The sequence below is a fragment of the Myotis nattereri genome (assembly GCF_964212035.1).
Source record: "Myotis nattereri genome assembly, chromosome: 3".
NCBI classification, from domain to species: Eukaryota; Metazoa; Chordata; class Mammalia; order Chiroptera; family Vespertilionidae; genus Myotis; species Myotis nattereri.
In genome coordinates, this window is record NC_138077.1 from 67,155,635 (window position 1) to 67,227,723 (window position 72,089).

The 72,089-nt window shown below is 39.9% G+C and overlaps 1 protein-coding gene and 1 pseudogene across 2 annotated transcripts; both read left to right on the forward strand.

Annotated features, from left to right (window-relative positions):
* Positions 1-13,820: 13,820 nt before the first annotated feature.
* On the forward strand, positions 13,821-43,001 carry BTLA (B and T lymphocyte associated). Its single transcript, XM_081087382.1, has 6 exons — positions 13,821-13,946; positions 30,258-30,584; positions 35,693-35,728; positions 36,844-36,984; positions 38,474-38,520; positions 42,141-43,001. The coding sequence occupies exons 1-6, from the start codon at positions 13,871-13,873 to the stop codon at positions 42,414-42,416; spliced, it is 903 nt and encodes a 300-aa protein (XP_080943508.1). The 5' UTR covers positions 13,821-13,870; the 3' UTR covers positions 42,417-43,001.
* A 10,400-nt stretch (positions 43,002-53,401) lies between these two features.
* LOC308515367 (serine/threonine-protein phosphatase 2A catalytic subunit beta isoform-like) lies at positions 53,402-54,352 on the forward strand (annotated as a pseudogene). The gene is made up of 2 exons: positions 53,402-53,769; positions 54,004-54,352. The product of its transcript is annotated as a serine/threonine-protein phosphatase 2A catalytic subunit beta isoform-like (transcript).
* Positions 54,353-72,089: the final 17,737 nt, after the last annotated feature.

Here is a 72,089-nt window from a genome sequence, read left to right on the forward strand (position 1 = left end):
CTGTATAATACTGTAATAGTGAATAAATGTCATTATACATTTGTCAAAACCGGTCCTGGCTGGTGTGGTTAATAGTTAGATCATCAGCCTGCACACCAAAGGGTCATAAGTTTGATTCCCCATCAAGGGCACATACCTGAGTTACAGGTTTGATCCCCAGCCCCGGTTGGTGTGCATATGGAAGGCAACCAATGGATGTATCTCTCTCACATAGATGTTTCTCTCTCCATCTCTCTCTCTCTATTTCTCTCTCTCGCTCTCCCTTCTGTTTCTCTATTTCTCTTCCTCCCTTGCTCCCTTTCACTCTCTCTAAAAGTCAATGGAAAAAAATCCTCAGATGAGGATTAAAACAACAACAACAACATAGAAGGTACAACACCAAGAATGAACGCTAATGTAAGCTATGGACTTTGTGTGCTAATGACACGTCAGTGCTGGTTTGTCTATTGTAACAATGGTACTACTATGGTACAGACTGTTGACTGTAAGAGGGGCTGTGCTTGTGTGGGCAAAGGGAATATATAGGAACTCTGTATTTTTTGCTCAAATTTGTTGTGAACCCAAAATTACTATAAAAAATCATTTATTTTAAAAAAATCAACTGCTTCCCTTCACCAACAGTGGTAACTCTAAAACTGTAGCCTTAAAAGGAAATAACTTTTTTTAAAAATAATTTTACTGAATTTATTGGAGTAACATTGGTTAATAAAATGATATAAGTTTCTAGTGTACAATTCTATAATACATCATCTGTATATTGCATTGTGTGTTCACGACCCAAACTCAAGTCTCCTTCAGTCTCCATTTATCCCCCCTTTTACCCTCTTCTACCTCCCTCCACCCTCCTTTTGGTAGCAACCCAAATGCCCATCAGTAGATGAGTGGATTAAAAAACTATGGTACATTTACTACTCAGCTATAAAAAAAGAAGGAAATCTTACCTTTTGCAACAGAATGTATGGACCTGGGAAGTGTTATGCTAAGTAAAATAAGCCAGTCAGAGCAAGACAAATACCATATGATTTCATTTATATGTGAAATCCAATGAACAATATAAACAAACAAACAAAACAGAAACAGACTCATAGAGAACAAACTAACAGCAGTGGGGAGAGGGGTTGGAGGCTAGGTGAAAAAGGTGAAGGGATTAAATAAAAATAAAAACAAACAAACATCCCCCCCCCAAAAAAAAAAAATCCTCACAGACACAGACAACAATATGGTGATTACCAGAAGGAGATAAGTTTCTGACCTCAAGCTTTTTTTTCAAACAAGTTCCTTAAGAGTTCTTTGCCTGATAATTGGACTTAGCACATTGATAAATATCAGATTAAGAATTACCTTCCCATCCACTCCTCTTTCAAATAGTCTCAAGATAGCTATCATTAAATGGGAGTTGGAGAATGGGCTGAGCATAGTGGCCAGTTAGTAGGTTCTCTGGGTTAAAAATCCATGACGATACAAGTTCCTTAACTGTGGTTATTTGTGCATGAAATTTACTAAAAATAGTAAAAATACAACCTACTAAGTTTTTGAGGGAACCTCAAGACTACCTTATTATAGCCGTAACTGTTAACCACCAAACACTGTAGCTGGACCCCAACTTGCACAAACAGAGAGTAGAGGGATAAAGCTGTGCACCCCCCAAAGTCATCCTCTCCAATTCCCACCTCAGCTCTGGTCATAAAGAAAAAATGACCAGTGTAGTGGAGGCTATGATGCACTATCTAGATTTCTCTAGATCCTGGGAGTGTTCCTGGCTGTCAGGTTTGCCTGTGAATTTGCTGAAGAGAAGTACTTACCAAAGGACATACCACTTTCCCTGGAGAGAGACAATGACCGGTCAACATCTACACTAATAAAAGCCAAGATGGTCCTCATGCATGATGTCATCACAAGATGGCCACCACAACCTGGCCACCACAAAGATGGATGCCACAAAGACGGCCAGTTGTGGGCAATCAGGCCAGCAGGGGAGGGCAGTTGTGGGCAATCAGGCCGGCAGGGGAGGACTTTGGATAAGCTAGCAAGGTAAGATATGTTATTATCTCTTTTGGAGAGAGGAGCATGTTCCCCATAGATATTTAGGTGGATAAAGAGAGTGGTGGATGTGGTAAAGACAGTTTTGGCCCTTCTTTCTTAATAATAGAACCTCAAAATTTGGATGGGTATTTTTTTCTGCCTGTATAGAAGATTTTATTCCCCAGTCTTCCTTGCAGGAAGGTATGGTCATATAATTAAGTCAAAGTCAATATGCTGTAAGTGGAAGTTTGGTACTGGATTTCCAAAAGATTTTTTAAGAGGTCTCACTCATGCTCAAGATCTATTCCTTTCACCTTCTGCCTTTTTTAGAACCTGCAACTCAGATATGGTGACTGGAGCTGACATCATCCATCTTGGACCATGGATCCAGAAGAGGGATGTCAGAGGTAAGAGAGTGAAGCAAAAAGACAGAAGGAGACAGGGTTGTTGATGAAGGAGGAGTCACAGTATTGGCCCTATCCTGTGTACCTCTAAACCTCTTTTGCATGTGAAGGAAACAATGTTAAAATTTATTTATGCCATCACTATTTTGGATTTTTCCACTCTATACAATTGAACTTAATCCAAACTGATAAAGAATTCAAATGATATAATCCTAAAATATCCCCTTGACCTGTCATCACTCCTCCAAGAGGAGGGGATGGATGTGCTGCCTGGTGTTCTCCATAGTTATTAGGTACACTAAGCCTCACAGGAGGTTAACTAGGCCCTGGAACTTCATAGTTACCTATGGTCCAGCCTTACCCACACTATTTTAAAAGAAATCCCATGAGAAGTTCAAGAGTGATACAGGTTTCCTCTTTCATATTATAGAATATTTATTGGGCATTAAACATTTTGACATTTCCTGGGAATTTGTGTGATGGAGAGCAAAATAACACCATTCATTACCTTTCTATTGCCACTGTAACAAATTACCACAATCTCAGTGGCTTTAAACAATGCCAATTTATTCTCTTGTTCTGGAGATCAGAAATACAAAATGAATCTTACAAGGCTAAAATCAAGATGTCAGCAGAGCTGGTTCCTTCTGGTGGCTCCAAGGGGAACATCCATTCCTTATTTCTTCCAGCTTCTACAGGTTGACGGCATCCTTGACTTATGGTCACATCACTTTAGTCACTGCTTCTGTTGTTACATTGCTTTCTCTGACCCCCTCTGTGTCCCTCTTATAAGGATCATTGCATTAGTTCAGCTGCCCCTCCTCCATAACCAAGGATAATGTCTCCATCTCAAAATCCTTAATTTAAACAAATCTGCAAAGTAGCTTTTGCCATATAAGGTAGCAGGGCTTTCAGGATTTAGAAAGTAAACATAATTGGGAGGCTTTTATTCAGCCTACTATACTCATCTAAACATCTTAGTTAGAAATTATCCAAGGAAGTTTTATTCTAATTTAAAAGTAATAGAAATGGTTAGATATGATTGCTTTATACAAGGCAACTTCTATAAATCAAAAACCATTATTAAAATGTTAAAAGGCAAACTCTTCCACTATTTCCTGAAAATATAACAGGCATGATGACAAGAGTTTAATATATTCAAATATAAAATATTAAATTTTAAAAAATAGAAAGAAAACCACTAAGACTCTAATATCTTGATAAGCAATTAATTGTGCATGAATAACAATTCAAAAATGATAAACACCCTAAAATCTAGAATAAATTGAATGTTTTACTTTTTAAATTATGATGATCATATCAAGGTATTACTAATGATGTAGTTAACCATATCTGGATATTTTTGAAACTTGCCTCTAGGAATACACATTGGTCTTTCTTGGAAGTTATGTAGCTCTAGGTATCAAGAAAGCTAAAAATGTTCATATCTTCAACCCAGTAATTCCACTTTTGGGAAATCATCCAAAACGCAGCAGAGCAAAAATGTTCAACTTTATGTGAAAAAGTGGAAAAACCTAAATGTCCTATAATAGGAAAATGGCTAAATAAATAGTGCTATAATTATAACCCGGGATATATTATTCCGCTATATAAGTATATGTCACTGGAGAATATTCTTTCTAAATAACTTGGAGAAATGCCTGTAAGGGCAGGGAGAGCAATCCTACAAGGCCAAGGCCTGGGCTTTCCAGGTTCCCTTTCAAAGCATTATATTTGGCAATTTAAATATATAATTATTTGGGTTATAAATACTGATTCCAACCAGCATTAAGGGATAAATAAGACCAAAATTCGGTCAGTTGCCATTGGCATGACTCTACCAGATGTTAAAATATGAAATATAAATTTCTGAACCGGTTGATGAATGGTAACTGGTTGCTGCCCTGAGCCCTCAGGTACTCCCTGCTTCCCTAGTCTCATTTTTTAAAAAAATATGATTTTATTGATTTCAGAGAGAGCAAGGGAGAAGGATAGAGAGAGAAACATCAATGATGAGAATCATTGATCGGCTGCCTCCTGAATGCCCCCTTTTGGGATGGAGTCCACAACCAGGAGCTGAACCATGACCTCCTAGTTCCATAGGTCAATGTTCAATCACTGAGCCACACCAGGACCCCTTTACTTCCAGCCGGGCAGGACACTTCATTATTGAGCAACTAAAATGACTGGCACTATGTACAATATCATGTCATCTGTGAATAATGAGAGTTTTACTTCCTCCTTCCCAATTTGGATGCCTTTTATTTCTTCTTCTTGTATGATCAATATGGCCAGGACTTCCAGAACCATGTTGAATAAGAGTGGTGAAAGAGAGCATACCTGTTTTGTTCCTATCCTTAGGGGAAATGGTTTTAGTTTTTGCCCACTGAGTATGATGTTGACTGTAGGTTTGTCATATATGATCTTTATTATGTTAAAATATGCTCCCACTGTATTCCCACTGTGTTTTTATCAAAAAAGGGTGTTGGATTTTGTTGAATGCTTTTCCTGCATCTATTGATATGATCATGTGATTTTTGTCTTGCAACCTGTTTATGTGCTGTATCACATTTATAGTAGCGAATATTGTACCAGCCTTGCATCCCCAGAATAAATCCCACTTGGTCATGATGTATGATTTTCTTAATGTATTGCTGGATCTGGTTTGCTAAAATTTTGTTGAGGATTTTAGTGTCTATGTTCATCAGAAATATTGGCCTGTAGTTCTCTTTCTTTGTTGTGCCTTTATCTGGTTTTGGAATTAGGGTGATGCTGGCCTCATAAAAAGAGTTTGGAAGTATTCCTTCCTCTTGAATTTTTTGGAATAGTTTGAGGAGTAGAGATGTTAGTTTTTCTTTGAATATTTGGTAAAACTCCCCTGTGAATCCGTCTGGACTTTAGTTTGCTGGGAGTTTGTGTGTGTTTTTTTTTAAATTATTATAACTGCTTCAACTTCATCATTGTACATAGAAAACCCTAAAAACTCTATAAAAAAACTACTAGATTTAATAAATGAATTTGGAAACGTAGCAGGATACAAAATTAACACCCCAAAATCCATAGCATCTTTATACACCAATAATGAACTCCCAGAGAGAGAAACTGAAAAAAATCCCATTTACCATTGCAACAAAAAAATTAAGATAAACTTAACCTGTGCTCTGAAAACTACAGGACATTGAAAAAAAGAGATAGAGGAAAATATAAACAAGTGGAAGAATATACCATGTTCATCGATTGGTAGAATCAACATCATTAACACGTCTATACTGCCCAAAGCAACTATAGATTCAATGCAATCCCCATTAAAATACCAATAGCATATTTCACAGACCTAGAACACACACTCCAAAAATTTATGTGAAACCAAAAAAAGACTCCAAATAGCTCCAGATATCTTGAGAAAGAACAAAATTGGAGGAATCACAATACCAGATATCAAGTTATACTGCAAAGCCATTAAATTCAAAACAGGCTGGTACTGGCACAAGAAAAGGCATATAGATCAATGGAACAGAACAGAGAACCCAGAAATCGACCCAAACCACTATGCTCAATTAATCCTATATAATAAAAAGCTAATATGCAAATCAACCGAACAGCAGAACAACCAGTCACTACGATCACACTGACCACCAGGGGGCCGATGCTCAATGCAGGAGGTGCCCCCTGGTGGTCCGTGTGCTGCTACAGGGGGAGCACATCTTAGCCAGAATCCGGACTCACGACTGGTGAGTGCAGTGGTGGTGGCGGGAGCCTCTCCTGCCTCCATGGCAGTGCTAAGGATGTCCGACTGATAGCTTAGTCCCTCTTCCTGTTAGTCAGACATCCCTTGAGGGATCCTGGACTGTGAGAGGGTGCAGGCCAGGCTGAGTGACACCCCCCAAGTGCGCAAATTCTGTGTACCAGGCCTTGAGTATTTGACAAAAGAGGCAAGAGCACACATTGAAGCAGAGACAGTCTCTTCAATAAATGGTATTGGGAAAATTGGACAGGTACATTCAAAAAATGAAACTAGACCATCAACTTACACCATACACAAGAATAAATTCAAAATAAATAAAAGACTTAAGTATAAGATGTGAAATCATAAAAGTCCTAGAAGAAACCACAGGCACCAAAATCTCAGGCATCTCTTGTAACAATATGTTTACCAATACATCTCCTAAGATAATGGAAACTAAGGAGAAAATAAACAAATGGAACTGCATGAAATAAAAAGCTTCTGCACTGTGAAAGAAAGCATCATCAAAATAACAAGAGAGTCCACTACATGGAAGAACATATTTTCCAATGATACATCTGATAAAGGGTTAATTTCCAAAATATATGGGGAACTCATACAACTTAACAAAAGAAAGGCAAACAATCCAATTTAAAAATTGGCAAAGTATCTAAATAGACACTTCTCTAAAGTGGACATACAGAAGGCCGAGAGACATATAAAAACATGCTCAAAGTCACTAATCATCTGAGAGATGTAAATCAAAATGACAATGAGTTATCACTTCACACCTTCAGAATGGCTATCGTCAACAAATCAACCAAGGACAAGTGTTGGGGAGGTTGTGGAGAAAAGGGAACCCTCATGCACTGCTGGTGGGAATGCAGATTGGTGCAGCCACTGTGGAAAACAGTATGAAGTTTCCTCAAAAAATTAAAAAGAGAACCCCCATTTGATCCAGTTATCCCACTTCTACGAATATATCCTAAGAAACTTGAAATACTCATCAGAAAGAATATATGCACACCTATGTTCACAGCAGCACAATTTACAATAGCTACAACTTGAAACCATGTCAAGGCCAGCCTGACAGGTTGAGCCGGGCTGAGGCAGGGAGGTGGGAATTGAGAAAAGAAAGAAAGACAGAAAAGCAGGATCAGGAGGACTGCAGCTCATTCGAGGAACTACAGCAAATTTATTAAACACGTAAAGCCTTATATACACAACACACTGAATAGGAGGTCTGTCAAGAGGAATGTATTCTTTGTTCCTCTTAATCTCTAAGGGAGGGACATAGCAGAAGGACAAGTTCTCGATACAGCATATCTCAGTATATAGTTACAGACTTCTTGGTAAACCATGAAAGGCTGTTCTCATTCTACAAAGGTTGCTCTCATTCTACTGATAATCGCCATCCAAAAAAGTCTGGGAAAACTGTGTGGATAAGGGTCCCAGTCTTGCTAGCCCCTTCAGGTGCAAGGACCTTGGCAGCTTACATCTGGCCCCCAACAGAAACAGCCTTAAGTGCCCATCAACAGATAAGTGGATAAAAAAGCTGTGGTACATTTACACAGTGGAATACCACAAGCAATAAAAAGGAAAGAACTCTTACCATTTGCAACAGCATGGATGGACCTAGAGAGTATTATGCTGAGAGAAATAGGCCAGTCAGAGAAAGATAATTATCACATGATCTTACTCCTATGTGGGATATAATGAACCAAATAAACTGATAACCAGAAATATACCCAGAGTCATAGAAGCATGAACAGACTGTTGAACCTCAGAGGGAAGACAGGGGAGGGTGGGTGGGAAGAGATCAACCAATGAACTTGTATGCATATATGCATAACCAGTGGACACAGACAAGGGTGTTGTGAGGGCCTGTGGGGGAGGGACAGAGGAGGAAGGGAGAGGGCTGGAAGAGGTTTATGGGGATATGGGGGTGGGGGGGGGTGAAAGAGGACCTATGTAATAATTTCAACAATAAAGATTAAAAAAAAATAATAATAAAATAAAATGATTGGCAAAGTTGGGGCCTCCAGGAAGCTGCTCCAGCTGTGTGGCAAACGTGTGATCTGACAGGTACTATACTGGTATATGTATTTGTCTATCTATCCATTTTCCATTTCAGGACACACTTCTCCCAAATTCTTTCTTTGACCTTACTCCAAAATAAAGCTAACTCCATTAATTTTTGCTTGAATTATTATTTATTTCATTTTTGTTTTCTCTCATAGATCCATCTAAATAAGGAGAGGATTCTACTCTTGAGACAAATGTAAGTAGAGCTTGTGACATGCAGCTCTGAAAAAGCCTTTCACCTTATTTGATCTGATTCCTTCTACTCAGTTACTTCACTTTTATAGTTAAAAATATAAATTTTGCCTGTTTCTGCCTGTTTTATAATGCTGGTTTTTTTCACCATTTTTTCCATTAATTTGGTTGATCTTCATAGTTTCTCCCAAATTGACTAATTTAACCCTGCTCTTTCTACCAACTAGCTTTCATGCCTTCCTACATTCTAAAAATATATTCCTCCATGAGACAACATTGCCCATTGAACAAGGATAAAGGAAAAACAATATAAAAATTTTGTATATTCAATTTGTCATAACTATGCAAAATTAATGTGTTAGATTGGGCTTTCCCAAAAGCAGACTCCAAAACAGAATAAAATGTGCAAGGAAATGCCTGTGGGAAAAAAGGGCATATTTCATGTATGTTAACTTAAAATATATAGGAGAGCTGGGATGTATGCACAAAATTATACAGCTTGGTGCTGAGTGACGAGAGCAGGAAGTAGGTTGGGTAGAAGCACCCTAGATTGCTGTTGTACTCCAAGAAAGGTTTCACAAGGCTGGGGGGGGGGGGGGAGTCTTGAAGCCAAAGTGGGTCAGTGGAGGAGTCCATGTCTCCCAGAAATTGACCTGCCTGATGTTTCTGTTGTGCTCAGTCACTGACTAGGAAGCAAGGCCTCATGGCCCAATGGGATGATGAATTTCAGAAGCAGGGCTTGGGGATCTTGGTCAATGACACCCCTTGTAGTAGGAAATCTACAAGGAATGCCACCCCTCCCTTTTTTTCATGTAACCCCTGTAGTTCTTCCTGGAAGAACAAGTTGATGCTTTCAGACTCTAACATTTTGCTGAGTTGTGAAGCTGCAAGCACTTCAAAGCACGTATGCACCCACAAAAGTGAAAGATAAAACAATTTGCAAAACAATCATGCACCCATAAGTTGGTTTCATGAGAAAAGCATTGAGATAAACATATACAACAGCACAAGTACACACAGGTGCATGGGATATATGAGAAGCCAGCTCTCCTTCTGCCCATCCTTCAAATATACAAAAACATGACCTAGGAAGCCTATACTTTTCTGACTGGGAGGAAAGAAAGGAAAATGCATTTATTAGGATTCTAGTTTTGTGCCAGGCACTGCCGCAGGTGGTTTCACGTATGTTAACTTAAAATATAGAGTACTTGAATACTCATAACAACCTTCCAGTAGGTGCTATTATTTCTGCTACAGATGAAGTAATGGGATTCAAAGAGGTCATAAATTAAAAGTTATGAATAGGTAAATAAAATATTTGGAACTTGAGTGTATTCACAGTGGTCTCTGGTGGGCTTCCACAGCTATTAGATAGTCTTTTTTTTCATTCTTTAGGATTTTTAAAAACCGCGGATAAATTAATGTTTAATTTTTTTACTGTGATCTATAAGTAAAAATAAATCTGCTTTATCACTTGGGGGAAAGTTAAGGAACTTGTCTAAGTTCTCACATCTACTAAATGATAGAACTACAGCTCTTCAAGTTTCCCTATAGGTAAGTAAGAGAAGGGTGTTCTTGGGTGTTCTCTGATATACATTTTTTATTGCAAGAGAGTTTTTCCCCCAAAGCATCTTCAATCTCCTAACTTTTGCAATTGAGGGTATTTTATACCATCTTTTTGGATCAGCCCTATCCAGTTTACAGTATGGTATCAATCCTCTCACCAAAGGGATATCTTAGGAGTCAAAGGGAGGATCTTAATATCAAATCAGTATCCTTACCCAACTCAGGTGTGGTGCCAATGACTATGATCCTTTTCTGTATTCCAGATTCAGTAAGTGGTCCCCGCCTTGATTACCTGTTCATTCCTCCAGTCTTGCTGTGACTACACAACTGTTTGAACTCCTTCTCATCTTTCGGAGAGTTAGAGCTCTTTGCCTGAGGGACAGTTGCAATGGCTGGGCCCTTTTTTAGACTTCTTGTCTTCAGGCCTCTTATCATTTATACCCTATAGTTCTGAGGCTTTCCTGATGGCAGATTCATCCTTGTGAATCTTTGGAATTTAGATACTGCATAGTCTGCTACATTTCTCTACTAATCGAAGCTTTGTTATGCCACTTACTTCAGAGTCTATCTCTAAGCAAGAATGACTCCCACTAGCAAGTAAACATTTTAACTTGTTCTCCCATCATTATTTTTGGCTTATTAATACAGGGCTTCCTGGTATCCATCTTGTCCAAATGAAAACACAGGAATGATTATAGATACAATTTACTAAGCACTTTTCATACATTACCCCAGTTAACCAACATAATAGATATTATCACCATCTGTGTTGAGGAAAATTGAGATGTGGAGAATAGAACATTGAGATGTGGAGCACATTTGGTGCCCTAAAAGCAGACATTGAAATAGATTAGGGATCAATACCTCTGAAAGGAAGGGGGAAGAAGCAAGATTGGGAAAAGGAAGAAATCAAACTGTAATATAGGCCTAATGTAACCTTGGCTGACTCAACCAGGAGCTTTGGGTCAAGTATTACCCACCCACATCCCATCTGAGGCTTTCTTACACTTTCTTAGCTCCATTGGTGGATGAAGGCTGTCATGGGAAAGCATGACCTTGGGCAAGGTGAGTTAATTGAGTACACCCTGAAGAAGTTTACACCTGGAAGCTGTCTGCTGACTCCATTCTCCAAAGCTAAGAGCAAATCTGTCCTTGAAGGGGGATCTGAATGATACATTTCTGTGTCTACTGAGATTCTAAGAATCTGGGAAATCTATGAAACATTCTAGAGCTAGTAAGTGACAAAGATTTGATATCAAGTCTTTTGTGACTCAAAAGTCTATGCACCTCACCAGTTCATAATTGGTTTCCAAATGTCTACTGAAACCAACTGAATCAGAATCATCTTAGGAGATTTCTTTAAAATAGGAATATTGGCCTCAATCCTGTGAGATTTACATTCAATGGATGTGGATAGATCCTGGAACCACATCCAGTTTATAAAAGTGTCCAGGCTCATTCTAAAGTACAGTTATATACAGAAACCACTGACACCAAAGAATGGGAAACATTTTAAATACTGGACTACATTTATGGTAAAAGCTATACAATGTTTTGAGGGTGTTAAAAATTCAGATCCAGGATTCATTCATATGGGCTGATGTCTAATGTCAGTGGCAAAATTTTAAAGATTGGCTTAAAATCTTGAACCAAAGATGGGCTTTCATTTGGACAAGATGGATACCAAGAACCCCTGTATTAATAAGCCAGGACTCTGCATCTCACTTTGTGATTGCTGGTCTCTGATCACCCTGGGGTAAAAGTACTGGAGGAAGTATAGCTGTTTCACAATTCATGAAAGCAAGTGAGTCTGTAAGTGAACTAAAGAATTTGCCTTCTAAGCGGCACCTACAATGTCAGCAAAACCAATTTGAAGATGCCAAATTCTATTTTGCCTTTTGTCTTTCACCATAAAATTGGAGATAGTTTTAAACTGTTTTTTAAATACAATGCAATGACTTTTAAGATTGTAGTAAATACTTTAAATTTGCACATTTAAATAAATGTATAATTTTCTGATCAAACAATACATGAGTATATAAGATAAGGGTCAAGACTGAAGTTTGATTACTTGAGGAGATATAAATGTAAAGCAAAATTGGCTTGTTGCTGAGCTAACAAATTTCTGAGACAGGCTTCTTTGAACTCTCCTTTACTAAAATGAAACAAGAAGTCTGATTCTGAGGGAGGGCTCTGCCTCCAGTGGGGCTCTTGGGACTCCAGCTATGGAAGCATAAAGGACCAATCATACTGATAAAAGTAACAAAAGAGATATATGTGAAAAATACATATTGCAAAAGGTATTTTTTACAAAGTCTACCTAATTAGCATAGGTTTTTTTTATATGAAGAAAAACTTTAAATGGTGAATCATAAAGGTTTTGTTCTGAGATAAACAAAGTTTATATAACTTCTCTCCAGTTTGTGGCAATATCCTGAGATCCGTGGTTTATGGTTCATGGCTTTTGACTCCTGTGGCTATTTTAAAGGGTCAGTGAGCCTTGCCTCAGCTCCCATAGGCAGTTTGCACTCCACCTTGAGTATGGAGAGCTGTGTAAATGCTGCATGAATATTTCACAGGGTGTTTACTGGATAAGGAATGGAAGCTCTAAGAAGTTATATATAGTTGCTGTGGGTTACACTGTGGTGGTTGAAATGCATGAATGCCTAAGTTTCAGCACTAGAAGTTCATATGAGAAAATTACAGCATTGGTTACTGAGCTCTTTAAAAATCAGGAACTGTGACTAACTCATCTTTGTGCCTCCAACCTGTCACAATTGTTTATTTGGGTCAGTAAGTACATGAAAACTGTTTTTTAAACTCATGCACTTAAAACCATTGAAATTTGGCCTTGGAAGAAAATCGCCAGCCTCTGAGAGAAAGACTCACAAAACCAACTTCTGTCAATGACCAGAGATGTCACAAATCTAGATTTCTCATTTGGAATCTCAAGTGGGTGGATTTAATTAACTGCTATAATTAGAAGCTAATTATTAGAAGTGGCCTTGGAGCAAACAGTCCCACATCGACCCTGAGCTATCTGATCTCGAACTTTTCCATTTATTCCCTTATTGTTTCAATTCTATTTAATCCAGACAAAAACCACATGAAGAATGCTGAAAATGAAAGTTTCCTTTAATTGGTATTCAAGATGTCATTTAGCTCAAAACTTTATTATTTGGAGAGAACATGCAGCTAATGCTAACGATTATCTTGTTCCATTGATATTTATCTACAGATTAAAGGCAGTTGCCCTTCCCTCACCTCTTGAGGAAGTGCTTCCTGCCACTCATTTTCTCCATAACCTCAAGTAAACCTCCATTGGTTTAATGACAATAAGCATTCTTATTGTACCATGACATGATGTTTGGGAAGAAAAATCTAAAATCTTTTACATTAAAGAAGTTTCATAATCACGTGCTATGAAAAGGGGGAAAACATATACTTACCATAGGTAGTTTTTACCATAAATTTCTTGACTTTGGTTTCATTAAAGTCTCAACCTAAACATTGCAACCATATAGATTTCTTTAGAGTTTGTTCATGTCGTTGAAATTTGATTGAGAAAAACTTTAATGTGGGACACAAAGGGTGATAAATGGAAGGAGAAGTTAGGGACTGAGCTGCTTTGCAGATCAGAGCATTTGAAAGTGAACGCCCAATGTGACAAGAAGCAAAAACCACAGGATACCATATACGTTTTCTGTTCATTTTGCTTCTCAAGCTACTCACGCTCTTCCTAGTGTCTGTACCTACATCCTCTCTCTTTATTTCACAGATGTCGCTGGGGTAGTGAACCCGATCCAACCCTGAAGAGCTCAGGGGAGGAAGGGAAGCCTTCTACTTGAGAAGATTTTGCTCCCAATGGGCACAGGAAATGAAGACATTGCCTACCATGCTTGGAATTTGGATCCTCTTCTTAATCGCACCTCTGGGCATCTGGAGTATCGAAGGTGAAACACCTACTTAGATTACTTTTTATTTTATTTTATTTTCCTTAGGGGCATGTTGGAGGTAATGTTTTTCCTTGCTGATCTTACTGGGATGTGGTGTTTATGTGGAAGACAATGGTAGATAAAACGAAGTAGTTAGATTTGCTCACTGAAGACCTTCTAGGACATTAACCATATCAGAACATGGTATTGTACTCAAGTCGTTTTGGCTGATTTTCTTAAAAACATGTTCTATTAGTAAGAAAAAATAATTGGGTAGATGTTATAAGTAGTTAGGGACAAATTTAGCACTACTACTAGCAAAACGGCTCTGAATGTCATACTGATGGTGAATGGCTTGTTCTTTCCAAACCGAAGCTTGGCAGAGTGAGTGTTGTATTACTTGGTTCGGTAGGAAAGGTATCAGATACCTCACTCCATGGCTACTCTGGAATAATGTTGCTAAATAAAATCACACTACTTGCCTCCGTGGAGTGTGTGCCCGGAGAATACTGATTGAGAAAATGCTGAGAAAGATAGAATTGGAGCATTCTGTCATTGCGTAAAAGAAAATGGTTCTGATTCGGGTGTCATTTGACATAGAAAACAGCTTGGGTTCTGCATAGATGTTGTTCGGCCACTTTTGCAAAGATTTTATGAGTTCATTAGCTCCCTAACTTTGACACATTGTAAAGGGCTATAAATAGCTACCAGCGGTTTTAGATTTTTCTCAGGTCTGGTTTCAGATATCCTACTTTATAATAACCACAAGCACACATACTCTTTCCAGTTTTAAATCCAAAAATATGGCCCCTGAAAACCTATAAAATGGTATCTACAACTCTGGAACAGGGTGATTTGGAATTTGTCTCCATGGTGCCAAGATGGCACATAACCAGGAGCAAAATAAAACTTCCCTTTAGTCATCTAAGTATTTTCATGATTGTATATTTTTATGTGTGTATATTTGGTATTATGTTGACAAGGGGTTTAGATGGATGACTGGATTTTTCACTTTCCATAAGATGCCTTCAATCACATAGCTACAACTGAAGTCAAATATTATAAATATTATTAAATATCATTTATACCAATTTGAAGAATATATAAACGATTCCATGTAAAATGAAATAAAATAATTTTTAGTGCTGTGTCAGACTGGGGTTCAGGTACAACTTCTATTCCCCCTCCCAACATGCTTACAGAAAAGAACCTGAGTGTTAAAATGGGGTTAGTTTACTGGCTTTGCCACTTACTGTGTGCCTTTGGTTAAGTTTCTTATCTTCTCTTATCCTTAGTTTCCTCCTTTGTAAAATAGAGATAATAATTGTACCTAAATTATGGGCCTATTGTGGACACTGCATATGCAGTAATATGGATAAAATAACTGGCACAACAAGTGCACACAATAAAAGCTTGCTAAATGTTAATGGCATTTTTGCTAATATTATTTTCACAGGCAACCCCCACAAAATTCAGTTAAATGGGCAGCAAGGTTTAACATTATTATTTAAAATAGCTGAGTTTTTAAAGCTAAAATTAAATGAATAGATTTGGCCCAAAACATAGGGAACCAAATTCTTTGGAAAATGAAAGGGAAAGCCTTGGATAAAGTCCTGGCCAGGTATCTTACATAGCAGTTGATGGATTATGGCATTTTTTTCATTAAATTAGGACACAGGTTGAGATAAGGGAATATTTGGTGAGATTTGTTCTCCCAGACAGAGCTAATGACTATTTCTTAAAAATCACACAACCTTTGTATCTTGGAGAATTCCTGTGATTTAGTTAATCACTGAATTCTTTACACTGGCACAGTTTCAAAGTGTTTCAAAATAACTTAAAAAGATATTTTTCATCCTCCACTTCAATTCAATGTGAGATGGGTGTGCCTCTTCCCAGAAATCAGGCTGCACTGAGAATAAGGTTGTGAAAAATGTAACATTCACTAGAAACTTACTTCTCTATAATGAAATCATGCTTGCTTAAGTGTTTCTCAAAAGTACTTAATGGGGGCACTCTGCCCCTCGATATCTGACATAGAATTTCTATTCCGATGAAAAGTATATGTGCAGAACATGCTGGCAGGGACTAGGCTGCAGTGCAGAAGCCCCTGTCAGTCACCTGCCTCACTGCAGGTGAGCAGCTCCAGCTGTGAGGCCCTGGGCCACTTGATCAGTTGAGGGTCAACCTAGGATTCCACCTTTAAGCAGGCAGAAGCACTGCAGCTAATGTCTGACTACACACCTGGCACTATATATGATCCCGAATGAAGACTGTAGGAAATCTTTGATTGATCATGGCTTATTGTGAGAAAAAAAAATCCTAATCTGATCTGGTAGCAGAGGACACTCATAGTTTGGCTCTTTTGAGAACACAGTGGTTATGGCCACGTCTCCTTTGGGCCTGTGTCCTCTTTAGCCTGTGTTGTGATACTTCGGTATGAACCATGGATCCATACTCCACATCCCACCCACAAAGATTGTGTTGCTTCACGGTGAACTGGCCATATTGTTAGGTCAGAGCAGAAACATTAGGACAGAAAGTGCTCTGCACGTGTCTCTCATTCCTTGAAGTTTCAGGGTCTTTATCAGGCTTATTTCTAAGACTGTATCTATTTGTTCTTGTTGAAATGGACACAGGAAGTAGAGCGCTGCCTTCTGCCAAATGCCTGTGTATTGTTATTATATGAATGCCTGCCACTAAATATGACTACCTTTGACGTAAATGTCTAGGAATACTTCCTGCAGTGGCGGGATTTCCTGAATTAAGGTTTGAATAGGTTAACCCCTACGCTGATTACAGCCTTGAAAAGACTTCTCAAACACTAAAAAGCTCTTTAATTAAGTGTTGCTTCCTCTCTCCCACTATCAAAATTTCCTCTATTGTAATGTTGAAGTCAAGTACTGTTTCTCTTGCTTCACTGGGAGTCTCCTACTTAATTTCTATTATTTTTGAATTTCACCTTTACTGAGAGTTCAGAGTTATTGAAAAAAAAATGTTCAGTGTCTGTAATCAGGTCTAAAAATGAAATCAACGTTTTGCTTTGTTCTTTGGAGAGGCAGTGGTGGGACTCTAGAGCTAGGACTGGATTACTATTCCATCTCTGCCATTCACTGGTTCTGTGACTATAATTTCTCTGATTCTGTTCCCTCATCTAAACAATGGGGACAATAATGACATTAACCTATTTGGGTTGACAAAGTCATCTATAAGTAACTGTTGATATCATTACCTGCTATCATCCCCAGTCACCAAGAAATGATAATAGAATTTGGGAGTTACGAGATTTGAGCTATATTCTGTCATCACATTCTATCATAAGCAATTTGTTTCACTTTTCTAATATTCCCCATTCTCTTACCTTAAAATAAGCTCAGTATTATCCACCTTTATGGTATCCTCTCATGGATTCTTACTTCTGTGTTTATCCCATAGAAGAAATTACTTACATGCATGTTTCTTTGTGTACACAAGCAGGGGTATCACTGTAGTTTTCTCAGAATGTAAATATGTACATTTTGAGGTTCACTTTGAACACAGGCCAAGAGAGTGTTAGAGGCCAGTAGCAGGGCAACACCAGGTTTAGCAGGTAGAGCTCTGTATCTCCTCTCCTCCTTCCTAATAGCCACATTTATTTTATGAGTACAACCTGGAATTTGAATATATCACAAACAATCCATTGTCCAGAAGTGGCTATAAGGAAGGTTGGGGCATTTAGGTTCTAGCTAGATGGTCATGACTCCATTTCACTTCTCTGATATTAGAAGAGGGGAATTAATTTGGGGGAGGGGAGGCAAGGGGAGCAATTGGCAGTTTCTGCCTGCATAGATATTGTTAAGTATCTTCTAGGGCTTTGAAAATGCCAGTGAATCTCAGTGTAGCAGAATGTATTAGGATGCCCAGGAAGTATCTGGGAAAGAAGTGAAAATGAACTTTCCCTGTGTCTTTCCAATAACACATAAACCTAAACTTACTCTGAGCACCACATCTAACCATTCTATCACTGTAGGCAATATTTAGAAATACTCATGTTGGTTTCTTTTTTAATAAACTTTTTTGGGTGATATTGATACTAAGATCATATAGGTTTCATGTATACATCTCTATAATTCATGATCTATATATTGCCTTGTGTGCCCACCACCCAAAGTCAAATCACTTTCTGTGACCATATATTTGGCCCCCTTTACCTTTTACTAGCCCCAACCCCCTTCCCTCTGGTAACCACCATACTGTTGCCTGTGTCAAATAGTTTCAGTTTTATATCCCACATATGAGTGAAATCATATGGTTCTTAGATTTTTCTGACTGACTTATTTTGATTAGTATAATATTCTCAAGGTTCGGCTTTTTAAAGTCTGAATAATATTCCATACTACTTTATCCAGTCCTCTATTGAAACACATCTTGGTTGTCTCCATATCTTTGCCACTGTGAATAATGCTGGAATGAACATAGGGGTGCATATATCTTTGCAAATGTTTTAAAGTTTTTTGGGTAGAGACATAGGAGAGGGATTGCTGGGTCATATGGTTACTCTATTCTTAATTTTTTGAAGAACTGCCATACTGTTTTCCATAGTGGCTATACCAATCTACATTCCCACCACCAGTAAATGAGGTTTCCTTTTACTCCAAAACCTCTCCAACACTCGTTATTACCTGCCTTGTTGATTATAGCCATTCTAACAGGTGTGAGGTGGTATCTCATTGTAGTTTTGATTTGCATTTCCCTAATCACTAGTGAGGTTGAACATCTTTCCATTTATCTGTTGGTCATTTGTATGTCTTCTTTGGGGAGGTGTCTGTTCAGGTCCTTTGCCCATTTTTAAATTGCATTGTTTGTTTGTTTGATGCTGAGTTGTTTGTGCTTGTTATATATTTTGGATATTAACCCTATGTCGGAAATGTCATTTGTAAATATTATCTCCCATTTGGTTGGATGCCTTTTTGTTTTGATTTTGTTTTTTGTTGTGCAGAAGCCTTTTAGTTTGATATAGTCCCATCCATTTGTTTTTGTCTTTACGTCCCTTGCTTTTGGGGTCAAATTTATAAAACGTTCTCTATGGCCAAGGTCCATAAGTTTAGTACCTAATGTTATCTTTTATATAAGTTATTATTTCCGATAAAATGCTGAAGGCTTTCTTTGATGCTGCTGTCTCCAGCTTCTAAGATATTCTCTTAGATTTTTTCTGCCCTACTTTTCTTCCTGAAGTCACTGTGACCAAGGTGAAGAGCCTATCACCTCTGAAAGACAGGCCCACCTGTGTCATGTAATTAGTGTCTTCCCAGGCCAGAGCTAGTCTCTAAATTGACAACAAAAAACATTGTTTGTTAGGTCTCATTGTATTGAAAGATAATTACACATTGGCCAACAAACTTTCCACCAGACACTCATTATTGCCACATAGGGTGGGCATGACTCTGAATCCTCTGTCATGGGGAGGCAAACATGGTGCCAATAGGGTAGAATCACAAGGGGACATTTGTTACTTGGTAGGGAGGTACTTGGAAAAGTACCAAAAGACAAATATTTTTTTTTTACTTGACCAACGCTGGCCTTGCTGGTTAATGTACTAGTATTTCTGTAGGATTTCATCTCTTAGATAAAAGAATATTTTCCTCTGGGATATACTGCTTTTTCTATATTATATTTGTTTGCCTGATGAGTATACCCATTTTTATACATCACTGCTGATTCCTATGAAAGCAGTTGGAAACAACTATTCAGAGCGAAGGCACTTGAAGCAGATCTTCTGGGTTTCCGTCTTGTCTCTCCTACCTACATGCCTTGTGACCTTGAACAATAACTCAACCTATCCACATTAATTTTATTCCAAATATATAATACCTGAAATTTATTGTTTATTATAGAGTCCTACGGACCCTTCCTATATGTTCTCATTGGCTTTCACAACTATCCCCCTGCAAGAGAAGAGCTTTTACTTTTGAGTTAGCTGGGCTTGGGTTCAAGTCCTGTTCCTGGCTCTGCCTCCTACCAAGTAGTTCTCTTGACCTGTTAGTTTCTCTAACACTTGGTTTTCAAAACTTAAAATAAAGACAAAAATAGTAACTATCTTATAAAATTGTTGTGAGGATCAAATGAAACAACACACACACACATACACACACACATGCATGCACATATATATAGTACCTAAAAGTGCATAGGACATAAGAAGAACTCAAAAAATATTAGTCATATTCCTGTTTCTCCTGTTTGGAGGATCTAGGATGGCTCTACAGCACTCAGACAATGTGAGATGCAATGTGCTTGTGGGCCAGTGGCAATGAATGTAGAATGCAAAGAGGTGATTCTGGAGGTGAGCTCCCAAAGTGACAAACCATCCATGAGCTATCTGACCTAATGATCACTAAAGCTCTCTGCTTGTCCTATTCTTTAATATTTCAAAAGAGACATGGCACAGGTACTTTGTTACTTTGCTAACTTTTTTTAAATTGATTTCAGAGATAGATAGAAACATCAATGATAAGAGTGAATCATTAATAGAAAGGGAGAGGGAGAGATAGAAACATCAATGATAAGAGAGAATCATTAATAGAAAGGGAGAGGGAGAGATAGAAACATCAATGATAAAAGAGAATCATTGATTGGCTGCCTCCTGCACACCCCAGATTGGGGATTGAGCTCACAACCCAAGCATGTGCCCTTGACTGGAATCAAACCCAGGACACTTCAGTCTGTAGGCCAAAGCTCTATCCACTGAGCCAAACCAGCTATGGCGCTTTGCTAACTTTTAGGCAAAGCTATACTAGAATGACTGTTTCAAAACAAAACAACTTCAGAATAACCCCAAACTAGATAAAGCCAAGAGATACATGGCTTGGTCTTAAATTGCTCAATACAACTACATTGAAAAGATAGTCTTCAAATTTCCCTCAAATAGATATATCACAAGATGAGAAATTCTAGCACTAGAAGAATTTGCTTCAAAATATGCTAAATTATAAAGCAAACCTAAAGGAAGGTTTAAAGAGGAAATAATAATAAAAGACGACTCTAACAGTTCTCTTAATTTTTCTTGTTTCATAGTCTTTTAGGTAAAGAGAATAAATATGGAATTACACCATGTGTGTTCTTGGTGCGAAGTTAATTATTCCCAGTTCCATTTTAGCCAAAAAAAACCTTCATATTATGTAAGTCTCTCGCTCTCTCTCTCAATCTCTCTCTCTCTCTCTCTCTCTCTCTCTCTCTCTCTCTCTCTCTCTCTCTTTCTTCCTCTGTGTGTGTGTTTAGACTTGGAAGAGACACCTACTTCTCTCAAAAGACCAGTATCAGACAATATGCACAGAAAAGAAAAACTTAAACTATTATTGCATACTAGTTCTATGTCTTTTATTTATATTACATTATATGTTTCTCAGGTAGATGTGGGTGAATATCTTCCATCTGACAATAGGGGCTGAGACTCAGTCAGTTTTTATTCTATCCCTTAAGATTAATTTATAGGATTTTCTTAAACTAACAATGATCACTCTTTACAATAAAAACCCTGATTTTAACATGTATGTGTACATCTTTCTTATTCATATTTCCCCAAGTATTTCCAGTATTTCTTGGAATATCTGATTTATGGAGTGGGTTGTTTTTTGTTTGTTTGTTTTTTAACACAGAGTTAAAGTAGTAAGTTTAATCAACATTACATAATACAATGTAATATTAGTGGTTCTGTATGAGGTGGAACTCCCCACCCTCATCTCATGTCACCACATTTCTGATTTTGTGAGTCAATGGCAACTAGCTTACAAGGGAAAGAATGCTCAGTGGGCTTTCTGATGCTGTGCATGTAATTCCATGAGAGTGTCCAGGTGGATGCTCTCCCAGGATCTTTGATGGGTGATTACATGGCTGCTATTGCTGTACCTGGATCGGATCGGCCTTGGCTATGCTCAAGTCACTGCTTCAAGGGATCACTAAATCCACACCAATCTATAAGGGAAGAGGCACTGGTTTCTCTTCCCTGGTGGTCATCATAGCTCCTCTCCTATCCTCCACTCAAATCCTCTAGAAAGCAGATCAGACCACCTGCATCCTCTGAAGACCTATTTTCCTCCTGAGACTGAAGAATTATCTCTTTCCATAACCCTCCTACCATGTGTCTGAAATTGGTTGGTTGGTGATCTATCATAGTATCTTCTGAAAGAAGCTAAAATCCTAGATTATGTCATAGAAAATTATTAGCATATTATACCCTTTATAGTCATTTCAGTTTCTCAAAAATTATTTGTTTACATTTTTTTATGTTCAACCCTAATGTTGTCTTAGCACCAGTCAGACATTTTGCATTTATTACAGGTGCTCATTTCGTTCAGTGAATATAATCATTTTGAAATTTCCATAATATGTAAGAATTTTTCAATGGAAAGATTTTTATCCAATGGAAAGCTTGGTTGGGATTTTCCTCACAATAATAATCAAGACATATGGTCTTTAAAAAATAAGAAAAAATTGTATTTCATATAAGATTTGAATTACAAACTTTTTTTTAAAAGAGCTAATAAGTTTCACAAATTATGTATCTTTTTTGGCTCCTGATGACACTTGTACCTGCAGCTACACTTACTCCTCTGGGAGGTACTGAGACAGGCAGTTGTTTGGGGCTGGCATGCCTTCCTGATTGGTGGATGTGGGTATCTGGATGACCACAGCGTGTCAATTATTAAATATTTTTAATATAAACCTGAGTTGACATAAATCAGGCCTTTCCACTCTGCATACTCATGAGGTCTAGTTTCTCTTTAGTGGTTAAAGCTTAACCACTGCAGGGCATGTTGAGGTGCATACATCCTCCACCTCAATGCCTTTGACTGGCCTCTCTAAGGAAGTTCAGCTGTGTCTGCTCTGTGTCCTTAGTACAGAGAACATTAGTCAGAGTTGTGGACAGATTTTTCTCTCCATGAAGCTGTCTCTGTTAAGTCTCAGGGTACATCATGCCATCTTACTTTTGAACCTTTTCTAAGGCTATCTCCTCGATAGAGGCAGGTACCATCCCACCAAAAAGGTTTAGAGCAGATAGGAAAACAGATGCATAAACACATATCCTATATAATAAAGAGCTAATATGTTAATTAGACCAGATGGCAGAACAACCTTCCGGAAGGACCTTCCGGGACAACCTTCCAGAATGACCAGTGGGCAGGGGTATGGCTGCAAGGCAGCAGGGGCTGCTGTGAGGGTTGAGCCTCTTGCACAAATTTCATGCATTGAACCTCTAGTTTAATTATAATAGAACTAGGGGCCCGGTGCACAAAATTCGTGCACTTGGGGGGGTGTCCCTCAGACCAGCCTACCCCCTCTCACATTCTGGAAGCCCTCAGGGGATGTCCTACTGACAGCTTAGGCCCACTCCCTGCTCCCCTTGGAGGGCGGGCCTAAGCTGCAGTCTGGCCCCCCTTTGTGGGAGGTGACCAGGCTGATCAGGGGAAGGCACCAGCCCCATCACCCCACTGCTGCAGCCACTGCCAGTCACCGCAGCCACCAAGGTGTTTTCATCAACACGGACTCCAGTCCCTTCACCATGAAAAAATGACAACTTTCTTTAGGCATTTTTAAGATGGGGCTTTCATAGGATATGACCTTTCTTTCTTTCTTTCTTTCTTTCTTTCTTTCTTTCTTTCTTCTCTCTTTCTTTCTTTCTTTTTATCCTCACCTGAGGATATGTTTCTATTGATTTTTAGAGAGTGGGGAAGAGAAAGGGAAAGACAGAGAGAAACATCAAAGTGAGAGAAACACTTTGATTGGTTGCCTCTTGCATGAGCCCTGACCTGGGCCCTGGCCAGGGAGGAGCCTGCAACCTAGGTACATGCCTTTGGTCAGAATTGAACCCAGACCCTGTGGTTGGCAGGCCGAGGCATTATCCACTGAGCCAAACCGGCTAGGGCAGGATATGACATTTCTTAGCCCTCCAGCAGCAGACCTTCATTTTTTTCTCTCCAGGAGTGTGGTGGAAAAACCCTAGATAACCTTTATGGATTCTTATTACCCAAGTTACTAAGAATATTACCAGTGGCATACAGGGAGCTTAGCCAATGAGCGGTCAGAAAAGGTGTTTCCTCTATAGTTCACTCTGATCACTGGCTCCGCCCCTGCCCAGACCCCTCTGATGAGGCTGCAGGCCTGGGCAGGGGAACCCCAGACCCCTGCTTTGCTGGCTCCACCCCTGCACAGGCCTGATGCCTCTGGCCTGGGCAGGGAAACCCCAGCCCCTTTCGATTGCCAGCTCTACCCCTGCCCCCTCAGATCACCTGCTCTGCCCCTCGCCCCCCCTGCCTCCCCACCACCTTCCTGGCCAAAAGGCCTGGACACTTCAGTGGCGGGGCTGAGGGGACTGGGTGCGGCCATCTTTGTGACAGAGTGATGGAGTGATCACTAATTTGCATATTACTCTTTTATTAGATAGGATGCTGTATATCACACAAAATAACATGGGACATTTGCCAGGGAGAATATCAAGTGTACTTGGGTTGCTGGAATATAGGGGTGGGTTGAGTTTGCATAAGGAGGCAGGGGGTAAATTTTATTTGTTGACATCTGAACATGTCCCTGTAAGCATTAAAGAGTCTGGAGGGTTTTAGGCAAAAAGTCCTGTGATTGGATTTTCATTTTAAGAATGACAAACTGACAGTGATGTGGAGAATGGATTGAAGTAGGGGGAGGGGAGCAAGTTCAAGTTTGGAATATAGATTAGTTGGTAAGCTGTGACAATAACCCACATGGAGCAGAATGAGACACAAATTAAAGTAGTGGCATGAAAACAAAATTTTGCATGCTGAATCAAGTTACTTGGGGACTGATGAAATGGAACAGTAAAGGGGAAAGATATCAAGATGACTCCCATGCTGCTAGGTAGGTGATGGTATTATACTAGGATAATGGGAAGAAGACCAGATTTGCCCCAGGATGGAGTATGGGGCAGGAGGGAGTTCAATCTCCTCCTTGAAGCCTTTCTTGATTGATCCAGCCACATGGGCTCTCTTCCTCTTTGAGATCTGAGGGCTCTGAGAGACTGTATAATCAAGATAATCAAAGAAAAATCTAAGGGGAAAATTAAGGAGCAATGTCAGCCTCTTTCTGCATCCCCTTTGCACTAGAAACAGTCACATTACTAAATAAACTGTCACATAAACAATGAGGTAGTCACACCCCTGGTGTGGGCAGTACGGGGTACATTGTCTGTACAGAATTTAAAAACAAATAAAAGTTGGTCTATTTTTAATTATCACCATGTGCCAGCAATTCTCAATAATATCAGTAGAAATATATTCTTCCCCTTAAAAATAATTTTGGTTTAAAGTTCTAAATAATTACTATGGTTACTGCTGAGTTTTAATAATATGTATGAAAGCTTCAAATTAACATATTTTTAGTACTTCCTCTTTGATAACCATTACATTCTATGCAGACAATAATGTGGTGAAAGCCTGAGGAACTAGGTGGAGGGGGGTAGTGGGGGAAAAATGGGGACATCTGTAATACTCTCAACAATAAAGATATTTTTTTTAATTAAAAAAGGAAAATTAACTCAGAGAACTTCCCAGTTATAAAGTTAGCCCTGGACATATACAAATTCAGCTACATTTCTAGAGTAAGTTCATAATGCTCAGAATCACTCAAGCTTGCTCCAGGCACAGTGTGTATCTCCAGTCCCTGTGGTTCTCCACATTCCTGCATTTAAACAATAGATTTAAAAAACATAATAATACCACAGTGATTATAGAGACAAAGAAACAGAATGTGAGAGGTTTTATTTCTTTCATTCTATGCAACCATTTTAAATATTTATTTGTTTAAAATTTGAAACAGTAAAACTGTACAGACTGTGAAGTACAATTTCATGAATGAACTAAAGTGCATTCATACATGAAATGTTTGGTTGATTAGTATCTTTACAATTGAAATGTATTCTTCTCTTTAAAGTGTTAATTATTTTTAAATTAAAAAATGAATGAAGAAAAAAACTTTATATTTAGTAATTACCTACATTTTATCTTTTTTAGCATTTCAGTTTTTAATATAATTCACTTATTAGTTACTAGAAAATTATTTATATAAACTAACATATCAGGCTATAACTAAAGAATTAAAGTTCACACCAAGTAGATATAAAAATTATTAAGTAAATAGTACATTTTTACTTTCTTGAATTCTAACATTATTTTTCAAATATCTCCTAACTTGCATGGTTATATGTACAAGTTCAGTAAAAATTATTCACTGGCTATGTGTCTTTTCATTTAATTTTATTATTTGTTTCATTTCACAATTATTTCTGAGAATATGTTCCCATATAGAAGAGGGGAATGTTAAAAATGTTCTCTGAGCATCAAATATGCCAGGTACAGCCTAGTCATAGGCTGTACACATTGTGATAATACAACAGTGGTTTCCATGAGAATTCTTAAAAATTAAATCTTTATTTTTGAAAGTATTACATATGCCCCCCCTTTCCCCCTATTAACCCCTTCCTGACTCCATAAGAAGTTTTAAAATGAGAAGCTTCCCAAACCTGTAAAGACTTGGAAAAGGATACTGTATCATTTGATAATTTGGGGATGGTTGAGATTTCATCCTTTTACTGCATGTATTTAGATTTTTTTTAGCATTGAGAATTTCCTACCATTAAATCTGAATGTTTGAGAAAAGCAACAGGAACAAAAATAGCAGGAACAACCATACCTAACATTGGCCTATAAACCCCAGCCACAAGCAAATGTGATCTTCATCTCTCTTCAGAAAATGTTTTGTTTTGACAAGACAAACACATTGGGGGCAGGTTTGGATGTCCTAAGTGTCATGAGAGGGATATGCACAATTCAGGACAAACAGCAAAGAAAAGTCAACATGCTTGTCAGGTGGAAAATTAAAATGGTGCCATTGAGCTCAGTGCATCATTCCTACCCTACAAGCATTAGTTTTTGTTTCGGAGACATGGGGAATATAATACCTTCTTTGTACAAAGAGAGAGTATTCTTGATGACTTTGAGAGCGTATGGCAAGCCTGCATTTATCTATTCATGCCTCCATTCAAGAAAAATTCCCATGCTAGACAATGTGGCAGTTGACGATGCCCATCCTGCTGATATGAGTATGCAGGAACTACAGGAGTGTTCCCATAATCCCATTGCAAGTCAGTGAGGTGGTCAGCTCGCTCTCTTCTCCACTCTGTACACTCCTCCCAAACGTATAGTCAAAGAATGCTGGAACTACAAGGGATGATCAACTGTACTACTAGCACTGGGTGACAGCTCGATGGCTAAATGTAATATAACAGAAAGCGAGACTTACAAGTAACTTTATAGTGTCAGTCACACACTGAGGGAGGTGAAGTTGTGTATGTATTTTTGTGTGGGAGAGGGTGGTAAGTGATCATTTTCTTCTTTTTGCCATCCAATCCTTTTATTTTTATTTTAAAGAAATGGAATGCCAGGGAGACTGGGCGCCTCTCTCAATATCACACAATGTTTTAGCATTTGAACAACCATGTTCAAATGAATATTCTAATTTTTAGCTATCTCCATGACCTTTATAATATCTCAAAAGCATCAAGCTCTGTATTTTCTCATGGTTGATAAGCAAAATGTAAACTTCTTCCACCTAATGCTATTCCATTTATTCTGAAGCAGCTAAAGGTCTCCATGTCACTGTTTCAGAAAACCATGACCCAAGTGCATATCAGTTCATGAATCTTCCATGAGATCCCTGCCCTCTCTGCCTTTGCCCTTCCATGACCTCCCATGCCCAATCACTGCTCTAATATCAAAGAGCGCCTGGTTCACCTCATAAGGTTCAGCTCGAACACAACCTTTCCATAAACCTTGTTCCAATAGCCCCAGTAGAAGTGAATCTTCTGCACACCCACATGAAGTTTGCACCTTTTTACCAGTGTTATTTTGTTCTCCCATTGGTCAAGTGTTTTTATTTTCCACTGGAAGGCAAGCCCCATGCTGACAGATAACATGTTTTATTTATTTATAAGAGATCCCTCTGAGCCTTCCTTTTAGCCCAGGTGAGCTTGAAGAAAAAAGAGTGGTAGATAGTAAACTTATTTCAGAGAAAATACCTGTTGTTAATTAATCTTGTCTCACAAATGGAAGGTAAGTTCCTTGAGGGAAGAAAGTCTTTGTCACTCTGGCTGGGTGGCTCAGTTGGTTGGGGTGTCATCCCCTACACCAATAGCTTTTGGTTTCTATTCCTGGTCAGGGCACATACCTAGGTTTCAGGTTTAATCCCCAGTTCCGGCACATACGGGAAGCAACCAATGGATGTCTCTCTCTCTCTCTCTCTCTCTCTCTCTCTCTCTCTCTCTCCCTTTTCCCCTCTCTCTAAAATCCTATCTAATAATAGAAAAACATGGTAATTGACCATACCTTTGCTACGCCTCCCATTGGCTAATCAGCATGATATGCAAATTAACTGCCAACAAAGATGGCAGCTAATTTGCATACTGCAGGCAGATCCCACTGCGCCACCCCTCCTGGGGCTGGCAGCAGCACAATCCCCAGCCGCTGGCAGCCCCAGTGGAAGATCCTGGCCTGCCGTGTGTGGGGCGGGGCGGGCAAGGTGGGCAGCAGCGCAATCCCAAGCTGCCGCCCACCGCAACGCAGGATCCGGGCCTGCCATCTGCAACCAGGGGAGCAGGCCTAAGCCAGCAGGTGGTTATTTCCCGAGGGGTCCCAGACTGTGAGAGGGCACAGGTTGGGCTGAGGGACCCCCCCCCCCCGCCAGTGCACAAATTATTGTGCACCAGGCTTCTAGTCAATAATAATAATAAAAAATATCCTCCCATGAGGATTAAAAAAAGAAATTTTTGGAAAAAGAAGGCCTTTGTCTATAACTATCATGTCGTTTTTCACAATGCTGGCACAGAGTTATGGGCTCCATAAACTATGATTGACTTATCCCAGTAAATGAAAAGGGAACTTAGGAGGCTGAGAGAGCCTATTAACTTAGGGAGAGCATCGGGCTTCTGGAAACAAAGGTTTCACTTGGTCTTTCCACCTCTGCCTCCTTGCTTTTTTGTCATAAGTCTAACCACATCTTCGGTCAGTACTTCCTTTTGCTAAATTATCTTACCCTTTCTCTTCAACTTTTTGAAAACCTCATTCTCATAACTTCACTTTTAGTTTGCTTTCATTTTTATTCTGAATTTTTGGAAGCAACTGAATTGGGAAGCCTTATTGTGCACTTATTTGAGATCTCAGAGCAATTATAAATACAGGGTGTCCCCCCAAAATGTATACACACTTTGAATGATTATAAAGTCAGTGTTTATTAATATACAGTTCATTTTCAAAATTAAGTGAGTTATCATCTGTTAAGTGTATATACATATTTTTAGGACACCCTAATTATAAATATTCAGAGTTTCTAAAAGTTCTTTACAGGTCTCTTGTCTCAATCTGATTCCTGAAAACTCAATCAGGTAATACTTATTCTGAGCAAGGATTGATGATATGCAAGCAGAAATTAATGGTGACAGGTTTATCAGGTGTTAGGAAATAGCTGAAAAAGAGCATATTTTTATACCATGCTGCCAAGATTATAGAAAAAAAAATGAAAAATTATGCTAGGTAGAGCAGTATGGGGAATGTGGGTCCAAAATAACATACATCAGTGATTTTCAACCTTTTTTATCTCATGGTACACATAACCTACTAAAATTCTGTGGCACATCTAAAATATATTTTTTGCTGATTTGACAAAAAATAGATATAATTTTGATTCATTTACACCAGATGGCTATTGTTGTGTTGGCTGTCGTTATTTTTTCAGACAACCTAACGGAAAAGAGGTCAATGCTTCCTACTAAATAGTCAGGTATTGCATGTTTTAAAAATTCTTGTGGCACACCAGTGTACCTACCACGGCACACCAGTTGAAAATTGCTGATGTGTATTGTTTTTGTTGTAAGAAGTAAATGCGTTAAAATACTTATGCGTTTTAAACAGCCCTTGGAAAATAATAAGTAATTGACTAAAAAATGCTGTTATTATTTGCTTCTTATTAAAGTACATATACAATAATAACAATAAGTAACAATAAAAGAAACTATATTTTATAATAAAAATATTTTGGAAATTTAGGAAATTATTGAATAATTGAGAAAATTATTTACTTATTTTTTTCAGTAAATATTTATTATGTGCTACCATGTGCCAGACACTCTGCTAGTGAGGGTCAATTACTGAAAGTGTTATCTCAAAAAATTATAGCATGGTGCTTAAGAAATCTTTGGCAGAAACTGTTGAACTGGCAAAGGTCTGGTCCTTCCAGGACAGATTTGATTTTAATTTTGTTTTCATCTTTCAGGAAAAAAACCGTGTAAAGCACAACTTCGTGTTCAGAGGGAGTCAGTGCAGAACGTCTATGAAGGGGATCCATTTCAACTGGAATGCCCTGTGGTATACTGCGCTGGCAGACCTAACGTGACCTGGTGCAAGTTCAAAGAAAATGAGTGTTTGCCTCTGGAGGCTAGCCATCATCGGGAACACAAGGAATGGGAAACCAGGCAGAATACTTTCATTTTTATTCTAAATTTTGATCGAGCATTGGCTAGTGACAATGGATCATACCGCTGTTTTTTGAATGATTCATCCGTACTCATTGAAAGTCACTCAATAGCTATTAATGTGATAGGTGAGTTCTAGACAATGAGACTATCTAATATTTTTTCTCATCATGTTTCAAGGTAAAGGAAAACCCAGATTCTTAAGTAATTGTGTTAGACACTGAACTTATATAAAACATTAAAATGGTGCTACACCTCATAGACTATAACATGTATGCACATATGTGTGCGTGTAGGTATATATGTGTTTTGGGGTGAGTGAATTAGAGAAGAGTAGAAAAATATAATGAAATTTATTGTTTTGCCTTAAGGAAGAATAAAATTTATTTGGTAAGTCCAAAAGTAGATCTCTAAAATGTGGGGAAAATTACAAAGTGAATACCAATAGTAGTAGACAGTTTTCTATTCTCTGCCTTGTTTACTTTTTCTTTTATTTCTCTTCCATATTTCTGTCCTTGACTTTTACTGATCATAATTCCTTGAAGTCATATTTGTAGTGGTCAGAAAATCATACATTTATTAATAAATACTTGAAGTTATGTTAATAGTTCATGTTTGCACAGAGGGCAAACAGCACACAAATAACCTGACTCCCTGATAAGTTTTAAGAATAGTTATGGATTTAGCTGTCTCCAGAGTCTCTCCAGAGGATCGCAATAGGCTCAAACTACAGAGGAAAGACAAGTTGACATTAAATTGGGCAAAACTAAACTGAATGAAACATGGAAAATAAAAAAGAGGATTGGGGGACAGTAAAAAAAAATATATTTGGTTTATAAGACTCTCACAACTAATATCATATTTATTGGTGAAAGATAAAGCTTTTCCCCTAAGAAGAAGAACAAGACAACGATGTATGCTTCTATTCAACATTGAACTGGAATTTCTAGCCATAGCAACTAGGCAAGAAAAAAACAACACTATCCAAATAGCAAAGGTAGAAGTAAAAATATATTTTCACAGATGATATGATATTATAGAGAAAATTCTTTAAAATCATCAAAAACTACTAGAGCTAATAGGTGAATTCAATGAAATTTTATTCACAACAGAGAAATAGTAGTACTTCTATCCTCTAGCAATGAGCTAGTAATCCGAAAAATAAATTAAGAAAAACTTCCACTTAGAATAGTATAAGAAAGAATAAAACATGTAGGAATAAATTTAACCTAGAAAGTACAATATTTTGGTGCTAGCTGCAACCCTGAGACTCTGCTTTTGAAAATTTGGGGTCAAACTGAATGCTAGTTGCCTGTGACCATCCGTGCGCTGGTTTACAAACCTCTTTAGAGCGGAGGCTGTGTCTCAAACATCTTTGCTTCTCTACAAATAGATGGCATAGTGTCTGGCACATAGTGGATGGTTCAATAAAGAATACTTTGTAAATGAATTAAAAAACAATCTATGGTAAGTGAAAAAAAAACAAAAATGCCTTTAATAACCTGGAGAAGACTATATTGAGGATGTATGGAATTAATGCTTTCTGGAGAGAATTGTACTATTAATTCACATAATAAGATATAATACTAACATTTTAAAGAAGTAATATATATATATATATATTTTTAACTGGCAAAATAAATGCTAAAAATAAGCAAAACTTTCCCTAGCAAGTTTGGCTCAGTGAATAGATCGTTGGCCCTCAGACTGAAGGGTCCTGGGTTTGATTCTGGTCAAGGGCATGTACCTTAGTTGCAGCCTTGATCCCAGCTCCAGTCAGGGCGTGTGCAGGAGGCAACCACTTGATGTGTTTCTCTCACATTGATGTTTCTCTCTCTGTCTCTTCCCTTCCCTTTCACTCTCTTTCTCTCTCTAAAAAAAGCAAAACTTGCCCTAGCCAGTGTACCTCACTGGTTAGAGCATCAGCCCAGAGTCACAGGTTCAATTCTGGTCAAGGGAACATACCTGGGTTGCAGCCAATCGATCTCTCTCTCTCTCTCTCCTTCCCCTTCCACTCTCTTTAAAATGTCAATGGAAAAAAACAGCCTTGGGTGAGGATTGACAACAACAAAAAGGAAAACTTACAAAAATGTTACTTCCTGGATGATATTAATTATACTGTTAAATGTAAAATAAGCACTACTAGGTAATTTATATAATGTATATTAATGTAATGTATAACCAAATTAAATATAGTGACATTAAGTCCACCTCCCTTGGAAGAGAGCCTTCTTGTGCGATTTAGTCTTTCCTTGAGAGATCAATCCACTTCTGTACAAGAGAGAGGACTTTAGGCAAATGTCTCTCCCATATTTGGGTCTTTCCTTGACCACTCCAAGATGGTTATGCAGTTGATAAAGTGCCTGTTCTAGGGAATCAAGTCAAGGCTAAAATTAGGATTAATAATCTGTCTCTACAAAAATCTGTCTCTCCTGTGGAGAAGGGAGCTTAACTTCAGAGAAAAAGGGAGGCAGCAGCCCCTCTTATACCCTGTGCCCTGAGGAGATATGCTTTTTATTAGGATCGGATTGGGACAAAGAATATGAAGGATGAAGTGGCCTAAGAGCTAAGTAAGAGACATTTAAGGCCCTTTAAATTTCTCTTTGAAGACTTCTACTCTCCTAATTTTCTTTTCTCCTTCCTTTCTTTTCATTTATTTTTTAAAAAATATGTTTTTATTGATTTTTAGAGCGATAAGAAGGGAGAGGGATAGAGAGATGGAAGAGAAGCATCATCAATTGGCTGCTTCCTGTATACCCTGTATTGGGGATGGAGTCCACAACCCGGGCATGTACCCTGACCCAAATCAAACCAGTGACCTCTTGGTTCCTGGGTTGATGCTAAACCACTGGGCCAGTCTCACTTCTTTTATTATCACTCTGTTAATTAATACTCCTGAATTCCCCAGGACTTTTCTTTGGCCTTCTATTTTTGTCTGTCAACAACCTTCCACTCTCCCATGTGTTGCCTCCTACAGCTTCTATGATCATCTCAGATTTTTATTATCTTCCTCCTAAATGATTTCAATTTGTTGTATGACCTCATCTTCCTTAGTGTTTTCCAATTTTTGTTAATTTCAGCCTAAAATCTTCCTGATACACTTAATTTTTCTAATAAACTTTGCTCATAATCCCAATCATTTATTGTGTCCCCTGCAGAGCATCCCCAGCACCTATAACATTGGGCTCAAGGTTGTTACCCAGCACTCAAAGCCTTCCACAGTGCATCCCCACCTATCTTTCTGGGTTGTTTCTGGATTCCATAAAGAAACGCTCAACTCCAGCCTGACAGCCCTACTTGCCATTGCCATATTTTCACCACAGTCCTTCCAATGCCGCTGTCACCACTCCTGTGACCCCCATGCATCTGCCTCCATCTATCAAATTCTATCTCTTCTGTCAAGACCAGCTTATTTCCCAAGTTCTTAATGAAAACTTTCATGTCCACCCTTGAGGAAGTAGTCTCTCTCTCTCTCTCTCTCTCTCTCTCTCTCTCTCTCTCTCTCTCTCTCTCTCTTTAAAATATATTTTATTGATTTTTTACAGAGAGGAAGGGAGAGGGATAGAGAGTTAGAAACATCGATCAGCTGCCTCCTGCACACCCCACACTGGAGATGTGCCCGCAACCAAGGTACATGCCCTTGACCGGAGTCGAACCTGGGACCCTTCAGTCCTCAGGCTGACACTCTGAGCTAAACCGGTCAGGGTGGAAGTGGTTTCTCTTTTCTAGCTACTTTTATGCTATTGAAGGTCTGTGCCTCTCACTTATCACACATCCCCTGGTACTAAAATAATGTGTGGATATGTCTTTTATTCCATCAAGGATTATACTTTTCTGGGAAGCAGGAACTGTGTCATAATTCTTTGGGTCATCTCTGCTACCTCAAAAAGTCAAAAAATTATTTAATAACTGGCTTTTAACTGAGTGGAATTTTCCTTTCATGAAGTTATAAAAGCAAACAACAGGAAAGGGTCAAGGAAAAATTCCTTTTTTTCCTCTACCTGGAAGTATTCAGTGAACTAAGTACAAGATAAGGAGAAAACTATACTTTGAAATTATATTTAAGAATCATGCTTTTTGTAAATATATTTGGATGTATTATGAAAAAAAATATTTCCTTTTCTTCCTTTGAAATATCTTTCTTAGGGAATATTGGAAAATTTTCTATTTTTGTATCTGATTCCGTTTGCTTTTTAAAATTTTTTTGAATTCATCAAGATGACATTGCTTAATAAAATTATGTAGGTAAATGACACTGAAATAAACATAAGGATGCATATATTCTTTTGAATTAATGTTTTAGGTGTCTTTGGATATATTACCAGAAGTGGAATCGCTGGGTGGCAGTTACATTTTTAATTTTTTGAGGTAACTCCATACTGCTTTCCACAGTGGCTGCACCAGTTTGCATTCCCACCAACAGTGCTCAAGGGTTCCCTTTTTTCCACATCCTCACCAACCTTATTGTTTGTCGATTTATTGATTCTCACTTGCTTTTTATGTTCAAGTTAAGAATTGGTCTATGTAATAACAGGGATGATGAAAAGCAGGGGCTTGGACACTATTGGGAACTATTCTTCCAGAATGAACCAATGCACTTTGCAGAGCAAAGTCCCAGAGGAAAAGTTGACAGAGCTGGGGAACAGCCACTGGAACATACAATGGCCTGCAACTCCTTCCTTCCCAATCTGCCCTTGCTCAGTTCCTGATTAGGAAGTTTGCAAAGACAAGTGATCATTGTCTTAGGAAAGTGCGGGTGGTATGAGTAGGCAGGAAGTGAGAGGGACTATCTTTGTTTGAGCATGAGTGCTCAACATGTCATCAAAAGCATTCTTTCCTTGTGGCCTTCCACGCTCACTTGGAACACCTGCTGAGTGTGTGTACAGTGGCGCAGTGTTGTTATTTTCGGTACCAGAAGATGTCATACAGGTTGTATTGTGTGTCCTTATCCTTAAGGAATGAGGAAGGGGAATCAGAGCAGACAGATGAAGGTTGTGACATATTTACTCAGTCTTTCTTTGAGCCTCAAAATCAACCCAGTAATTTCCTTTGTATCTATGATCTCAGAGTTACTCACAAATTACACAAACTGCCTTTTACTGGATTATTGGGTTCTCTGTTAATATGCTAATGCAGGAGTCATCTCAGATACTAGCTCTGACTTTAGACATTCCTGATATACACCCGCATTCTTTTCACAACCAAATTCAAAACTTACCTTGTTTTTCTATTTCAGAATCGACTCGAAATAACTCAGAACATCCTCTAATAAGTAAGTATCAATCTGGTTAAGTAAAATTAAGGGAACTAGATTGTTTGATGGCTGTATAAATAATGAAAGTTGGATCTTCTTAATTGAATGGATTTGTTTGTATTAGGTTATCTGTTGTGTGAACCTCCGTTCTTATTCCTATCCACACCCCTCTCCCAGACAGCTGTGTCTGCAGCTGCAGCATGAATAATGCAACATTTGTTACCACTCTGAATTTTCAAACCACATTATACCCAGTTCCAGTAGCTCCCTTACCCCCCCCCCCCCCAAGCAAGCATATGGGGAAACTAAAATGTAACTATATTAATACATTTAGAAATAAAGCTTTTCTGCATAAAAAATTAAGGCAAGTATGAAATTAAAGATGTATAATGCATTCTGATATTTTTATTCTGTAATATTTAATTTTTAAATTTTATTTGTGATCAATTAAATTATTTCATGAGCCAAAAATAAGTTGCACCCTATCATGGACAAACATGGCCTTAATGCATGTTAACATTGACCAAAAGTAATGAGTACCAGCTATATGTCCAGCAAACCATATCTGAAGATGTCAAAAATATCTAGAGATACCAAAAGTATTTGGTATTTGTAGATAAGAAAGAGTTATGAGACAATTAAAAGGCATTGTGTTAAAGGAACTTGAATCAAGTATCAGAAAGATGTTGACTTGAGTCCCAAGTGCACTCAGTATCTGTCTGACCTGGGGCAAGTCTTGGAACAATAAAACTCTTCTCAAGGCATGGGCTAGATAAAAATAATTACTTTACTACTTTTCTTAAGTTATAAGTATGAGCTAAATAAGATAATGTAAAGGAAAGGGCTTGGTGAAGCGTTTTCTGAGAGCTTTATGGATGTTGTTTTACAGGAGATTAACCTGAGCAGAAAGAAGGATAATTGTTGCAAAAAAAAAAATAAATAAACTGTAACCTAGAACCACCAACATATGCTCAGCAATAAAGCAAGAAGTGAGAGAGGACTAATGCTTGGGATTCTTGGGGAAGGGAAATGGAGGCCTCTTCTTTCTTCAAGTTCTAACAATGCAGAGGGTGTTGCCGATCCTAATATGTTTCAGATTTCCTGACTGTCTTTAGCATTGACTGCCATTTCAGATACAACCAGTGCTGCAGGACCACCCTTCAAGAAGGAGGTGGAGGACACACCATTGGTCCTTTATTGTTTGCTTCCTTTGGGAGGATTGCTTCTACTCATTACCTGTTTCTACCTATTCTGCTGCCTGAAAAGGCACCAAGGTGGGTTCCATCTTCCCTCTACTGCTCTGGCCACACATTTAGGGTTCAACTACTAGGACTGATATACTTGTAGTTGGTTTCTGTTGTTTTCTTTGCCAACATTTTGCAACAAACCGTGGGTAATGCTTTCTTGGAGAACAACTCATCCTCCCACCAAAAAGCCTCATGGATTAATTTAGGTTCCTTCTAGTCATGGTGAGACATGCTCACCACAGCACAGCCAACCGTTGTGGTAAGGAGGGAACATTGCTGAAATTTACTCATTCTACTTGAGTCAATCTTTGGTCTGTGCGGGAAGCTTTTTAAAATGTTCAGTGTGTTGAAAGGGAGGTTGAAATAATCTCTCGGCATGTCTGATTTGAGTTAGTCTGTCTCATTCTCTTTTTCACACCACATCACACTCTGCCAGTCACACCTGCCCTTGTCTATTTGAAGGCCTACTGTCCTCAGAGAAAATTCATCTGCTTGCACTTTCTGTTGCCATTACAAATACATGCTTGAACTGAGCCCGCACTCAACAATAGTAATAAAAATATGGGGTTTGCATGATGGAGGAAGTGTGATATATTTTGAACCATGCCTTTCTGCTTTTGTAAGAATTCCCTCAATGTCACGAGGGAACACTTAAACACATAAGAGACAGATGTATGGAGAATTCTGATCTAGCTCCGGTCTGAATAACTCTATTCTTTCTCCTTTGTTCCTCTCTGCCATCTACTCCCAACCCTTTTCCCACAATAGCAGCCACAGTGTAGCTATAGAAACTAAGTCATACAAAGAAACCCTTATTTCTACCATAAGAGAAATCTTTGTCTGGGCAGAAATGTTTCTGGTATTTTCCGGTGAGGACTTCTGAGCCCAGAACCTCCTCAGAATCCTGAGAGAGTCTTCTGTAACCCCAATTCCACATCCACAACTCCCAGGATCTTTCCATTGTCCCTCTCCAAGCTTCACTATGTTTTCTGAAGCTGTTGGGACCTCTCTCAGATCTCAGGAAGAGTCAGGGGTAAATCCTTTGACTTCCCACATCCAAAGTGACCTAGGAGGTAGGAAATTCTAGCTATGCAGGTGACCCAGACAGCCGTGTGTCTGGCACTGAATATAGATTGTCCGCAAACTAGGATTTCCAGCCTTTCAAAAGTGATGTACTAGATGCTATCCCTGCCTCTGAATAAATATGTCGGAGGGCTCTCTGGAGTGAGAAGTGAAGAAAATGGGGCAGCATGAATTCACAAAAAATGAGTTTGTGCGCCATGCTAGACACAGCAAATACACAAGCCAAACTAACAATACTGCTCTCACTGGTATGCAAGTGGGTGGGAATATGTAGAGGGGCATTCCACCTCTGCTCTAGGGACTGAATTTCAAGTTGGCGGTCGGATTCCAGAACCCACATTCTTACCACAACCCTAACTTACAGGGATTTGGGGAAGAATTTTGTGTTGTTCTTTACTCCTTTTAGTTTCTTATTTTTCTTTTTGAATTCCAGGGGAACAAAAGGAGCCTTCTAATACACCAGAAAGGGGAAATAACCTGGTATGTTCACCGTATCTGTTAAAACAAATGCAATCTATGTTATTTTATGTTAATATTTATATTTTTTATTTGAGTCTCTATAACACTACCATGTGCCAGACATGTCCCAAGTGCTATATATATTGATTTACTTAAAAAATTTGATTATTTTAAATCCACCTCCATTTGCAGCAGAGATTCCTCAGGATTAACAAGTCTCAGACTAAGTCGTGGTTTTTTATTGTTTTGGGTTTTGTTTTGAAGAGCCTGGGTGGCAGTACAGGCTCAAAACAGAAAAGTCAGAGACTGAACCATAGATCGCGGCTCTGCTCTTGGCCAGTTATGTGACTTCAGGCTATTCATTTATTCTCACAAATACCTTAAAGTCCTTCTGGAAGAGAGTTGAGACTTAATAAAGGAACAAACCATAAATAACCTCATAAAATAAAATATGATTGCTTCGTAAATCACACCAGCAGATAAAAAAGCTTGGCGGAAGTTGGAGCTACTATGCAAAAGCCTTTCATATGTGTGTGGGCTCATCAAGGAGGAGACCTCCCAGACAAAGCAAAGATGTTTTGGCGGCAATGCCAAGTTTTCCGACAAGTTCTTGAAATATAAACTTGAGCCTTCCTTTTTGGGTTCAATATTGTATAAATATTGGAACTCGAAAAAGAATGTAAGATGAGGTGATATATTTCTGAAAAATTTTTTTTATGAAACTCTTTGTTAAAAAGAAATACTGCCTTGGCTGGGTGGTTTGGTTGGTTGCAGCGTTGTCCTGGACACCAAAAGGTTACAGGATGGATTCCCAGTCGGTGCGATACTAATCGATACTTCTCACATTGATCTCTCTCTCTCTCCCTCCCTCTTCCTCTCACTCTAAAATTAATAAACATATCCTTGTGTGAGGGTTTTTTATAGTAACTATAAAAAAATACTTTAGTCATGATGAGGTACTGCAAAGGAACTTGGTGTGTGTGTCTGTACATGTGTGTGTGTTAGTAAAACAAAGTAGAGATAAAGATGTAGTAATCTGGAAAGTTCCAGAAATGTGAGCAGCAGATATAGCCAATAATTCTACATATAATATTAAAGGGCAATCAGCATTCACTACCAGCTGCCTAATTTTAAATCAATTCAAATACATTCAACTTTAAAAACTTGTATTGTTTCTAGTAAGTATCAGTAGACATCATTGTAATGGGTGCTAAGATTTTGCTTCCTTGAGTAAGAAACTTTCATTAAATATTATTTCCTTTCGTTCTATAGTGAAAAACAACAAACTGCATTTTGTTATAATCAGGCCTGAGAACTATGAAACGATTTAAAATAATAATCTAAATAATTTATCATACAAGTAAAGGCCAAGCTGGTCAAAATGTAGTTACATATATTTTTTTAATCCTCACCCAAAAACATGCTTTTTCATTGATTTTTTCAGAAGGAGAGAGGGAGGGAGAAACATCAATATGAGAGTGAAACATTGATCAGTTGCCTCCCTCACCTGCTCCAAATAGGGATCAAACCTGCAAACTGGAAATTGAACCTGCCTGCTTTTGGTGTGTGGGACAACACTCCAACCAAATGAGCCACACCAGCCAGGGCTAGCCATATTACTTCCTGTGTAAGCTGGACAAATTGTTTATGATTTGAACTGGAATTCAAGAGGGGTTTTTCTATGTGTGCAATTATTTGGGATTTTATAAAATTGAATTTATTGGGATGACATTGGTTAATAAAGTTATATAGGTTTTAGGGATACATTTCTATAATACATTATCTGTATATCGTATTGTCTATTCAGTACCCAAAGTCAAGATTCCCTCTATGGGAATTTTGTTTTAAGGTGTTCGTATATTTCACAGGAATTCTGTTTTGCCCCCTTTGATTTGTCAAATATTTCAAAAAATAATAGAAAGGGTGCCATATTAGATCTCTGAGACTGACTACAAATTTCTTAAAAAGGAATCTGTATGGAAACCATGGAATAGAAATCCAAAGTAGAGAAAGGAACTGGTAAACACTTGGCAGACACATATAAAAGCCAGAGTTCTCATCTTATTCCAGAATGGTCCTTTAAGGGTATAAAAGTGCTGGTATACTAAAAACCACTAACTTGTCCACTTAAAAAAGTGAATTTTAAGGTATACAAATTATGTCTTAACACGTTTTTAAAAGTGTGTTGTAAACTGGACAGTGCCATACAAATACAGAGTAGGAAAGCTGCTTCAACATTTGCCATCTCTGCCCACCACAGCAGGGCGCGCCCACCTTGTGCATCCACCCTTTGATGAGGCGCCCACAGGATAAGTTCAGCTACAGAGCACCACGTTTTCTTTACCCCACTCATTCTAACAGTTTTCCGTGGAAATGAGACATCTTTTGGGAAGAAGCCAAGGTAACAGTCGACAGACACAGATTGAAAAATTCAATAGAGAACTTGATATATTGAATATTTATGTCTATTAGGTCACATGGCAGTCTTCTTCTTCACTGCTCCTCCGTAGACTTTAACCAGGCTCCTTTGCGTGACGGTTGGAGCACTTTTCATCTGAGCTAAGAGACAGGGACACGGGGACATTGAAAATAATCTCTAATGCTCTCCATCATCCAGCCTTAGTGTTATTTCCTGGGCAGACACCTCATCAGAGGGAGGCAGTGTACTCAGCAGTTACCACCTAGATTTTCAGGCCCACACACGCCTGTATGGTAGAACTCTGCTGAGGAGAAGTGGATGGACCACTGCACACATAGCAGTGAAAACAACATAGGGCCATATGAGGCACGTAGACTATCAAAAACTGTGGACCTGATACCTTAAAGCAGCTAGGCCAAAGTTCAAGAACATGAATGACAAATTTGGGATTTAAAAAATTGAAATAAGACGACGTCTTCATTTTTACCAGTTGAGTCCCCCTGTATAAGTAGGAATTGCAAACAAATAATTGAAAAGAGTGAAAAACATCGGGATCCATTTACTCTCTGTTTCCATAAGTTCACCTTTTTTACAGAAGCTTTCTGTAAGATATTTTACTCCATTTGAAAGCGTAAGAATTTTCTTGTGATATAAATAACAATTGAAATATTTTAAACTTTTCCTAAGCTTTGCTCCCCCCCCCCCCAAAAAAAAATAAAACTCCAGCAAGGTTTCAATTCCAGGTATTAAATTATAATACTATATCTTAGATAAATCATAATATTTATTTTTTTCTGCACCTTAGAGGGTATCTGTTCTGCTTTATTTTTAATAATTTTATTCTAAACCATATAAATACTATCCATTATGTTGTAGGTTACCTGAAGTCCCTGAGAAATATTTGGTGCTTTTTTCATAAATTTGGGCTCCGCTTTTCATCTTGAAGAAGGATTTAAAAGTGTTCTGTGGTCTCAAAAGTGACCAGTAATATAGCACAAAGTAACTATTTGGGACAAACATAGTGGTCCTTAAGCTTTTATCCTTTAGTAAGGAAGAATCTGTTTAAAAAAATAAATGTCAACAGCATATGTGAGGAAAAGTTCATTATTTCTCCCCATGCACCGTATAAGGACTCAATTTAGCCTGCACTTATAGTTTGCTAATAAATATGCACCATCACATCTTAAAATTATAATTAAAGCAATTTTTTTTTCTCTTGTAGGTTGATGTTCCTTGGCCCTTTAGAAGTGAGCAAATTGAAGTGGGCACCAGACAAAATCCCCAAACACTGCCATCAGAAACTGATGTTTATGATAATGACCCCTGGGTCAGTGTCCAGGAAGAGTCTGGGGTTTATTCTAACCCACATCTGGAGGAAAACAAACAGGGCATTGTTTATGCTTCGCTGAACCACTCTGTCATTGAAATGAACTCAAGGCAGGCAAGAAATGTGAAAGAAGCACCTACAGAATATGCAGCCATATGTGTGAGGAGTTAATTCTCGTCCCGCTCTCCCACCAGTGGTCACTGGATGATCAGCATGTCCATACCATTACTTGAGACCTACAGAATGTCAAATGATAGTCCTTGACCTGAGAAGATTCACTTTCAGGGAGGTCATGTTGGAGCTTGGATCTTAAAGGTCAGTGGGACAAATGACTAAGTTCTGCCACAAAATTTTTTTGGAGCATTTTATATTATTGCCATGAACAACATCTCCTCTCCAAAACTGAGTGATATCATGGATAGCAGTGTAGTAGAACATTTAAACTTAGCTACATTTTACCCAATATATAAAATCAATATTTTCTTTGGAGCTATCAGAAACGCATGTAGGGAAGAGAGATATGTGTTATCTGCATCAGTTCACTACACACTCTTGAAAAAGAATGTCCAATTTAACTAACCATAAATATGGAAATGATAGTATGTTTATTTCCAGTCAATCTTTGATAATAAGAAATTTTCCTCTGTCAAACTAATGTTGAGGTTTCTTATATGTAAAAGAGAAATCATTTTAGACTTGATGATATAAGAAAGTAATGAAAAGAATAAATTGTGCAATAAAGATGTGGAATATGCCAACTAGTTGTGGGTAGATGTTCCCAACACCGGAGAAACAAATGCTTCTATCCACCCTGTAAGATTGCAAAGCAAATATCTGTGGTGATGGAGCATTTAATGTATGGTGCATTTATAAACAATGTGGTGACTCACTGTTTGGGTTACAAAGTCTAGTATATATGAATTGACATTATGCTGCTGCTGAATTAATATACTTGCGGGTGTCTGAATAAACATAACAATCAGTGAGAATAGTTTTCATCAGGCAGGTGAATACTGATGGCTTAAACTGCTTTATGGTTGACCTGATGTCAAACTTAAAGCACAATTAGTTGAATGGAGAAAAGTCCAGAATATTTAGTTGGCCAGTATGGGTTAAGATATTTTCAGTCACCACATCTGTATCTCGCTGTTCTTCTTAGTAAGGAATCAGGGCAGATCATACATAGTATGAGCTTGATAATAGTAGAGCTTGATAACCATTTGTTTTAAATATTGGGGTTGCAGCCACTTAAAAGTATAGCAAGCATTTATGATTTCAGTTTTCTGAATTTCCAGAATACTTGAGTCTAATTATTTCAAAAAATAGCCTGCAACTTCATTCAACAGTTTCAGGCTATCGGAGTTCATGGGTGCTGCTACTAAATAACGCAACAGACCTCATACAGCGCGGACAACAGAGGTTAGAATCCATTTGAACAAATACACGAGCTGCTGCACAAATGAATGTGAAGGGGTGTGTGTGTGTGTGTGTGTGTGTGTGTATGTATGTATTAGTGTCTAGAAAGAAAGGTGGGTGACTTAGAGAAATGGTAAAAGAGAAGCTGACAAAAGTGACATACCATTTCAGTTTGCTAAAGAAACTCAGAAAACTAGAGCAAATGAGTTATTAAAGAAAATGTATGAAAATAATGTATGAAATTATGGGGATATGCATATGACACCCCATAAAAGTTTTTGTCCTAAAAAGACTAAAAAGATTTTGTGGTGGAGCATTTCTTATGTAACACTGGTGTTAAAATTTTAACCCTTAGATTGGGGTGGTGAGTATTGTTTTAGACTCATTGTTACCCACCCAGTATAATATCATTGCTCCTAGAAATTTGAGCAACCAATTTTGTGTAGTTTTCTTTTTAGCCAAGCTGCATTTACAGGAAACTTATGTACAAAAGATAAATTAGAATAGCTTGCGGTATTCTTAAAAATAGAAACAGGAAGAACAGGGAGGATACACGTAGCTGTCCTTATCAGATAAACACACAAAGCTGAACAGTTCCTTCATAATGAGTTTAAATATATATATATATATATATATATATATATATATATATATATACATATATATAACAATACATAATATTGTTAACAATATTCTTAACATGTCTTGCAGTAATGTTGATAATGATTTCACCTCTGTTAATGATTTATACTTATATTTGTATGATGCTGCCAAAATCACAAATCATTTATGTTTTTATTCCTTCTTAATAAAAGGTGTTAGAGTTATATATGTATTTTGTAAATAAATCTATTTCAGTATTACTTACATGGCTTATTTCATTAATGAAATATGAGAAAAAGAATAGATAATTTAATGATTTTCCATGATTTTAAGATTGTTGACTATTCCCAATAAGAAGGTCAAGTTATTAAAACTTATTTGGAATAAATATAATGTTGACTTTTGTACCAAAAAGTGCATGGACATGAACTTTGAGTGATTCTCAGATCTTATGGCACATAAAAATAACTTGAAGAACTTGCTAAATTGCAGATGACCAACTCACAGCCCTAAGAAATTCTGCTTCAGGAGATTCAGCATATGGCTCTAGAATCCTCACATTAAAAATCACCCTAGATAAATTAATCTTTTAATCCTCACCTTAGGATATGTTTTTATTGATTTTTTAAAAATATATTTTATTGATTTTTTACAGAGAGGAAGGGAGAGGGATAGAGAGCTAGAAACATCGATAAGAGCGAAACATCGATCAGCTGCCTCCTGCACACTCCCCACTGGGGATGTGCCCGCAACCCAGGTACATGCCCTTGACTGGAATCAAACTTGGGACCCTTGAGTCTGCAGGCTGACACTCTATCCACTGAGCCAAACCGGTTAGGGCTTTATTGATTTTTTTAATCCTCACTTGTGGAGTGAGGATGTTTTTTCCATTGATTTTTAGGGAGAGTAGAAGGGAGAGGGGATGGGGGGGAGGGAGAGAGAGGCAATGCGAGAGGAGAGAGAGAGAGAGAGAGAGAGAGAGAGAGAGAGAGAGAGAGAGAGGAGAGAGAGAAACATCTATCACTTGCCTCCCCCTCACCTGCCCCTCAGAACCGGGGATCAAACTAGCAACCCAGGTATGTGTCCTGAATAGAACCCATAACCCTTTGTTATATGAGGCAATGCTTCAACCAACTGAGCCACCCACCAGCGCACCCCAGATGATTTTGACATGGGTTTCTCAGTGCAGAGGCTAGTCTGACGGGGACATGGGACAAGGGCAAGGTGCTGGGGACGCAGGACCCTATCTACAGTAAAGATCCCAATAAAAGACTTTGAAGGAAGAGCAAGAAGCACCTCAGAAAGGGACACCTATTGCTCACTGTTGCTCATTGTCTCCCATTAGCACTTAATTAATTAATTGTGGAGATGGTCCTACTTGCTAGATGAGGGGGGTACTTGCTGGTGCATTTTCTTCAAGAGTTGGATTGGCTGTCCAGACAACTGCCTGTGCTTACATTCAAACACTGTTTTTAAAAAAGTATATATATATAATTTGTTTTGCCCATCAATGAAGCCTTTCAAGGTCCCAGAATTGATTCTCTAGCTTGATCATATCTATCAATCTATAAAAGCACACACACATTTTTTAAAAGAGCCACTTTAGGTTCAGCAAAGCTGAAGAGAAAGTACATAGAATTTCCATATGCTCCGTGCCCCCACACATGCACAGCTTCCCCTGTCATCAACATCCTGTGCCAGAGTGGTACATTTGTTACAATCAGTGAGTCCATAGTTTATGCTAAGATGTACTCTTGCTGTATTCTTTTATTTTTTTCTTTATTGTTGAAAGTATTACATAGGTGCTCCTTTCCCCCCCATTAACCTCTTCCAGCCTGCTAGGTTTTGACAAATGTATGGCGACATGTATCCTTTATTATAAAAATGTACAGAAAATTTCACTCCCCTAAAAATCTTGTGTTCCATCTATTATCACCCTTCCCTCATCTCAAACACCTGGCAAATAAGGATCCCTTTCCTGTCTCCATGGTTTTGCCTTTTCCAGAATGTCATATAGTTGGAAAATCATACTGTATGTAGTCTTTTAAAATTCTTTTTAGCGCTGAATAGTATTCCATTGTCTGGATGTGCCACAGTTTTCATTTCCTTGGTTGTTTCCTAATGTCGACAACTGAATAAAGCTGCTATACTCATCTGTGTGCAGTTTTTTTGTACAGACATCAGTTTCAACTCAACTAAGTACCAAGGAAGGTGATTGTTGGGTCATAGGATGACAATATGCTTATATTTGTAAGAAACTGTCAAACTCCCTTCCAAAGTGCTGTACCATGTTATTTCCCATCAGCAGTAAATGAGGGTTCCTGCTGCTCCACAGCCTCACAAGCAACTGATGGTGTCAGTGTTCGGATTCTGTCCATTCTGATATGTGTACTGGTTTCCTGCTGTCTTAATTGCAATTTCCTAATGATATATGATGTTGACATCGTTACATATGTTTACTGGTCATCTGTGTATCTTCTTAGCGAGGTATCTGTTAAGTACTTTGGCCTATTTTTTAATCCAGTTGTTTTCATGTCGTTGAATGTTAAGATTTCTTTGTCTAATTTGGATAGCAATCTTTTATCAAATATGTCTTTTGCAAATATTTCCGCCCAGTTTATGGCTTGACTTCTCATTTTGTTAATGGTCATATCATTTATAGCACTCATTTGCTATTGTGTTTGCTGCCACACTAGACTGGGGCTTCCCATGGGCAAGAATTATGTCCCATTGCTCTGTAGCTTCTTAGTTTGGTGCTAGGCACATGGTAGAATGAACTAATGTTTAAGGAATGGATGATTGTGTGTGTGAAGTGAATCATCTGCTACCTTGCTACTCAAAGGATGGCCTTCAAATCAGAGGCATGGTTTTTCCCTGGCAGTTCTTAGAAATGTAGAATCTTGGGCTTTACTTACTTCATACGAATCTGCATTTTCACAAGATCCCCTAAGTGATTTGAAAGCTGTGATTCACTTAGCCTACATGAGTATAGCAGCTTTATTCAGTTGTCGACATTAGGAAACAACCAAGGAAATGAAAACTGTGGCACATCCAGACAATGGAATAGTATTCAGTGCTAAAAAGAATTTTAAAAGACTACATACAGTATGATTTTCCAACTATATGACATTCTGGAAAAGGCAAAACCATGGAGACAGGCCCCACAGTAGTTAATTGTGGTTGAAGCTAGCCACTCGTTTGGAAAGTTCTATTTTACGCAGCAACAGGGAGGGTTTCACCACCCAACCCAGAGAGTAAAAATGGTAAGTGAGAAAGAAAACATTACTAGTTTACAGAAAGTTTGTGCTAAAATTGAGATAATAGGAACTGAAAATTCTGTGCTAGAAATCAAGGTGCAGGTTCAAAAAGCAAGTTCTAGGCTAGGGGATTGATCTTTAAATCGGGCCTACGCTGAAGTTAGTCAGGGTAAACCTTCCATGGGGATCACCATCTGCAAGCAATCTAAGACCACATACTAGGTACCTAACACGGCTAAATTCTGCGGTGACAGGGTTGAGTAAGATTCCATTCCTGCCTATCATTGCTTACAGTATAGGTGAAGAGGTAGAAACTAAACAAAAATTACAATCTGATAGCTGAATTTTATCATGAAGGTGGGTACAGAGTGCTATGAAAACACCAAAACTATATTTTGCTTTGCCTGTAAGGACCATGTTATATTCACTGTATTAGAATTTGTGGTCCTGGAACACCTTTAAAATTATATTACTAGAAGATATATTTCCACGCATATATACACACACAGACATGTAAATATAAATTTATATATATCCTCTTAATTAAAAATAAATGCTAAAATTAATTTATTTAATGTTATTATTCATTGACTTAAACCAAGTGGCTACCTTTTGGTGAGAGGAAAGACAGTGTGGAAAACTCAGGATGGAAATGAGATTTTAATGAATGTATCTTGGTATAGTTTTAACTGAAACTATAAAAATTATTTTCATAATTCAATAGTAATAATTTATAAAAAAAGTAATCCCCCCACATAAAAAATAAGCTTACTGTCTATCAGGTTAATAAACATGTATATATAATAATTCATTAAGTAACTTTAATCTGTGTTTTAACTATATATCCATGTAGAAATAAAAAGAACCATAATGATATTTCAATCTCAACTTGGTATTTTTCACAGTTATATTGGTATTGTTTATTTAAAAATAATATATGAGTTTAATAAAGGATAAATAAAATATATAACTATTAATATATTTAGAAATAAAACTTTCTTACATAAAAAAAATTAACTCAAGTATAAAATTAAAAATGTTAAGATCCTGCAATCCAAGTTTCAAATTAGAACTATAAACATAAACTCATGATTTTTCCTATTAAAAACCATTTTAATGCTATTAAATCTAAACAAATTAAAATAAGCAAAATAATAAATATTCATAGATTATATAATTTTTTAAATATATTTTTATTAATTTCAGAGAGGAAGGGAGAGGGAGAGAGATATAGAAACATCAATGATGAGAGAAAATCATTAAGCAGCTGCCTCCTGCACAGCCCCTGCTGAGGATGGAGCCACAACCCCAGGCCACAAGCCCTTGACAGGAATCAAACCTAGGACCCTTCAGACCACAGGCTGATGCTTTATCCACTGAGAAAAACTGGCTAGGGCCAGATTATATAATTGTTAGCCTGATAAACTCCAGAAATTAACTGGACATTTATTTTTTAAAATTAAGGTGAAATGTTATAAAATATACAAAAATAACTTCATTTATACATTACAGAATCATAAATATTAAATGGTAGCTTCTCAAATACTAAGGGATCAAATTGATTACACTAGTAGAGAAGACCAGATAGACAACTGCAGCAAGCTAATTAACACCTGTTTTGTCTAAATCAGATACCTGATAGCTCTATCGTCGCCATGTAATAGTTGTCTATTTTCCAAAGTTTTGAAGAGAAGAAATAAGCCCAGTTTCTATGTGGAAACATCTAATTTTTATATCTTAAAAGCAAAATTTTTTTTAATTGTGAAAACCAACTAGAGCATAACAACAGACTAGATTTGTGCTATGGTTCACCAATTTCTATCTGTTATAAACAAATAAAAATGTTAGAAAATAAAAAAAAATTAATGTTTTTATTGATTTCAGAGACGAAGGAAGGGGGAGAGATAAAAATATCAATGATGAGAGAGAGTCTTTGATCAGCTGCCTCCTGTATGCCTCACACTGGGGACAGAGCCGGAAAATGGGAACATATACCCCACACAGGAATCAAACTATGATGTCCTGGTTCCTATGTCGACACTCAACCACTGAGCCATGGTGGCCGAGCTCTAGGAAGTAAAATTTAAGGCAGGCCCACTTTTTAGTAATAAATATATAACTATATATAACTAAATATATCCAGGTACATATTATATTGAATATTCTTAAATATATAGAAAAAAACTTAAAAACATTGCTAACGAACTCCTGCCTCAAGTCATGTTGAAAAACAGTGTACCAGACTAGCCCTTAAATATTAAAAAATTATAACTGGACAAAATATGTGAAGCAACTCTTGGATCTCTCTTCCATTTCCCTTATCTTTTGGCTAATAATGTTCAATTATTTTTTCTTTTTATCTGAGTTATGAATAATTAGTTCCAAATGTATTTTATTGATTTGGAAATCTGAAGTATTCTAATCACTACCTCTGACCTCTGCTGGTTTTTAAATTTTTAAGTAGAAATTTTGTAGAAGTAAAACAGTTATAGAGGAGGAACAGACAAATAAGTGCAAAAATTGTTGAAACTGAATCGAATACCTTATGTAATCAGCGTGCTTTCAGGCCAAGAGACAAACATGACCACCACACCAGGAGCTTCCCTAATTTAATGTCAAGAACTATAAGCAAATTTAGTTCAATGTTGAGAACTGTAAAAGTCTGATATTATACCTTACTTGCAAGCTGAAAAGTTAGCTGCCATAGATGCTGGGAGAAGACATGATATTCCTGGATCAGAGACAAAGGATTTTATTTATGTACTAGAGGCCTGGTGCACAAAATTTGTGCACAGGGGCGGGGGTTCTTGAGCCTGGCCTGGAACCGCTGGCTCCTAACCACTCACCTGCCTGCCTACCTGATCACCCCTAACTGCCCCCCACCCCTGTGGGCCTGATTGCCCCTAACTGCCCTCCCCTGCTGGCCTGATCGCCCCTAACTGCCTCTACTTTGGCCACTGCCACCAATGGCTTTGTCCAGAATGGATGTCCAGAAGATGTCTGGTCTAATTAGCATATTACCCTTTTATTAGTATAGATGGTAAAGCAAACAGCATGAGCATGGTCATGTGTGTGTTACTTTCCCCTGCCCTTCAAGTGGCACTAGAGTGATGAGGATGAGCCCAGATGGATGCCTGCCCAAATGATAACTTGCATTATAGGAGAGAAATTCCAAAATTAGGCAAATTGATCTTTTTTACTGTGTAGTAAACAGAACTGCCCTTTGCTCTGAGGCAGCTATTACCTCTATTTTCAAGGCTTTTTTGCAAAGTTTCTGGGAAAGATAGTATGGAATACAAGACCTTGAAAAGAATTAGAAAGATCCACATTTTTTTATTAATTAAAACTGAACTCCCATGAAAGAAAAGGTTCTAGAGAGGTTTGTTGTTACGTGTGTGTGTGTGTGTGTGTGTGTGTGTTTTGTTTTTGTTTTTTTGGCAGCTCTATTGACTGAGAAAAATCTCAATGGGCCAAGAAAAGAAGATGGTCACAATAAACATAACTGACTGAAGTACAGTTTAAATTCCAGCTTTTCTGTAGTGGCTTTTTGGCTCTGCTCTTTCCCACCAGCCCTGACCACAGGCCCTAGAGAATCAGAGGGTCCCCTGGATCTTTGGGTCTCAAAGGAATAGGAGGATTAAGCTGTGAGGTCTCAGGGATCCAGAGTCACAGCAGGTCTCATTCAGCTTTCAAAGCAGTCAAACCCTCAGCATCCAAAATCACAGCAGGAAATTTGCCTGTGTTATCTGTCTTTCAGAGTAAATGTGATTTATCTCTTTTGAGTTTAACTGCATTTACTTAATTGATTCTACAGTTGCTCTTAATGAACTTTGATAGAATTATATTTCCTAAAGTAGTGTTTTTGAATACAGATGATCCTATCCCTATATAATAAAAGGGTAATATGCAAATTGACCCCAACAGCAGAACAACTGAGAATGACTGGTCACTATGACACACACTGACCACCAGGGGGCAGATGCTCAATGCAGAAGATGACCCCTGGTGGTCAGTGTGCTCCCACAGGGGGAGCTCTGTTCAGCCACAAGCCAGGCTGATGGCTGCCAGCACAGCGGTGGTGGTGGGAGCCTCTCCCACCTCCTCAGCAGCACTAAGGATGTCTGACTGCAGCTTAGGCCTGCTCCCTGATGGCAAGTGGACATCCCCCAAGGGCTCCCTGGCTGCCAGAGGGATGTCTGACGGCTGGCTTAGGCCCGATCTCCCAGGGAGAAGGCGTAAGCCATCAGGTGGACATCCCCCAAGGGGTCCCAGACTGCAAGAGGGCACAGGCCGGGCTGAGGGACCCCCCCCGAGTGCACAAATTTTTGTGCACCAGACCTCTATTATAATAAAAGGGTAATAGGCAAATTGACCCTAATTGTGGAATGACCGGTCACTGACACGCAATGACCACCAGGGGTCAGACGCTCAATGCAGGAGCTGCCCCCTGGTGGTCAGTGCTCTCCCACAGGGCAAGCTCCGCTCAGCCACAAGTTGGGCTAACAGGCTGTGAGCACAGTTGTGGGGGCGGGAGCCTCTCCCACCTCCTTGGCAGCACTAAGGATGTCCGACTGCAGCTTAAGCCCACTCCCCTAATCCATTAGTCAGACATTCCAGAGGCTGGCTGAAAGCAGGGATCTGCATTTGTTCTATAATTGAAACAATGTTGCGGTCCTGCTGGCTGAAACCTGGCTGGCTGAAAGCAGGTTTCTGGGGTTTTGTTTAGCTTCTATTTTGTAACAATGTTTCAAACTGCAAGCTCAGAGGCCGGCAGCGGCAGGCGGAGAAAGTTGGCTTCCTCCGTCACTGAAGCAAGCAAGCCTCATGTTCGCTTCAAGCTGCCTGGCTGCCGGCCACCATCTTGGCTGGCAGTTAATTTGCATATCACCCTGATTAGCCAATGGGAAGGGTAGCGGAGTGACACCAACTTGCATGTTTCTCTTTTATTAGTGTAGATTTGATCTTTGCATTTTTGTTTCTGACATTCTTTGTTGTTTAAGATTTCTAAATTCTATGTAGTTAGAGTAAAATTTTCTTTAAAAATACTACATATTATATAAACCTTTCATTGTACACATCATATACCTTTATAAAGTCCTCATCATTTTGCATATTATTTCTAATGTAGCTCTTTAGTAACCAAGCATCACAAAACCAGCAACCCATTCACATAAGACCCCATTCTCCCAATTTATAACAAAAAGTGGAATCTGGTTTTTTCCTCTGGGACTTCACATTTACAATATCCCCTTTTTTTTTCTCTTGACTATGACATAACTATGGACTAATGACAATTGGTGAAGGATAACACAACTGTAGTGGCTTTCATTTGGTATGGAGAGAAAAACCCAGAGAGAAGGGGGAGGAACCCTGGAGAGGCCTCCCAGTGGGAGGCTGCAGGCGGTGGGTGGCCATCGTGGGGCATGGGGCGGGAAGGGGCTGCTTTCTCCACATTTCCCACCCCTTCAGCGATTCCTGGGTCTGTGGGCGAGTATAGCTGGGGGTTTCTTGGAGGCCCTGCACCCAGGTTGTCCGCTGGGCTTGAGCAGAGCATGGACTGGCTAGGGGGGCTCCAGGGCTCCTGCAGTGGTTGTGTGTGTGTTTGGGGGGAAGAGGGGGGAGGTATAAGGGGAGGGGAGAGAGGAAAAGGAAGGGGGGAGAGTGGCAGCAGGGATGGAGATCCATTACCATGGACGACCGGGTGTTTATCAGGGAGCTGACCAGTTGGTTGAGCAATGAACGAGTGTACAGCTGAAGGAGAATCAAGTGCGGATGCTGTGCGAAGAGGCTGAGGAAATATTAACAAAAGATTCAAACGTGCAGGAGGTTCTTTGTCCTGTTACCACCTGTGGAGATGTGCCTGGTCAATTCCATGATCTTATGGAACTCTTTAGAATTGGAGGGAAGTCACCAGACTATGCTCATGAGCCACTATGTAGACGGAGGTTATTATTCAGTGGAGACTTGACTCTTGTAGCAATTTAAGGTGCCTTATCCAGAGTGCATTACAATACTGAGAGGGAACCAGGAAAGCCGGGAAATTACCCAGGCATATGGCTTTTAAGATGAATGCCTACGAATGTATGGAAATGCCAATGTTTGGAAATATTTTACACATCTATTTGATTATCTCCCTCTTACAGCTTTAGTAGACGGACAGATATTCTGCTCCACAGTGGCCTCTCTCCACCCATAGATACACTGGATCATGTCAGAGGCTGGATCCTTTACAAGAAGTTCCACATGATACCTAACCGGTTTTGTTCAGTGGATAGAGCATCAGTCTGCAGACTCAAGGGCCCCAGGTTCGATTCCGGTCAAGGGCATGTACCTTGGTTGCAGGCACATCCCCAGTAGGGGGTGTGCAAGAGGCAGCTGATCATTCTCTCTCATTGATGTTTCTATCTCTCTATCCCTCTCCCTTCCCCTCTGTAAAAAATCAATAAAATATATTTGGGGGAAAAAAAGAAGTTCCACACAAGGGCCCAAGGTGTGATGTGTTATGGTCAGATCCGGATGATGGAGTGGATGGGGTATTTCACCATGTGGTGCTGGTTACACATCTGACAAGACATTTCTGAAACATTTAATCATGCCAATGGTCTCACACTGGTTTCTCGCACTCACCAACTTGTAATGGAGGGATACAACTGTGGTCATGATGGGGATGTGGTTTCCATTTTCAGTGCACCCAATTACTATTATCTTGTGGTTACCAGGCGGCTATTATGGAATTAGATGACACTAAAGTATTACTTCCTTCAGTCTGACTCAGCACTTCCTCCTGGGGAGCCTCTTGCTACCTGGCACACCCCAGACGGCTTCCTATAAATTCCTCCTGGGAAAACCTGCCTTTGTATGTGGATGTATACTGCCTTTTTAAATATATATATATCTATATATTTTGAAAGAAAACAAGCAATAGTAATCTATGTGTATCTGTAACAAATTGGGATCTGTCTTAGCATTAAACTATATCATGGAACAAAATGTGCCATGCTAATGAGCATTTACCTGGCAGCACAATGACAGCGCTGAGACTGAAATTTAGTACAGTTATAGATCAGTCTTAACTGTCTGCCTGCTGTATTTGTAAGAGACCATTTTTATCTGCACTGTTCAAGCAAAAAATGTAACTAACTCCTTGATCTCCTTTTGCACTTATTTAACAATTATAGTGTTTAACTGGCATGGATTAATAGAGTTGGAGTTTTATTTTTAAGAAAAGTTCACACAGTAACCTCCATTTAATCTGTTACCCTTTATTCTATTGAAACATACAATTAACTAAAGAAAAGATTCTTCTTGGGAGTAGGTTGTCATAACATTTAAAGAAATTTCCCTTCATTTAAACTAAATTACAGTTTTACATTGACCTGTATATTTCTGTATATTTGTCATAACAGTGCTTGCATCCTATTTGGTATACTGAAGAAAATAAACTTTTCATCTTAAACAAACAACAACAAATAAATAAATAAATAAAGTAGTGTGGGCAATCTCAGCCATGGCTGTCCAAGATCTTATCACAGTTAAACATTTATAGCTAGACTTTAATTAAACATATTAATTAAACATGTTTTACCAGCAATATTTACTGTAAGATGTTACTTAATTAATGCTTAATGGACACAAGAATTTTATATATGTTTCATCTAATGATACACATACACATACCACTTTTCATGTGCATATATAATACACATACATACATAAACACACATGTCATAATTTTGGATATAAGAGTTTGCTGAATGTTAAAACTACACACACATGTAACACACATATATGCTCAACTACACATGTAATACACACATACACTCATAAATATATACATCCACATATAATAAGAAATAAGTATAAAATTATAAATTGAAATATTAGAATATTTTAAATATAAATTAATATTTAAAATTTATTTACCTTTATCTGGATATTTTTGATCCTGTCAATCTAGATAGCATTCACATCTATCTATCTATATATATATATATATAAAAGCGAAGTGACTGGAACAACTGGTCGCTATGATGCATACTGTGGCCAGCCAACCAGTCCGATTGGGGGCGGGGCCAGCCGGCCAACCGCCTGCATCCCCTCCCCCTAGCCAGCCTGGCCCCAATCTGCCCCCATCAGGGCAGACTGGCAGGACCCCACCTGTGCACGAATTTGTGCACCTGGCCTCTAGTTAAAAATAAAAGGCATAATAAAACATATTTTCCTGACACTCTAATATTAAAATGTATATCCCAAATATGACAACTGTTTGGTAGAAATTAATAATCTTAGGGAGTTATATACATATTTAATATAATATTTCTCTATGGCAAATACTCAAATTTCATCATTAATTTTTTTTTTCTAATTTAACTAGAGGCCTTGTGCATGAAATTCATGAATGGTGCAGTCCCTAGGTCTAGCCAGTGATCAAAGTGCAAGCATCTGTTGTGAAAGTGCAGGTCCCAGCTGACCTCTGGGCTCTGGGTAGCACCTGGGCCCCTGGTTCCCCATGTGCCCCCCACCTGCCTGAGTCACTGGACCCCTGCCTGGTTCCCTCAGTGCCTGGGAGTCTGATGGTGGCCCCGCCTCCCATCACCGCCAGTCGCTATCTGCAGGGTGATAGCACCCACCTTCGCCTGGTACCAACCACTTACCTGCTCCACCATCCAGCCGTGGTCCCACTCTTGTCAGGGCCCATTGGGGCCGGCAGCTCCTCCATTGCCACCTGCTGCAAGCACTGTGCTGCCAACTCCTGCCATGTTCTGTGTTGCCCTCTGGTGGTCAACACATGTCATAGCAAGCAGTCAAACTCCCGGTCAAACTCCCGGTCGAACTCACAGTAGAGGAGAAAATTTGCATATTGAGCTTTTATTATATAGGACTAGGGGCCCGGTGCATGAATTTTGTGCACTGAGGTGGTGTCCCTCAGCCCAGCCTACCCCCTCTCACATACTGGGAGCCCTCAGGGGATGTCCTACTGAAGGCTTAGGCATGCTCCCTGCTCCCCTTGGGGAGTGGGCCTAAGCCGCAGTCTGGCCTCCCTTTGTGGGAGGTGACCGGGCTGATCAGGGGAAGGCACCAGCCCCATCACCCTGCTGCTGCAGCCACTGCCAGTCACCGCAGCCAGCAAGGTTTTTTCATCAACACGAACTCCAGTCCCTTCACCATGAAAAAATGACAACTTTCTTTAGGCATTTTCAAGATGTGTCTTTCATATAATAATAATTTCTTTATTATTTTTTTTTTATCCTCACCTGAGGATATGTTTCCATTGAATTTAGAGAATGTGAAAGAGAAAGGGAAAGACAAAGAGAAACATCAAAGTGAGAGAAACACTTTGATTGGTTGCCTCCAGCATGAGCCCTGAACTGAGCCCCGGCCAGGGAGGATCCTGCAATCTAGGTACATGCCTTTGGTCAGAATTGAACCCAGACCCTGCCATTGGCAGGCCAAGGCATTATCCACTGAGCCAAACCGGCTAGGGCACGATATGACATTTCTTAGCCCTCCAGCAGTGGACCTTCATTTTTTTCACCAGGAGTGTGGTGAAAAACCCTAGATCACCTTTTTGGATTCTTATTACCCAAGTTAATAAGAATATTACCAGTGACATACAGGGAGCTTAGCCAATGAGTGGTCAGAAAAGGTGTTTCCTCTGTAGTTCACACCAATCGCTGGCCAGAGACATCGACCCCCATCACCCTTTGATCACCCAGATAGGCCCCTCGCCAGGCCTGATGCCTCGGCCAGAGGCATCAGACTTGGGCAGGGACCCCCAGACCCCGACGATTGCCAGCTTTGCCCCAGGCTTCAGGCCTGGGCAGGAGACCCCCATCTCCCCTCTGATTGCCAGTTCCATCCCCTGCCCAGGCCTGACGTCTCGGCCACAGGCATCGACCTCCATCACCCTCCAATAGCAGGATCGGCTCCTTGCCCAGGCCTGACGCCTCTGCCAGAGGCGTCAGGCCTGGGCAGGGTACCCCCATCTCGCCTGATCACCAGCTTCTGGGTGGCTTCTGGGGCAGGCCTGCGGCCTGGGATCATATCTGATCACTGGTGGCAGGCAGGCGTCTTCTGGGGTCACACACGGGGCCTGGATGTCAGCTCTCATGCTGGCGGCAGCACTGTCCTGCCTTCCCTGCAGTATGCAAATTAGCTGCCATCTTTGTTGGCGGTTAATTTGCACATTGCGCTGTTTAGCCAATGGGAGGCATAGCGAAGGTACAGTCAGTTACCATGTTTGTCTATTATTAGATAGGATAGGTTGTATTTTTACTCCCAAACACTTTTAAATGTATATAGCCTAAATGTAATTTTCTGTCATTATTGCCATACCACTTAAAGTCTTCATAAAAGGGATTTTTTCCATAATTTAAAATAAATGAGTTAATATAGCTTAATCTGAAGCTAGGTGCTGAAAATGCTATTTTATACCTATGAATATAGAAGCCTGGTCTTGACTCTTTGATATGACTTTGGAGTGTCCATCATCTTTACTAGTAAAAATACCTTTGGATTTACAGAAGACCAATGGAGCTGACCTCAGGCCCTCTTTGAAGTGGTTCATTACACCTGGTTCAACCACATCCCCAGAGTATTCCAGTGATGCAAATTAGAAAGTAAATGAAATTTTACCAACTTTTACCAAATTTTGGGCCAGCTATGATAAATTTTTATTAATGGATCATATCAACTAATACTAAGAATATCAATCACTATGCTTACAATATATGGATAATGAAGATTAATTATTGTCATTGCTTTCATAGAAGTTTGTATAATATTGCTACCAATTTATAAATACTCAAAGCACCATTCCACAGTTTCCAATCATATGTATGGCTTAACATTTTTTGAGAGATAGGGTTTTGTGGTTTACATACAACAGGAACAGCATTTTTAACATATCCGTAAATAATTACAGATAATTATACTTAAAATCATACAAAAATTTTTATGTATATATGAATTGTATGTATATCCTATTTTATATACCCCATTTGAATTGGAAGCTGCCATTTAATATTGACATTCTGTGAATTTCATATGCATCCATCTATTGTTGAGGTTATATGCTCTTTTTTTCCCAAATTTGTAAGACTTTATTAAAACAATTATAGTATTTTCTTACCATTCACATCTCCACTGCATCTATGCTTAAGTTCCCTTTTTATCCTAATACTAGTGGCTCGGTGCACAAAATTCATGCACTGGGTGGGGATGTCCCTCAGCCTGGTCTGCACCCTCTCCAATCTGGGACATCCCTCTCACAATCCGGGACTGCTGGCTTCTAACTGCTCATCTGCCTGCCTGCCTGATTGCCCCTAACCACTCTGCCTGTCAGCCTGCTCGCCCCCAACTGCACCCCTTGCCAGCCTGCTCACCCCCAACTGACCCTCCCACAAACCTGATCACCCCCACCTGACCCCCACTGACAGCCTGCTTGCCCCCAACTGGCCTGATCACCCCCAACTTCCCCCCCCACCAGCCTGATCACCCACAACACCACCCACCAGCCTGCTCACCCCCAACTACCCCCCCTCCTGGCCTGCTTGCCCTCACCTGCCCTCTCCACTGGCCTGATCGCCCCCACCTGACCCCCACTGACAGCCTGCTCACCCCCAACTGGCCTCCTTGCTGGCCTGATCATCCCCAACTGCCCCCTCACCAGCCTGATCACCCACAACACCCCCCCCCACCGGCCTGATCACCCACCCCTCTTAGCCCCTAACCACCTCTACCTTGGCCCTGCCACCATGGCTTTGTCCAGAAGAACATCCAGAAAGTCTCCTGGAAGGTCTCCCAGTCTAATTAGCATATTACCCTTTTATTAGTATAGAGGTCTGGTGCATGGGTGGGTACCAGCTGGTTTGCCCTGAAAGGTGTCTCGGATCAAGGTGGGGGTTCCCTTGGGGGGCAGAGTGGCCTGGTCAAGGGGCCTGTGGTGGTTTTCAGGCCAGCCATGCCCCCATTGGGGTAGGGGTCCCCACTGAGAATGGTACTGGCCTGGGCGAGGGGCAGTTTGCAGGCCAGCCATGCCTCCATGAGATGAGAGTCCCCTCTGGGGAGGGCGTGGCCAGCCTGGGTGAGGGGCTGAGGGCTGTTTGTAGGCCCCTCCCTTGGTGGCCGGCACGGGAGACCCAAGCCTCCCACACTCAGGCCAGCTCTGTGGTTGCTGCCCACATGCCCCTTTTTCAGCGCCAGCCCAGGAGGGCAGGAAGCTTGGCTTCCTCCATCGCCGGGGGTGACCCAAGCCTCCCACCCACTCTGGCTGGCTCCATGGCTGCCATCTTTGTCCCGCTAATTTGCATACTCACTCCTGATTGGCTGGTGGGTGTCGCAAAGTTACAGTCAATTTACATATTTCTCTTTTATTAGTGTATGTAGATGTTTATGTGTATCTTCCTTCTTTTTTTTTTTTAAATTTATTTTTCTTCTTGAGAGTATTACAGATGTCTCCCATTTTCCCTACTTTGCCCCTCTCTATTTGGCTCTCACCACCCCAGGCCTTCACTGCACTATTGTCTATGTTCATTTAGTTTAGTAGAGCTATGATACTGTCATGGTTAATTTTATGTGTCAGTTTGCCTGGGCCACAGGGTGTCTAAACATTTGGCTAAACATTAGTCTGGGTGTTTATATGAGGATGTTTTGGATGAGATTAACATTTAAATTGGTAAACATTTAACTGAGTAAAGCAGACTGACCGCCTGAATGCACTGTGCCTCATCTAATCAGTTGAAGGCTGCATAAAACTAAAAAGCTGATCCTCCATTGAGTAAAAGGGACTTCTTCCTGGTGACCTTCAAACCAGGACAGTGGCTTGTTCCTGACTTTCAGACTCAAACTAAAATATTGGTTCTTCTTGAGTCTCAAGCCTGCCAGTAGTTGATACTAGATATGATAGATTAACCTTTTATCCTAAAAATTTACACCCAACCCTCAGGGATCCAACCAAGGCTATTCTGCCCCAGGGGTCACATCCTGTTTACTTACTTCCCTCTTCTGCTTCACACACTCTCTAGAGATTCATCTGAACAGCATTCCCGCAATAAATTGTGTGCATACGAGACTCCCTTTCTCAGGCTCCATTCCTAGGCAATGTACCAAGTAACTGAACCCAGTTAACCTCATAACTGAAGGTTATGTGTTTGTTTGTCTTATAGACAGAAGCAGGCTGAGGGCAAGGAGTAGCTCGTGATTGTTTGCTGCTTGGGAAAAAAATAATCAGTGAACCTACAATCCATAATCTCCATTTACTAGTGAATCCCCAACTAAGAAAGAAGGCAGGCAGGACAAATCCCCAGATGAACATGGGAGACAGAGAATGTGCACTAAAAGGCCTGAAGATAGAACTTGGAGGACCTGAAGATGCCATAGATGGAAAGAACGAAGGCAGGGGGAAGTTGCACGTTGAAAAGTGTGACTGGAGAGATTATTTGATATTTGTCGTCTTAACCTGAGTCTATAGCTAGGATGATATTATATATGATTGAGTCATAGTGCCCTCATTCTCTGCCCAATTTTAATTTGCCATGCCTCATGGGAAACCTTTGGAATTATCTTAGCCCTTCTTAAACATTAAGCAACCCAGAATTCCAGGAAGCATCGAGGTAACTGCTCTAATGAAGCAAATAATTAAAGTAGAAGTGTTGATTCTTACTAGCTTCCTTAACAGTCCTGTCTGGCTCCAGCCCATAAGGCAGCTGGTTTCTGGAGGTTAATAGTAATCTGTGGAGGATTTAAAAAACTGGTTTCTCTGATAGCTTCAGTAATATTTGATACAGTAAAAACTACGCAGAGAGGCCAAAGGAGATTAGTATGCCATTTTAGATTTTATTAATGATTTCTTTTCAATCTCAATTTTCAAGTCCAGAGCATAGTGACATTCATGGAATGACACTGGTATGTTTTGGCACAAAAATAATTGAATTTGCTGACATATTGTCATAATTTAATGAGATTAAGTTTGACTTTATAACCATTAAGAGCAAATCAGAGCACTACATTCTTGACTTCATGAGAACTGCTCCCTGGAGGATGCTCATAAGGCCCTCTGAGCCTTGATCAGCATTATAATAAGTAAATAGTAACTGCAGCTGAAATTTGACCCACTTCTAAATTGGGAACTATGTGGGGAGAAGCAACTAGCAATATTCCTCAGACTATGAGAAGCAAAGTATCTTTCAGACATGTTGCCAATAAACAAGAATATCAGAGGCAAGCATGGTTGGGCAAAAATCATATTGCTCATCTAGAAATCTTATTGGATGTAATTCACAAATCACCAAAAGAAATTGGCATTTTAATGAGTTTCTGAGCAGAAACAAGTGTTGAAAATTTTACAAAGAGCAGTGACACAGGTAGTTTTATTCTGTTCTTATGAACCAACCGCTCAGATGATATCAGAAGTATCTACAAGCACAATATATGCATGCTGCAACTTTTGACAAAATCAAATACATTACTCAATGAAACCCCTCAAGTTTTAAACTCAAAAACTGCTCATTTGAAAAACAATTGCTAGCTTGTTGCTTGGCCTTGGCCAGATACTGCCCTCACCATAGAAAGACATCATCTAATTTAAAAAATATATATATTTATTTGTATTGACTTCAGAGAGAAAGGGAGAGGGAGAGAGAGATAGAAACATCACTGATGAAGAAGAATCATTAATTGGCTGCCTCCTGCACAGCCCAACTGGGGAATGAAGCTCAGGTATGTGCCCTGATCCGAATCTAACTGGAATCTAACTGTGACCTCCTGGTTCATAGGTGAATGCTCAACCACTGAGCCACACAGCCCAGGCAAGGCATCATCTAATTTGAGGCTGGTAATACAGATCAAGCTTTGGGTGATGCCAAGGAGACTGCCCAGTAGAGAAGAACTAGCTCAGCAGACTTTTACATAAAGTGGATGTGGTATACTCAAGAGCATGCCAAAGGGAAATGTCTGGGGGTATCCAGCACATAAAGGAGCAAGTTGATTTATTGCCTGTAGGGTCAATGATAGAGGCCTCTGAGGATCTTCCTGGCTCCATCACTGAACCTTGTGATTTTCTCCCAGCTGAGGCAAGGCCTGGTTCACTGGCTTTGCTTACTGATTAGAGTTCCTGAATTGGAAGCCATGTTGCTATATGGAAATCAACAGCACCCTGAAGAGGAAAAGCCTTAAAGGAATAAGTCAACAAAAATCTGTACAATGGGGCAGAGCTGGGGATTACCTATTTAACATAGGACTTATTGCTTCTTGGCCTTTTGGCTAAGTTCATGTGTATTTAACATAGGACTTGATATAAATCTCTTACCTACAGGCAGTTATGTGGATACTTACAAACTCCATGGCTGCAGCCAGTGGCCTTGCCATATATAGTCAGGCAAATAATACCTAGGTGACTGAGTAGAAAGAATATTCATGTATAAGGAGCTCAATTTTATAATTCCCTGTAGAAATTCAGAGGGAAAATTAAAGTGAGTCATGTCTATTAAAAATCCTCAGCTGCTGGCTCAGAGTGGGGATTAGAAGGCTGAAGCAGTTGTCTTAGTCATAGCCCAAGCCAGAAGCTATCTTGGTTCCTGAAACCAATAAGCATGAAGAAACTTAAGTCATGCACTAATGGGCTTACAGATGACACATTACCGTTGTATCTACCGATTCATGTGAACAGAAACTACATCTTTGTCTAAAACAAGAGTGGGAAACCTTTTTTTATGCCAAGGGCCATTTGGGTATTTATAACATTATTCGCGGGACATACAAAATTAGCAACTTAAAAATTAGGCTGCTATATTTGATTGAACATTTAATTAACTCTTTCCTAATGCTTTGGCAGGGCCAGACCAAATGATTTTGTGGGCCTTGTACTATCTGCAGGCTGGACGTTCCCTACCCCTGGTCTAAAAGAAAGAAAAGCCTTGAATAAGTTTGATTGAGGGCAAGGCCCTGTGCATAGCTGGCAAGTGGACTGATTCTCCCATTACTGGCAGTCCCAGGAGGCTACAAGTGGGTTTCAACTGGGGTTAAAACTACTCTATAATGGGTTTGTTCATCCTGTAACAGAAGCAACATTGGAGAATACAACTAAAGATCTGGAAGAGCAAATTATCCACCAGTTTGGCTCAGTTGGGTATGTTTCTTCTGAATAAGATAGGTTTTCCTTCTACCAATATACAGAAATGAACAAAGAAAAATAAATAATGTTGCATGACTATTCCACATTCCTTTTTCACTCTCACAGCAGTGGTTTCATTGAAAAATTGGAATGGTATTTGAAACCCTTGTTTTTCAGATGTTGAAAGAAAACATAAATGTTGAATTTAGTTATTCAAAAGATTGGCTATGAAGGGAAGTAAAACTAGGACCGCACTGAAACTATTTCTAAAATCTGGAGCTAGGAATCATGAATGGCGAGAATGTACTTATAGTTCTTTATAAATTTCCCATCAGAAAGGGACGAGGCTAAAGCACAACTTTTTCTATATTGCTGATCTGTTGATACCAGGCTTGGGTTTTAAAATTGCTTTAGAAAGGTAATATAATATTCATGTTGTTAATTTTGACAATTTATATTCCCAAAGGTACTTTTGGATAAGTCATAACTTCATCCTATGCAACCAAATTTGGGTTAACTGTAAATATGGTTGGACATCTATAATACTTTCAACAATAAAGATTATATAAAGATTTCATTTCTAAGCAGCAGGGGATAGTCTTATGTTCCTTTACTTTTCAAATACTATGACATTTGGAACAGACACTGAGAAGTTGGTAACAGTTTATTCCAGAATTCAGTGTCTCTCACAAGAAGATAAGCTAGCACCTATGCATAGATAAGCCACCATTGAGAAAATCCCAGAATACTGGGGATGAGGCTAAAGCACAACCCTGGACCACAGAGACCCAGGAGTACTCCATAAAAAGGTAAGAGGAGCCACTATACTCTGGCCACACCTCCCTCCCACCTCCTGTAGATGAGAGGGTCCCCTGGGCTACAGTTTCTCCAGTGGGAAAAGAGCACACAAGGTGGATGTACACCTAGCTCCTGCAGTGTTGCGGGACACTTCCCAGAAGGCCCACTAAGGTCTTTCTTCACAGCGATCACTGGAGAAATCTTCAGGACTTGATCACTGGGGATCAAATAGAGACAGAAAAAGATTGAGGCTTATAGCAACCAGATCTTGAGGGACCATTTTCTTCTTTGCAACAGTGCCAGAGAAGAGCCTGGGGGCCTCATCTGTCCTGGTGAAGCATAGAAATTTCTCCTTTAGAAAAGTGCTGTTTGAACTGCTCTGTTATTCTTAGACAGTCTCTTATTCTGTAGGTCAACTCTGTTATTTTTAGATAGTCCCTTATTCTGGAAAATAACTGTTTTAGTTTGAATAATAGAAAAAGATAAAAATTTAGCTGTCTGACCTTGCAAGCTAGCCATCTGATGTAACAGGCTAATACTGATACTGATAATAATTCCTATATTCTTATACCAAGTATTGATTACAAACTGTCTGTAACAATAACCTACACAGATCTCTTTGTAAAATCTGCAGACAAAGGGCTCAAAAAGGTATAAATAGAGATAACTTCCTCGACATGTTTGCTCAGAGATTTGGGAAACACCTCCCTCTGGGCCCATGCAAATAAAGACTCCTAATTAATTGGTTCATTAAGGCGCCTCGCTGATTTGTGATACAACACTGGGAGCTTGGTGGGAAGTTCTGTCTCATTCAGGCCCCTAGCTAACAAGTCATACAAGCAAGGGGCCCCATTCTATGGTTCCACTCAGTCAGGGAAGCAAATCCCCACTCCTGCCCAACTGATGAGTATAGCCTATAGCCCCAACGACCAAGAAGCTTGACCAGAGAATCTATAGCTGTGCTTGGTTAGTGAGCCAGGGCAGGGGTACTGCCCAACTGTTAGTACAGACTCTGGCCCCGCATAACCAGGAACCCTGAACACTGGGATGTGGCAGGAACTGGTGGAGGGGAGTGATGGCATAAAAAATGGAGGACATCTGTAATACTTTCAACAATAAAGATTATATAAAGAAGACATACAAATGGTCAACCAAGACACACAAAGATATTCAACATTGATTTGCATTTCCTTGATACTAATCAAAATCTTAGTGAGATATCACCTCACACCTGTCAGAATGACAAGTACCAAAAAGCTCAGAGAGAGTAAGTGCTGGGGAGGATGTGGAGAAAAGGGAATCTGTGTGCACTGTTGATGAGAATATAAATTGGTACATCTATCATGAAAAACAGTACGGCAGTGTTTTAAAAAATTAAAAATAAAATTACCTATGATCCAGCAAATTACTCTCTTGAAAAATGTTAATTGCAGGATTATTTATAATAGCCAAGATATGGAAACAACCTAAGTGTTCACCAATGGCTGAATGGATAAGGAAGATGTGGTAAATATATGCAATGGAATATTATTCATTCATGAAAAGATTCATGCCACTTGTGACAATATGCATGAATACTAAGTTAAATGAGTCACACAAAGGAAAACATATACTGTATGACCTCACTTACATGTAGAATCTTAATAAAAAACAAACTCAGAAAGAGAGAGTCGGTTGATTATTGCCATGGGTGGCCTCGGAGGGGCTGGTGGTGTTGGGGAAATGGGTGAAGGTAGTCAAAGGATACAAACTTCCAGTTGTAAGGTGGATAAGTTCTGGGATGAAACGTACAGCAGGGTGACTGTAGCTAACAATACTGTATTGTATATTTAAAAGTTGCTAAGAGATCTTAAAAGTTCTCAATCTCCTCCAAAAAAAAAATTGTAATTATACGAGGGGATGGATGTATTAACTAACCTCTTTGTGGTAATCATTTTGCAATGAATACATATATCAAATCATCACATTGCACATCTTAAACTTACACAATGTTATATGTCAATTATATCTCAACAAAGTTGGAGAAATGTTTTAAAAATAAACTACTCTGACTTCTTCCTGGAGGTGGGGCCATGAGCACCCACGAGCATAAATGCTGTTCTTAAAGGCTATGTGGGTAAAAGGCACATCTGCCGAGCCAAAAAAGTCAACCATGGAGGGAAGTGTGGTGTCAAAATCAGTAAGAGATCATAGGAGAAGGAAAGGGTACTTACAAGGGGATCACAATACCACGCTATTTCCATTAGGACATTCCAGAACAAGAGAATGGTACTCATAACTATCTCAGAGCTAGTGCTGGCTGGTGTTGGGAGGATTTAACTCATAGATCCCTTTTATTAAAAAGTAAAACTTTCCTAGAAGCTACTCAACAAAATTTCTTATGACTATTACTAGGTGCAAGGGAGCTGAGGGAACTTAACTGTCTTGTTAGTTGGGAGTGTTAAGAATAAAGGGAATTGAGATAGCTGTGGGTTTACCTCATTAATGGTATCTTCCACTGTGGGTGAGGAGAGGTGGTGATCAGATTTATATTTTTGAAAGGTTATTGTATCTGTAGAGTAAAAAAATGGAGAAGAAAAGGCAAATTCTGGAGCTAATAAAATCAGTTAGCCGGCAGTTGTGAGAGGAGAGGGAATGCGGGTGAAACTAAACCTGTGGTGGTAGGCATTGAGGAGGGGGTAATGTATGAGTGATAAAGTAGAGGTATATACTTGTCAGAACTTGTCAGATTAGGTTCTGATCAGGGTGAATATTGATGCTAATGAAAGAGAAGAAAGTAGAAGATGAAGATGATTCATTTGTCGTTTTGTACCTATCTATTTCCACTTATTTTCCACCCTCTACTTTTTAATGCCTTTTTTATTTTTGGACTACATTATCCTAAACTAAAATAAAATGGGTCTGAAATGTTATTGCAAATGTGACATTTTTAAAAATATATATATTTATTGATTTCAGAGAGGGAGAGGGAGATAGAAACATCAACAATGAGAGAGAATCATTGATCGGCTGCCTCTTGCATGCCCCCATCCTGGGATCAAGCCCACAACCCGGGAAATGTGCCCTTGACTGGAATCGAACCCAGGACCTTTCAGTCCACAGGCTGATGCTCTATCCACTGAGCCAAACCAGCCAGGGCGTGACATTTACTTTATTCTCAAACCTTGTAACACTAGTGTCATGGGAATCTACATATAGATCTTAGTGTTACAAGGCTTGTAGTTACTTATAGAATTCCTGTTTTAAGCCTCCAACTTGCTACATCCCCGAAGAACCTTATTTGTGCCTAAGGAAATAATTATGAGAAAATTCTTTGTAAACTGCAAAATATCATACACATGCACACTATTATAAGAAATCATTTTGGATAGATTGATAACTAATGGGGAGAAATACAACCTCTGATCCTTATATTTGTGAAAATGAAAATAATTTTTTAATCCATTAAACAGGGGACATTATGTACAAAACACTTCTAATTCTCAACCCCTTCCTCACACTTTCCTATGAAAAGAGGAATGGTGAATTGGTGAGACAAAACTGAACTTCTGGCTTTGCTCTCACTTTAGATCAGCCTGGCTTCAGACAGGCTCATCTTAGTCTCTCCTGCTCTTGGTAGTGGTAGAGCAGGCCTGGCCTCTGCGGGGGAGGGTCAGTTTACATCGACAGTGAAGTATTGATCAACTCATCGCTGTTGCATATTTAATCTACATGCTCCAATCCAGCTTTTGGCTTGAGTATATTGATATTTTGATCTTCATCAGCCTAGCTATCAGTCTAATTAACTGCCTATATCCAAAGGGAGAGGAAAAGAATTATGTAGATCCCAACACTGTCCATTAAAATCACCTCCAGTGAAGATTTTCAAAACTTTACCCAATAACTTGCCTCAAATACAAGTATGTTTCTTCTTTCTAATGTTTTCCTCTTTTCTGGGAGTTTCTAATAAGAGTCTGCATTCAATACTAAATACAGAGAATACTGTTGTCATTTTGATGGGATTGAAAAATGGCTGAGGAAATAGTGCACATTCCAATCATATCTGATGGGGAGAGATTAAACACACAGGAGGAATGCCACTTTTGGGTATTGTTAGATTCAAGATATCAGGGATGTCTTTATAGGGTCTTATTGTGGTAGGCAGTTAGACAGGAGCAGAGCGAATGGGCTGAGGAGAAAGCCCTGAGTGCCAAGCAAAGGACAATTGTAAGGTGGAACCTCGCCCCCGGCATGACCTTTCCTCCCCAAGCATCTCGCTGGTCATGTGATTTGGACCCCCTGACCTTTCCTCCTTAGAGATAACTTTAGGCCTCAGTTGTATTTCAGCTTCAAGCAGAAAAGCAGCAAAACCAGATAAGCAAAGCCATGGCTGACCTCAGAACCAGCTACATTGAATACTGATCCCCTGCTCTGGTGCTGACCAATCAATCAGTGGAGACCTAGACCCTGAAAGGGCACACTTGAAAAACTGCTAAATACTTTATTAAAATCTTCCCCTAGGACCTCCCTTAAAAACTATTAGCCTTAAAACCCTAGGACCAAGGACCCAGTGAGCTCTCCCTCCCAGGAGCATGCCTACGCCATTCCCCTGGGGGTGTCACCTGTACCTTCCTCACTCCCAAGTTCCAAGAGCCCTTCCTTTGCCTCTATACCATGTTTCCTAAGCCCATTTCTTCTACGAATTACTTCTTCCACTTCTGTAATTTTATAAATAAATGTTCTCTTACAGTTTGGGTCATGGCTCTAACTCTTTCCTAGGCAGAACCCAAGTACTGAGGTTGCTGAACCCAGGTCCTGTCTAACCAAATGGGTTTAACACTTGGTGCCATTCCTGCCCCCCATAATACCCGCCTCAACATTAGTAATGATATTACATGCATACCTAAGCTCCAAGATACGTGAATTTTATATTAATACTAGTGACCTGGTGCACGGATTTGTGCACATTGAAAAATTAATTAGAAGGTGGCCGGCAGGGTGGGACTGGGTGAGATGGGCCAGACACACCCTGGAGCCAACCTCCCACAGTCTCTCCCAGGCTGGCTGTACCTGAGGTGGCACCGTGGCTCAGTGGGCATCTTCAGGGTGAGCGGGTCCCTCTGGCAGGTGGGGTCCCTCAGCTTGGCCTGCTGGGATAGGGGTTAAAACTGGCTCTCCAACATCCCCTGAAGGGTCCCAGAGTGCAAGAGGGCACTCTACAAAGTTGCTGTCGTGCAGGGTGTGGAACACAAACTCAAGTGTGCAGTAAACCAGATTCAGAGCTGACAGTGCATGGCTGAAGTTGGAATTGCATGGTACTGCAAAGAATAGGGCTCCCTCCTCTCTGGTTTCAGGATGCATCACCTGAGAACCACCGCTGCCAAGTCACTGAAGCTCAGCAGCTCCTGCATTGAGCATCTGCCCCCTGGTGGTCAGTGGGCATCATAGCTATCAGTCAGATGGACACTTAGCATATTAGTCTTTCATATATATACTACAGGCCGGGTCACAAAAATTTGTGCACTCAGGGGGGTCCCTCTGGGAGCATACCAACCACCAGAGGGCAGCTCCTGCATTGAGTGTCTGCCCCCTGGTGGTCAGTGTGTGTCATAGTGACCAGTCATTCCCAGTCGCTCTGCTGTTATGGTCAGTTTGCATATTACCCTTTTATTATATAGGATAGAGGCCTGGTGCATGGGTGGGGGCTGGCTGGTTTGCCCTGAAGGGTGTCCCGGATCAGGGTGGGGGTCCCCGCTGGGGTGCCTGGCCAGCCTGGGTGAAGGGCTGGTGGCTGTTTGCAGGCTGGCAAAGCCCCACAGCAAGGACCCTTACCTCATGAGGGTGTGGCCAGCCTGGGTGAGGGCCTGATGGCTGTTTGCAGGCTGGCCACAGCCCCTTCAGGGTGGGAGTCCCCGCTGGGGTGCCTGGCCAGCCCGGGTGAGGAGCTGAGGGCCATTTGCAGGCTGGCCACACCCCCTTCAGGATGGAGGGTCCTGCTGGGGTCCCTGGCCAGTCGGGGTGAGGGGCTGATGGTTGTTTGCAGGCTGGCCAAGCCCCCCAGCAGGGACCCTCACCCCATGAGAGTGTGGTCATCCTGGGTGAGGGGCTGATGGCTGTTTGCAGGCTGGCCACAGCCCCCAGCCTCCCAAGCTCCCAGTGGAGACTGGCTGGAAGTGGGTATCTGGGATTTATTTATCTTCTATAATTGAAACTTTGTTGCCTTGAGCGGAGGCCACAGCCTGCCAGAGCAGGCAGGAAGCTTGGCTTCTTCCATCGCTGGGGCAATCAAACCTCCTGCTTGTTCCAGCTCCGTGGCTGCTGGCCGCTATCTTGGTTGGGCTAATTTGCATATGGTCACTCTGATTGGCTGGTGGGCATGGCTTGGGCATAGCTCAGGTACAGTCAATTAGCATCTTTGTCTTTTATTAGTGTAGATACTAGTGGTTCAGTGCATGAAATTCATGCACGGGGGTGGGGGGTGTCCCTCAGCCTGGCCTGCACCCTCTCCAATTTGGGACCCCTCTGGGGATGTCCAACTGCTGGGGGATGTCCCCATGGTATCTGGCCTAAACCAGCACTTGAATAGCCCTCTTGCAATCCAGGACCGCTGGCTCCTAACCTCTCACCTGCCTGACTGCCTGATTGCCCCTAACCACTCTGCCTGCCAGCCTGCTCTCCCCCAACTGACCCCCATTGCCAGCCTGCTCACCCCCAACTGCCCCCCACTGGCATGATCACCCCCAAATGCCCTCCCCTGCCGACCTCATGGCCCCCAACTGCCCTCCCTGGCCAGAGGCCCTCTGCAGCAAGGCGTTGCATGATAGCCAGGCCGCCAGGCAGAACATCCACTGTCATTGCATGCAATGGGTTTAGTTACATCATAAATTCCACCCCCAACTCCATTCGATAGGAAATGCCAACTACCTGGAACCTATGGAATAATGTTTGGTCATCCCTGCAGGTGTCTGAGCTGCGTATGTGGGAAAAGGTAGGATGTATGTTGTATGTGTCATATATATATATATATATATGTATATATATATATATATATATATATATATATATATATATATCTCACAGATGTGCATGCATGTGTGTGCTGAGGGTAAAGGACACACAAAATCAAGAGAGTTGGTAGCTACACCTCAGGAGCAATGACTGGCAGGAGACTGGCTCTAGACTGTAACTTCCCAAGCCTATTGCAGTACATTTCCAGGATGTGTCCTGCCTCTATCATGCCACCTGCTGACAGGAGGCTGGCTCCTTCACCGCAGCTGTTTCATGTGGGTCCTTTTGACCCCTGACCTCCCAGCATCCTGGGCCAGTATGTCAGGCATGCTGGTCATTCACAGGGGGTCATAGCCATGGGCTGTGCAGGCCTCCGGGCTGATGTCTTATTAATCACTCAGTGTGGGCAGGCAGAGCTGCCTGAGAGGCTGGCCTCTCCGGTGGACACACAGTGGCAGGGGAAAGCAGGAGTGAGAGGCCCTCTATATGCTGGGTGCTCCTGAGAGCTCCCACTCCTGGCAGGTGAGCATGTGACCCTCCCAGGTGGGAAGAGAAGCTGGGCGTCCAGGAAAGGTAGGGTCCTCCCCAAAAGGCGACTGTGAGGCAGCAGGCAGTATGGGTTTTCCCCTGCATATGTGGTTTCTGAACGGCATCACCTGGACCTCCAGCCTC

Excerpts from the sequence above, each read along its gene's own strand:
- BTLA (XM_081087382.1), top strand. The coding sequence starts at position 13,871 with ATGAAGACATTGCCTACCATGCTTGGAATTTGGATCCTCTTCTTAATC. Across the intron at positions 30,585-35,692 it reads AATAGCTATTAATGTGATAG|AATCGACTCGAAATAACTCA; the intron begins GTGAGTTCTAGA and ends TTTCTATTTCAG. Across the intron at positions 38,521-42,140 it reads CAGAAAGGGGAAATAACCTG|GTTGATGTTCCTTGGCCCTT; the intron begins GTATGTTCACCG and ends TTTCTCTTGTAG.